The 72,089-nt window shown below is 40.7% G+C and overlaps 2 protein-coding genes and 1 pseudogene across 2 annotated transcripts; 2 read left to right on the top strand and 1 right to left on the bottom strand.

The window, feature by feature from the left end:
* Positions 1-21,668: 21,668 nt before the first annotated feature.
* On the bottom strand, positions 21,669-24,655 carry LOC118713776 (annotated as a pseudogene).
* A 12,836-nt stretch (positions 24,656-37,491) lies between these two features.
* MMP8 (matrix metallopeptidase 8) lies at positions 37,492-50,240 on the top strand. Its single transcript, XM_036427924.2, has 10 exons — positions 37,492-37,689; positions 39,520-39,764; positions 40,447-40,595; positions 40,682-40,807; positions 43,541-43,702; positions 45,917-46,034; positions 46,723-46,856; positions 47,495-47,648; positions 48,730-48,833; positions 48,995-50,240. Exons 1-10 carry the CDS (start codon positions 37,492-37,494, stop codon positions 49,102-49,104), a joined length of 1,500 nt encoding a protein of 499 aa, XP_036283817.2. The 3' UTR covers positions 49,105-50,240.
* Positions 50,241-56,648: 6,408 nt separating this feature from the next.
* Positions 56,649-68,889, top strand: MMP27 (matrix metallopeptidase 27). Its single transcript, XM_036428239.2, has 10 exons — positions 56,649-56,790; positions 57,614-57,852; positions 58,946-59,094; positions 59,185-59,313; positions 63,657-63,818; positions 63,995-64,115; positions 65,371-65,501; positions 66,237-66,396; positions 67,306-67,409; positions 68,366-68,889. Exons 1-10 carry the CDS (start codon positions 56,689-56,691, stop codon positions 68,617-68,619), a joined length of 1,551 nt encoding a protein of 516 aa, XP_036284132.1. The 5' UTR covers positions 56,649-56,688; the 3' UTR covers positions 68,620-68,889.
* The last annotated feature ends 3,200 nt before the right edge of the window (positions 68,890-72,089 follow it).

Raw genomic sequence — 72,089 nt, 5'->3', positions numbered from 1 at the left:
ATGAAGGAATTTGAGGCATCTGTCCTGGGGCCCACCACATTTGGTTGTGCCACAGGGGCTCCAGAAAAAGGGAAGTTACAAGTTACCTAGACATTTCAAAGGTATGTTATCATGGGTGCAAAAAGACAGATAGGCTTAGTGAAGGTAAAGGTTGACCTTCTCAGTGAAGATTCTGACCTAGCATGTAACTGCCCACCATAACTGCGTTTAAAGTTTAATTTCAGACCATCCTTTGTGGTTACTTTAGGTCTGAGTTTGCAGGATTGCCATGCAGGTCTCCCCTGAGGCTGTCAGGTCAGCATGTGGCCACTTTCGTCCACAAGCATGTAACCTCCTTTGCATCCACATAAGATTTTAGACTTTGTTAAAGCTGCATAATCTAGTTTTTCTAGACAAGTGCTGTTTAGTCTACCATGCCTAATTTGGGAGGATGTTAATATACCTAGATGGCATACAGGTAGCTTCCAGCACCGTGAATTTCAAGTTGCTCAGAAGGTGCTCATGTAACCAGACAATCAATGGGTCTGTGCTGCCTGTCACTACTGAGCCAGTGAAGCAGACACAGGGTTGAATCATATATGAGTCTTTATTCCAATTCTGCCGGCAATATGAGAAAGCAGTAGGTCATCCACAAAAATCTGCTCTGCACCCCACCACAAACCAGCTGCTTATATTGGGTAGAAGGACAAAGATTACATGGGGAAGTAGGCAAAAAATATATGCCAAATGGACAGTTTACAGGTAATGGGGGCTGGAGATTTGCAATGGCCTGTGGGTATATAAAGGCTGGTGGCCTTCAAAGGGCTAATGATATACCAAGGCTGGGGGTCTTCAAAGGGCTGGCAACTCTGGTTTCTGCAATAAGGTTGTTAACCTTTCCCTGATAATAGTAAGGTAACCAGATTTTAACATTGGTAAAGCGGGACACAATTGACTGGGGGAGGGTTCTTTATTAAAAATTTGGTCTATATGGAGCAATAAAAATTTTCATAGAACTCAAAAATAGTATTGTAATATATTTTTTAAATTTCAATGTAAGTACAATTTATAAATATAATAAATATATTAAAATTATGTATAGTATTATTTTATTCTTTGGCATATTTCTCATTTGAGTGAATTCTAACAACTGATCAACAATGCGAACTTTGATAAGCAGTTCTCGATAATCAGTTCTCAACAATTATATTATTATTAAAGTTTAACATTATAAAATTAACAAAAATAATATAAAAGTCATATCCTGGCTAAATAGCCCTATGGCCGCTGAAAACCGTATATTCCCTTCCCATTCTCCCGCCGTTCCCTAGCTTGTCATGCATTCTTTACAAAAATCAGGACTTTTTTAAAATGCCGCAGGACACAAAACAAATTGTTAAAAATCGAGACTGTCCCGCCAAAAGCGGGATGTTTGGTCACGCTAGATCAGCGTTTTTCAACCGCTGTTCCGCGGCACACTAGTGTGCCGCGAGATGTTGCCTGGTGTGCGGTAGGTGCAGACAAGACAATAATTTTATAATTTTTCACTATTTTGTTTACTTAATATTTCATAATAAAGTAATTATAAAATACTTTCTTTGTGTTTATTTGATTCCTATTCAAGAGAATTACTTTATATATAGTCAATATAGGCACAGAGTTAAATTTTTTAACATTTTCTAATGGTGGTGTGCCTCGTGATTTTTTTCATGAAACAAGTGTGCCTTTGCCCAAAAAAGGTTGAAAAACACTGCGCTAGATAATAGGCAGATGGGCAGCATTTCCAGGTGAGCTCCCAGCCAGGTTACAATGTGCCATCTTTAATCAGAATAATATTTCTTACAATTCTAGTTGGTCCCTAATATTCCATTTCTGCTTCTGTCACTCACAGTAATTGGCCAACTCTCTCTCTAAGATGCATTTTTATATTGATGTATAACATGAATGCAGAAAATTTATGTGTCACAAATGTTCATATCAATGAGTTATCACACAGTTAACAATAAATAGAGCATTACCAGCATCACAGCAGGCCCCTCTGGAGTCTCTCGGCAATGGTCAACTCTGTGTTAGCTCAGCTCACTGGAGTCAGAGCCTGAAATGGGAATTTTTCATTGTGGCCCAAGAAGAGAAGTGCTCAGGGGAGGAGTGGAGGAAACATCCTAGAGCAGAATAAAATGCTAAATGGTAACTTATGTGGCCTCAGGCAGAGATTGTTCTGCTCTCTCAGGAGCAGGGAGCTCCCAGCAAAAACTGAATCACAATTAGTCTCACCTTGAGGCAAAGGAATGGACCTTTTGTGCCCCTGTGTCAATTAGTCATCAGCTGAGATCTGGTTTCGAGGGGAGGGGCATAGCTCCCAGACAAGATACCTGTAGTTTCTGTCTGACAAGGGAACACTGGGAGCTGAAGCCACCGGCTCTCACAGTAGCCAGGATGATGGCTGCCCTGGGGCTAATGACCTGGAAAACAGCACAGGAGTATCCACTCCATATTCTCTATTGCTCAAAGGTAACCATTTCTTTGACGTGTAATGTCTTAAATTTGTCTATTCTTGAACTAAATTGAATCAATTATATATTCCCTTTGATACGCCTTACTGTGCTCAGCATTATGCTTGTGCATTTCATCCTATGCTGATGGGCTTTGGGTAAGGTGACCAGATTTTAACATTGGTAAAGCAGGACACCACTGACCGAGGGTGGGGTGGGGTTCTTGATTAAAAATTTGGTCTATATGGAGCAACAAAAATTTTCATAGAATGCAAAAATAGTATTGTAATGTATAATATATATTTTTAATTTCAACATAAGTACAATTTACAAATATAATAAATAAAAATTATGTATAGACCCTAGACTTTTTGCTGCCACTATAAAATATAAATAATACAAGTATTGTCTGCTAAATTCAAGAAAACTTATGTATTTATGAAATAAATAAATAAATTACTTATCTAAATTATCTGAATACCTGACTTGTAATGACATCACTTGTTTAACTAGCTTACTAGCATGCAGTACGATGTGTATCGTCTGAGAGACAGTTACAAAATGTTTTCATCATTGCCAATCCCAAAACAATGCCATTGTTCATTAAGTCCAAACAATGGTGGTCAAATTTTAGCAACTGATCAACAATGCGAACTTTGATAAGCAGTTCTCCATAATCAGTTCTCAACAATTATTTGTTATTATTAAAAATTTGACATTATAAAATTAACAAAAATAATATAAAACTCATATCCTGACTAAATAGCCTCATGGCCGCTAAAAATTGTATATTCCCTTCCCGTTTTCCCACTGTTCCCTAGCTTGTCGTGCATTCTTTCCAAAAATCGGGACTTTTTTAAAACACCGCAGGACATGGGACAAATTGTTAAAAATCGTGACTGTTCCGCCAAAAGCAGGACATCTGGACACCTTAGCTTTCGCTTGTCCCGTTTGGTAACTTTTACAAATAATGCTGCACATCTGTAGGCATTTCTATTGATTATATTCCTAATGTTAACAAAAAAAAACATTGAAACCTGTAAAGAATTTTTGTGAGTTTATTTGAGCCAAACTGACGACATATGCCGAACCTCAATGGATTGAGATAATGCTCAGAAGAATGGCGGGTTACATTTGTATTTATACATTGCAATCAAAGGAGGGACATAGGAGGGTTACATGAAATTCATTGGTGATGGATTAAGAAGGCGGGAGAAAGCAAAGCCATGGGAAACCCCTGGGATTGGATAAAAAGTAAAATGATGGATGCATACTTAGGTGAGAGCAGGAACAATTAACATGATAAAGAAGGAATTTGAGGCATCTGTCTTGGTGCCCACCACACTGGGTTGTGCCCCAGGGGCTCCAGAAAAAGGGAAGCTGCAAGTTAACTAGACATCTCACCGATATGCTATCTTAGAGGCAAAAAGGCAAATGGGCTCAGTAAAGAAGATAGAAATTGATCTTTGTCAGGGAAAATATAGGCCTAGAACATGAGTACCCACTATGTTTGTAGTAAAATATTTAATTTTTTAAATATTTAACCATCTTTTGTGGTTATTTTAGGTCTCTGAGTTTGCAAAACTGCCACGCATGCCTCCCTGAGCTTGTCAGGTTAGCATGTGGCTAAGACAATTATTGAGTCACAGAAATCACCAGACATCCCTTCAAGTTTCTCCCTTGGCCTCATCTCTGTCTTACATCCCAACCACAGCAGTGGCGACTATTTTGTGAAGGTTCTAAACCTGCCTGTAAACTGACAGCTGTTCTTGGGCCTATGCTAAAGTGACCAGATGTCCAGCTGTTGACGGGACAGTCACGATTTTTAACAGTTTGTCCCATGTCCTGCAGCGTTTTAAAAAAGTCACAATTTTTGGAAAGAATGCACGACAAGCTAGGGAACTGCGGGAGAACGGGAAGGGAATATACAATTTTCAGCGGCCATGAGGCTATTTAGTCAGGATATGAGTTTTATATTATTTTTGTTAATTTTATAATGTTAAACTATTAATAATTACAAATAATTGTTGAGAACTGATTATGGAGAACTGCTTATCAAAGTTCGCATTGTTGATCAGTTGCTAAAATTTGACCACCATTGTTTGGACTTAATGAACAATGGCATTGTTTTGGGATTGGCAATGATGAAAACATTTTGTAACTGTCTCTCAGACGATACACATCGTACTGCATGCTAGTAAGCTAGTTAAACAAGTGATGTCATTACAAGTCAGGTATTCAGATAATTTAGATAAGTAATTTATTTATTTATTTCATAAATACATAAGTTTTCTTGAATTTAGCAGACAATACTTGTATTATTTATATTTTATACTGGTGGCAAAAAGTCTAGCATCGAGAATCTAAGATGGCTGCACAGGTAAACACCTAGCCGCAGCCGCACACAACAATTTCAATAAAATACAACTAAAATATAAAATGGACATTACCCAGAACTACAGGAAAGTCAACTGACTGGAAATTCTACAACGAGAAGCAAGGAGAAAATCAGAAAGAAGAGCGGAACAGCTATAAAAGCCTAAGGTACGGAGACACGTGGTGAGTGCGGAGAGGACGAAGCCGGAGAGGAGGGTGGCTGAGTGCCTGGATGGCGTTCCCTAGCAGGAAGGAGATAAAAGCTCCGACTGTGTTGGGCCCCAGTTCCAACTGCTCTGAACCCCAGTTCTAGGCCAGACCCCGGGGACCCAGGCTCAAACAGAGGGAGCTGGGCTGTAAGGCGGAACCTTGGGGGAGCGGCGAAAGGAGGTCCTGGAGGCGGGCACATTGCGCGCAAAGAAGGGATGGTTAGCTGTGCAGCAGGATTGCCCTGGCGGGAAGGAGACAGAGGCTCCAGACTGCTCTGAATGTCACCTCCAACTCCACTTCCAACTGAACTGTACCCCAATACTGGGCTTATTGGGGGAGAGCCTAGACTGTTTAGTAGCAGGCGAAAATCGAGGGCACCTTTCTCTCAGAGGCGCTTGCAAGGAGTACTGAAGGACCCTGATACGGAGGAGCCGTATAGGGCGGGACTGACGGAAGCCAAAGCTGTAGGCTCCACCCTGAAACCCCGCCCCATTAGGGAAGCTGCGAAAATGCCGAGACGAAATAGATCACAAACGAAAGAAATGGAGGAGAAAAGCGAGTGGATATAGAGTTCAAATCTACGCTTATAAGGTTTTTCAAGAATTTCCTAGAAAAGATGGATAAGACCTATGAGGATATGAAAAGGGATCAACTAGAATTAATAAGGAATCAACAAGAAATAATAAGGGATCAACAAGAAATAAAGAATACATTGTCTAAAATAAAAAATATTATACAGAGTCCTAAAAACAGAATGGAAGATCACAAGAATCAAGTCAAAGATTTGGAACATAAAGAGCCAGAAGACACTCCTCCGCAGAAGCTAGAAGGCAAGAGAATCCATAAAATTGAAGATAATGTAAGAAACCTCTGGGACAACTTCAAGCGAACCAACATCAGAATTATGGGGGTCCCAGAAGATGAGAGAGAGCAAGATATTGAAAACATACTGAAAGAAATAGTGACAGAAAACTTCCCCCACCTGGTGAAAGAATTAGACTTACAAGTCCAGGAAGTGCCCAGAACTCCAAACAAAAGGAATCCAAAGAGGACCACACCAAGACAAATCATAATTAAAATTCCAAGAGCAAAAGACAAAGAGAGAATATTAAAAGCAGCAAGAGCAGGTAGTTACCTATAAAGGAGCACCTATACGATTGTCAGCTGATTTCTCAACAGAAACCATGCAGGCCAGACGGGAATGGCAAGAAATATTCAAGGTGATGAATAGTAAGAACCTACAACCAAAGATAATCTATCCAGCAAAGCTATCACTCAGAATCGAAGGTCAAATAAAGAGCTTCACTAATAAAAAAAAAGCTAACGGAGTTCATCACTACCAAACCAGAATTATATGAATTGCTGAAGGGAGTTCTTTCAGAAGAGAAAGTAAATAAAGATAAAAATTATGAACAACAAATATGTAACTATCAACAAGTGAATCTAAAAACCAAGGAAATTAAAAAAAAAATCTGATGAACAATATTAACTGTTGAATATAATAGAATCAGAGGTATGGAAGGGGAGTGAACTGACGATTCTTGGGGAAAAGGGGAGAGGGGGATGTGAGAAGAGACTGAACATAAACTGTGCACCTATGGATGAGGACAACGTGGGGTGGGGAAAGGGCAGAGGGTGGGGTGGGAACCTGGTGGAGGAGAGCAATGGGGGGGGGGGGGGGAAGGAATATTTGTAATAATATGAACAATAAAAATTTATTTTAAAAAAATAATAAAATAAAATATTTTTAAAAAGTCTAGCATGGGCCTTGAAAGTGACACGACTATACATAATTTTTATTTATTTATTATATTTGTAAATTGTATTTATGTTGAAATTAAAAAAAAATAAAATAAAGAACCTCCCTCCACTGCCCCCCCCATCAATGGTGTCTCCCACTTTACCCAATGTTAAAATCTGGTCACTTTATGGGAATAGAAGGATCATATCTCAACATAATAAAAGCTATATATGATAAACCCACAGCAAACATTATACTCAATGGGAAAAAATTAAAACCATTCCCTCTAAGAACAGGAATAAGACAGGGATGCCCACTCTCACCACTCCTGTTTGACACAGTACTGGAAGTACTAGTTATTGAAATTAAAGAAGAAGAAGAAATAAAAGGCATACAAATTGGAAAAGAAGAAGTAAAGTTATCCTTATTTGCAGATGACATGATATTGTACATAAAAAAAAACAAAAAACTCCATCAAAAACTAATTGACTTAATAAATGAATTTGGCAATGTAGCAGGATACAAAATTAACACCAAGAAATCTATGGCATTTCTATACAACAACAGTAAACTTACAGAAACAGAGACTAAAAAAGCAATCCCATTTACCATCGCACTAAAAAAACTAAGATACCTAGGAATAAACTTAACTAAGGAGATAAAAGACCTATATGCGGAAAACTACATGACACTGAAAAAAGAGATAGAGGAAGATGTAAACAGATGGAAGAACATACCATGTTCATGGATTGGTAGAATCAAAATCATCAAAATGTCCATACTTCCCAAAGCAATCTATAGGTTCAATGCACTCCCCATTAAAATACCATTGGCATACTTCACAGACCTAGAAAGAACTCTCCAAAAATTCATCTGGAACAAAAAAAGACCCCGAATAGCCACAGCAATCCTAAGAAAGAAGAATAAAGTAGAAGGGAATCTTAATACCAGATTTCAAGCTATATTACAAAGCCTCTGTTCTCAAAACAGCCTGGTACTGGCACAAGAGCAGACATATAGATCAATGGAATAGAATCGAGAATCCGGATATCGACCCAAACCTCTATACTCAATTAATATTTGACAAAGGAGGTGTGAACATACAATGGAGTCAAGACAGTCTCTTCAATAAATGGTGTTGGGAAAATTGGACAGACACTTGCAAAAAAATGAAACTAGATTACCAACTTACACCATACACAAAAATAAACTCAAAATGGATACAGGACTTAAACATAAGATGGGAAACCATAAAAAAACTAGAGGCATCCACAGGTAGCAAAATCTCTGACATATGCCAAAAGAACTTCTTCACTGATACTGCCCCTAGAGCAATGGAAGTTAAAGAGAAAAATAAACAAATGAGACTACATCAAAATAAAAAGCTTTTTCACAGCAAAAGAAACCATCAACAAAACAACAAGAAAGCCCACTGTATGCGAGAACATATTTGCAAATGTTATCACTGATAAAGGTTTAATCTTCGACATCTACAGACAGCTTATACAACTAACTAAAAGGAAGATAAATGTTCCAATTAAAAAATGGGCAATGGACCTAAATAGAATATTTTCAAAAGAAGACAGAAGGAAGGCCAAGAGGCACATGAAAACATGCTCAAAGTCACTAATTATCTGAGAGATGCAAATCAAAACGACAATGTGGTACCATCTCACACCTGTCAGAATGGCCAACATCAACAAATCAACAAACGACAAGTGTTGGCGAGGTTGCAGAGAAAAAGGAACCCTAGTGCACTGCTGGTGGGAATGCAGACTGGTGCAACCACTGTGGAGAACAGTATGGAGTTTTCTCAAAAAACTGAAAATGGAACTCCCATTTGACCCAGTAATCCCATCCTAGGAATATACCCCAAGAAACTAGAAACACCAATCAGAAAGGATATATGCACCCCTATGTTCATAGCAGCACAATTTACAATAGCTAGGATTTGGAAACAGCCTAGGTGCCCATCAGCAGATGACTGGATCAAAAACTATGGTACATCTACACAATGGAATACTATGCTGCCATAAAAAAGAAGGAATTCTTATCATTTGTAGCAACCTGGATGGAATTGGAGAACATCAGGCTGAGTGAAATAAGCCAGGCAATGAAAGAGAAACACCACATGACCTCTCTCATCTATGGATAATAAAGAACATTATAAACTGATAAACAAAAAGACAGATACAGAAACAGTAAAGCAACAAACAGACTGTCAAATTACAGCAGGGAGGATAGGGAGATACGGGGGAGATAAGAGATTAACCGAAGGACTTGTATGCATGCATATAAGCAAAACCAATGGACGAAAAACTCTGGGTGGGGGGAAGTATATATGGGAGGGGGGAGGCAATGAAAAGATATGTACACATATAATACCTTAGTTAAAAAAATTAAAAAATAAAAACAAAAACAAAAAAATCTGGTCACCTTAGCCTATGCAGTGGGCTTCTTGCCCCTCCCCACCCTCTTCCCTGGCCCCGCTGTGTGCATTTTCTGCTCCTATGTTGGTGTTGCATCAAGATCTGCCAGGCTACAAAAAGCGCAACCTAGAAGTGAAAATAATCCTTTGTGGAGCAAATGTTTAACCACGTGAGAGGAATGAATAAAGGCACCCTCCTTTCTTTATTCAGAAGGATGTCCTCCAAAACATATTCCAAGTGTGTCTTCAGTCTCATAGTGAGCAATGTATTTCTCATATTTCTGTCCAGTTGACAATTCATCTTTGTTTCTGTCTCTTTCATTTTCCCTGCTTTGCCCTCAATCCAGCCCTCTGAATCATATGTCTCAATAGGTACTTATGCTGAAACTTAGGCTTTGCTTTCTAGGAATACCAGGTTAAGATCATTTGTGTTGAAAGCGGTGTAGTGATACGGTAACCCTTGGACTGCAAGGCATAGTGACTCCTCGACTAAGAATCTCACCTGTGGTTGATTGTGAAGAGATAAAGGTGGGTGGTGAGGTGTTGAGTAATCAGGTGGTTGTGACACTTCAGTAGTTTGAGAAGAATGGTAATTATACGTGTAATTGGTTGGTTAACTGCTCTGGGAATTTGACAGAAGAAAGGAATAGGCTTAGGACAGCTCTTTGGCCCCTGAGTGGGGCTCTTCCACAAAATACCACAGCATGAGCAAGTCTATTTTGAAGAAGTGACGTTAGAAGAAGTTTAAGTTTAAAAAATGTGGCTCTCAAAAGAAATTTCAATCGTTGTACTGTTGATATTTGGCTCTGTTGACTAATGAGTTTGCCGACCACTGGCTTAGGACAACCAAATACCTATTCCAACTACACCATGAAAGCCAATAGACATTAATGGCAACATTTAAGGAAATCCTATATCTATTATAGATTGTGCTAAAAATCAATCCCAGATTTCATTGCAAAGTTAGACCCTTTCTAGCTGGAATAATTGATGCATAAACCTGAAAATCTTGAACACCCACATTTTCCTGAAAACTCCGTATGGGCAAAAGCATTATCTCCCTCTTGCCAGAGGAATGCAGCCTCCGTTGCATAGAGAATCAATACTTTATATGAGTCAATACCTCACAAAATATTAACTCCTCAAAAATTGGTTCCCATGAAGCATCCATCTTATATAAAAACTGCTGTTTGAAATTTTAACCCTGCTATTTTGGCTTCTGTAAATGCTTGCTTGCTTAAATAATAAGGAAAATAAGACTACTCCCACTTCAGAGAGCCCATTGAACCTTCCCCGGACGAAGTTATCAGTGCTGGCAACAGGCCAGGCCTTTGGTTGAGGTCTCAAGGCCCCAGCACATAGGGGCTCTTTAAGAACTTGCAAAGGGGGCTGGAAACACCCCATATTGGGAGACAAAGAAGGTAAAAACATATAAGTAGGGAAAATTCCTCCATGTTGGGGCCCAGAATTTGAGAGACATTTTCCTTTGTATAATAATAATAAATGTAACTCCGTCTCTCTAAGTATTGTTTGGTTCTTCTCCAGTTTTCTGTAACACCCATACCCATCCTTATTTTCAGGAAAATAGCTAAGGTCAGGTCTCAGCACAGTTTGAATTCTAGCTATAACAGCTAATCACTTACAAACCAATGAGAGTATCTGGCCCCTACCCAGGGGATCAAGTGTGGGAGTGTAGCTTAAAGGCATTGAACTGGAATGGAGAAATACGAGGCAGGACAGGGAAGAATTTATGAACATGTTGCGCTCATTCATGACTCCAGTTGATATTCTGGCAAGGAAACCAGGAGTCTGTCAGATATTCTGCTGACGTGGATTCTCAAATCTCTGTTAGTATATAAGGCAGAGGTGCCAAAACTTCTGTGGCATGATAGGAGGCAGAGGGCCTATATGAATGAAAATCTTAGAGTGATTATGTTACATGAGATTGGAGAACCCATCACTGGAATCTGTTCCCTGGGACAGCTCAGAGGACACCCCTTCACGGATTCTGGGAGGAACATACTAGTGACAAGACACACTGGTGAGGAGACTCATTGACTCACCATGGTGGTGGCTCTCTGCTTTGCCAGTCTACTCTCTGTGATCCTAAGCAAATGACATGGCTTTTCAATAACTCCTAGGAGTGTCATGAGGATGCACAAGGCTAAATCACCTAGCATAGAGCCTGCCATGGATAAAGCATTGAATGAACAGCAAGTGCCTTTTCCCGCCCACACCTTTCTAAGGCCAGAAGAGTTACAAGCTTCTCCCCACCAAAAAGCCTACCATCCCAATGAGCCAACCCAACAAAGAAACCTAATGTGAATGGAAAGTATGGTAGCATTATTTTATGTATCCAACTGTTAATAATAATGACTATTATGTTATAATGCTTTAATTATGTTAGATTGCTTTCTAATATTTATAACAAGCACCGAAGACACAATTCTGAGGTATGTCTAACCCCTACTTTGATATTTTGCTTCCTTCAGCAGATAACCTTTTTCATGGCAAGTACTGATGACCTAAAATATTTAGCTAAATTGCTCTGAGGGAAATAAAATGGGTAAAAATCCAGAAATAAACTGTATTCTCATTCTGAAGCAGTCAAATTGGTATTAAAAGCATAGGAAATGAGGTGGATTTCTAAGTATGTGACAGCAGAATAACTAAATCTGTAATAAAATCAGTTTCCAAAGAAAGAAGTTACAAAATATTGTCATTAGTATTATGCCAAAATTTTAGTATCAGAGGCTGTTAGTTGTTGAAAATTGATCAATTTTCCTAAGAATTAGACCACCTTCCACCTTTAAGTAAGTAGTCTTAGTTACACAATGTAAAGGATTGTCGACAAATGTTCTATCTTTATAACATCTGTACAGCCAGGTAAGAGCCACAGGTGACAAAGGAGGTGGACATAGATAAAAGAAAACTCAGATACGATAGTTGGCAGTCAGGGGAACAGAGAGTAAGGAGGTAAGTTGAAGGCAAGTTGGGAGAGAGCCAAGTTTTAAGGCAAGAGGTTTTAGATAAACATAAGTTGTAATAATTAGGATTCTGAGTAATCCCTTATCAGGTTAGCTGGCTGACCTTTAGTTTATTACTTGAATTTTTCTGATCCTAATCTCTACCCTGTTGAATTGTTCTAAAGACTAGAAATAATACATTTAGGGCATGGCACTGTATGTCTAGAAAGGTTTCACCTTGCTATAAGAACAACTCTGTACTTGCTGACCACATACATACTCCAGAATTTTAACAAGTGATGAATTATTTAAAAACAAAAATAGGTCCCTTCTCACCTCAAATCTTTAATTTTTCAAGGTGTGTGGTTTTATATAGGATAAGCTTATATACCAACATCACTCCCATGAGACATGTACTTTGCTAATGCCAATTATAATCACAGCTCTTAGTACGTGAACTTCCATTGTATCCTAACCACATAATAAGATCCATCAACAGAATGTGTCAACACCAATTATGACTCAAGCAAAGATAAGGCATCTCAGAGCTTGGTAAGTGAGTGATTGAGAGCATTGCCACAGATTTTTTCATGTCAACAAGCTTTGTCCAGTAAAGACACTGTAGTGAATAAGAGAAGATTTGCTCCCAGCATAACCCTGTGAATGAGGTTACATCCACTCCCATTTTTATGGATGGAAAAACAATGGCTTGTGGAAAATATATTCTTGCTCTAAGTTCGATCTGTGAAACCAAGTACTATTGACAAACTTGAATTTGCACATCAATGGTGAATTGGGGAAGATTCTCAAAAAGAGGTAAAGTGGCTGTTAGTGATTCCTACCTTTGGTCAGTTTTGGTTCAGGCAATTGGGAAAAGTATGACTTCACCTGCTGGAAGGGGTCCAATGACTCTAGCTTTGGGAAGATGGAGGGAAGCTGAGGCTGTGCACAGGCTGGGACTCATCGGGAAATAGCCTCGGGAGGTGGTAATAAGCCAGGAAAGAAAGTAAATACAGCCTGAGGGAGTTTGGAAGCAGATTTCTGTGGAGCCTCTAGTTAATGCCTTGAGATCTTATGCAGAGACCTCACTAAGCCACGTCCAGACGTTAGTCTTGCAGAAGCTAAAGTAATAAATGTGTCTTTGAATCCACTAAATTTGTGGTATTCTAAATCTGTAATACATGTTTTCTACAGTGAATTATGTGGAGTCACAGACATATAACATTTAACTAGATAACTCAGGCCAAAATCTAATTCTGCTAAAAAAAAATCTGAAGGCAGAAATGCCTTTTTTTTTTTTTTTTGGAGTTTATAATCTAGTAATCTTACCCTGTACATAGAGAAATATCACTCTGTCTAGGTGAGCTCTGAAGCAAATTTTTAAAGTAGAACATTGATGGCCTTGCTTAATTTGGGCTATCTTTCTCTTTCCTTTTTTTTATTCATCTCCTTATCCAGGCATCAAGTAACACTATTGAGTAATATTTGCAGCCATGAATGAAATTCTGAGTGATAATATGCCTGATGTGTTTGAGTTATAAATGTTCCTTTCTTACTATTGATAAGTATTAGGGGTTTTGTGTTAAATATGCTTGTAAGAGACAGAGAAATGATACAGTGAGAGCAAAACACACATACTAGTATACACATCAAGGGAGATAGAGAAAAGAGAGAGAGAGAGTGACAGAAAGAGAGAGAAAGAAGGAGAAACTAGAGGAAGCAAAAGGTAATGGTGGCATTGAGCACAAGTTTAGGCAAGACTGTGTGAACTGCATATGAAATGCAAGGAGATGATCCAGACATGCTCAGACCTAAGTAGGAAAAGTCTGTGGATTGATAGAGGGGCAGAGTAAGTTGAGAAGGAAAAGATTAAGATGAGAGAAGGCCGGACTACATTAGGAAGTTAGACTAGGCCCGACCATCTAGAAAGCAACCTAGAGATCAGGGAAGAAACAGTAGACTGAAGAGCAGTTTTATCTTAAGTTCCGGGGTAAACAAAAAACCTAGTGAGAGGGTCTGTATGCCTCAAAGACCGGGATCAGAGAGAGTTCAAACTGGTCCACCCAAGGCACAAGCCCTTACTGCTCTCCAAGTGGAGACAGAGTGTCTGCAAAAGTAGGTTCCTGAAGGCTGAAGGTACCTCCTCAACTCCTCCATTCTTGATTAATGCACTCATTTAACAGATATTCCGTGAGGTCTACTGCATAGTCGGCACCATAGTGAGGACTGATGTCTGTAATATAGAGCTTTATAGACATGGCTCCACCTTTCCAGAGCTTATATTCTCCAGAGGAAGACAGTCTATATGACATGATACCAAGTGCAGTGGGCATAATGGGAGAAGCACGCAGAGCTGAGGGATCCTGTGGAAAGGTATCCATCCCAATATCCAGTACTGACAACTCATGGGAAGGCACCAAGAAGAGGAGACATCTGACTGGAAAATCAAAGAGCAATAATTGAGGGAGAAAGGGGGAGGGAGTTGGTCCAGGTAGAGAGAAGGGAGTATGAAAGGATTTTAGACCTTGTGGTCTAAACCAGTGCTTTTCAATCCATCTGTAATGGAACCAGTTTCTTAAACTTCTCATGAATTATGGAACAATACTTTTGTTAAACACAATAAAAAAGAATTACTAGGAAAATAAAATTACAAATATTTTTAAGAGTGCCCAATATTTAAATTATTAGATTCAATAGACATCAATCACTCTGCCAATTTGCTAGAAAATTTTCTAAGCACTTGTTCTTCATTTTCGTACTTATCTCATTATGGAATAATAACAAACTGTCTATGGGCCAGCAGCGATGGCACTTTGAGTAGCACTGTCTTGTAGAAGACAAGTACAGGTATGCATTACAGAGAGGGGTGAGGATCAGGGCATTCCACCGACAGAAGTACTCTCTGGATAGAGCAGCATTCAGATTAATGGATGCTCTAAAGTAGGGGTGTCGAACTCAATCAGAGAAGGGGCCAAAATCTAAAATCCAGCCTAAATCGCGGGCCGAATGGTTTACTGAACAGTCATAAACTGTCATTGTGATGGAAACGCAGCAGAGTGCAGTGATGACAGCGCGGTGCGGGCCACATTGCAAGGCCTGGCGGGACGGATTTGGCCCGCGGGCCTTGTGTTTGACACATGTGCTCTAAAGTTTGATTATGCACCTGAGTAAATTGTAACAATTAAAGCCTCATAACCTCTAATTCTTACACGACTAGTATGATAGCGACAACAGGACCCCAGCAACTGAAACAGGAAAAATGGGAAAATGTTGGGCAAGGAGATGAAGAAAACTATTTTACCCCTTTTTCAAAGTAATTTTATTATTTATTGCAAGTTTTCTTACAATAAACCCTACTTAGTTCATCTTGATTAAAAAAAAAAAAAGGGGGAGAGAGAAAACCAAACAAACCACAAAAGGACTCCCCAACAACTTCTCTTTTTTGCTTTCCAGCTACCTCTTGGTACTCAGCTCAGGAGCTACTTGTCTGAGATGTATTGCATAGCATGCTGAAGTGTTCCCCAAATACATCGAATTTATTTCATATCAGGCTACAACTTCCTTGAATTACTTACCACTTTAAATTACTCAATGGCACAATAATTCGCATGAGATAGGTTCTCAATAAATGATTATTTCATGAATGAAAAAATGGGTCCTTAGGCCTAGGAAGGAAGGGCCATTTGACTTTAGATTAAAGAATGAGTGGGGGTTGTAAGGCCACAAATTTGGAAAGGAAGGGGGTTCCAAGTTCAGAGAACCACATGAGCAGTGGCATGTTAGATGACCTGCCATATTTGGGGACTCCCACGATGCTTGATAAGAGTGAAGAACAATAGGCATTTGGATATACATTTTGGAAAGAAAATCAAGAAGCCTTCAACTTGTCAATTTATCATTAAGTTCATGTCTAAGCTTACCTTATGTATCAATGACTCATTTGCCACATTTATTAGTTTCTTCATTCAATAATCATTCAGTCACAGTGTTAAATTAGTTTTGAAGCAGACAGGATGTGGATGAAAAAACAATGTATTCAGTCAGCTGAGAAACACACTGGCCTACCCTCTGCTGCCTGCATACTACATTTCTCTAAAATCTCAGTAAACATTATTTCAGTAAGTGTGCTGGAGGGAGGTGGGGGGATGACCTAGTCTCCCAAAGATTTAATCAATGGAGATTTCTGGTTATTTATTGCTACATAACAACAACAATAAAAACACTCCAAAGCTTAGTGGCTTAACATGACAATCCCTACTGGCTCTGTGGTTGACTATTTACAGCTGTGCAGTTCTTGCTCAGGCTCTCATGTGGTTGTAGTCAGATGGTTGTTGGCGCTGGAGTTATTCCAGGCTCCTTCACTCATACGTCTGGCGCCTGGCTGGAATGGTGGAAATAGCCTGATGCCCTCCACGTAGCCTTTCTGTCTGGCGTGGCCTTTTTTACAGCATGTGGCCTTAGTAAAGATAGACTTTTTAAAATATATTTTATTGATTTTTCACAGAGAGAAAGAGAGAGGGATAGAGAGTTAGAAACATTGATGAGAGAGAACCATCGATCAGCTGCCTCTTGCACACCCCCTACTGGAGATGTGCCCACAACCAAGGTCCATGCCCTTGACGGGAATCGAACCCGGGACCTTTCAGTCCGCAGGCCAACGCTTTGTTCACTGACCCAAACCGGTCCCGGAAGCAAAGATAGATTTTGTACATGGCAGCTCAGGGCTCCAAATGCAAATGTAAGACATAAAGTAAAGGCTTCCAAGAAACTGTCATTTTTGCCATATTCAAATAATCAAAGCAGTCACAGAATCCACCCAGATTCAAGAGGATAGGACAAAGTCCTAACCTCTCAGAGGCCAAAGGGGTTCGGGGTAAAGGTGGAGGAGATGCAAAAAACTTGAGGCCATTCTTTTACCTGCCACAGAGATACTTAGGATTCATACAAACTTGATCCCTGAGAGGTCTGTAGGGAACACAGTTCTTTAGGAAGAGTCTGCCCTGGAACACGGACATGGCAGTGATAGATGAGTTAATATTCAAAAGCTGATTTGTAAGTGATTACATCAATGAAGCTTTTCCCAAATATTAACAGGGGTGTTGCATTGTCATTAGCTAAACCAGTGGTCGGCAAACTTATTAGTCAACAAAGCCAAATATCAACAGTACAACGATTGAAATTTCTTTTGAGAGCCAATTTTTTAAAGCTTAAACTATATAGGTAGGTACATTATTATTAACTTAATTAGGGTACTCCTAAGCAGGCCTTTGCTAAAAACTCAAGGGACCAAAGAGCCTCATGTGGTTAGCGAGCCACAGTTTGCCAACCACTGAGCTAAACCAAAAATTTGGTTATGCAAGATCCATGACTTTAGGGCACAATTTATCTCTCATAGAAACATGGCATTTTAGCAGTTGTTCTGAGAATCACACTTTATCTCAAGGTGACACTGATGCAGAAACACCTGATCACATGGCATGCAGGTGTTATCAGTCAGATGTTAGGTTTCAGAATGATGGTGCCAGGTGGATGAATGTCCGGAAGGTGGTTACCAGGAGGTCTGGTCAGTCCCGGTCTGGATAATGCATGTCAGGTGGCCTGAATACGTGAGTCCTTCAGGGTATAATTAGAGGGTTACCTGGAGATCCAGATGTACATCCAGACATTGACACAGGACTGAAAAGTTCAAAAAAGTTTAAGTTCCAGCTAATTAGACTACAAATAGTCTTTTCTCATGCCTCAAACTTCATAGTGTTAATAAATTTAGCAGCTGGTTAAGATGACTGCATTTTATATATCCCCTATCATCACTCTTTCTTTAAGGTGGAACAACCAGCTCTATGTATTTCAAATTGAAGAGGACAAACAAGGTTTTCTACTAAACTACTTTTCATTCAGCACTTCGAAAAATGAAAGACTCCCCCACTTTCTTCAAACTTTATCACAGGAAACGTAATTTGCACAACTACCAGGTGGAGCAATAAATATTCTTATTGTTCTTATTACTGTGCTTAAGTTCTTTACTAAGCATGAACTATACCAAATGTGATTTAATCCAGTTATAAGGAGAACAGAGGGGGTAACAATCAGAAAAGCAGATCATTTCAATAGTGGGTCAGCAATTTCGTTGACAGAGTAAAGAGACGAATGCAGCTTTGGGGATAGGTGGGAAGTATTTTAGGGAAAGGAAGTCAAAGGTGGTTTCTGGAGGGAGGTTACCAAATGCATTCAAGTGATGGTTTTGTCACTTGCTAGTCCTACCCCCTGGGAAGTCAGTTCACCACTGAGATGGTCAAATGAGATAATGCACATACACAGTATAGTTCTGTGGGAACCCACATGAGCCTGGGCTCTCAGATAACCTCAGAACTATTGCTGAAGCGGTGGATGTGTCAAGGTTATTCAAAGGGCAATGAAATAACATGAAGGGGGAATCAATTTTCAGTGGAAATCTACTCTTCCTGCCAAGAGAGCTTCCTCCTCTGAAGACTTAGGACTCAGAAAAGTGCTAATCCCATGGGAGAACTTAAAACTTCGCCCAAGAGAACAGATACACTGTGGTGAGAGACCTAGAAATTGCTAGACGTTAGAAAGAAGACCATGACATCCTGCTGTGGGTAATAAGGACTTTGAACGAAAAAAAAAAGACATGTTGATGCAGATCAGCTGGTGTGAGATGTGGATGATGTCATATGTATCATGGTATCATTAATATAGTTCTCAAACTGGTTCTTATGATTATCAAATCCTTGTCCCACCTCACTATGTTATAACATTCAAATATCCTTGGTTTTCATTCCACGATAACAAAAAACTCTGTCAGGCTAGATTCTGAAATTGGGAGAAAAAGAATGGGTTTTGCCAAATCTACAGCAGCATACAGGTCCCATTGACCTTTGCACTTTCTGTATGGCATTTACTCTATCAAACTGTTGGAATGATTTGAGCGATCACCTCAATTCACCTGTGATTGTTTCTGATAAACCTCCATGAGCTATCTGCCTGAAACACTGGCTACACTAGATCATTAAAAGGGGATTTGGCCGAAACCGGTTTGGCTCAGTAGAGCATCGGTCTGCGGACTGAAAGGTCCCAGGTTTGATTCCGGTCAAGGGCATGTACCTTGGTTGCGGGCACATCCCCGGTGGGGAGTGTCCAAGAGGCAGTTGGTCTATGTTTCTCTCTCATCGATGTTTCTAGCTCTCTATCTCTCTCCCTTCCTCCTATCTGTAAAATATCAATAAAATATATTTTTAAAAAAAAGGGGGGGGGGATTTGGTGGAAATCAAAAGTCTTGCCTCAACCATTTCTTTTTTTACCAACAGTGATCTTTTGTTGTTCTCCTAAACAGAATTAGCCACAGTACGTGCAGTGCCCAGTGCAAAGTGTAAATGCAGGGTCCTTGTCCAGAGCAGAGTTCAGCTCCTTTCTTCAGCTCCCATCATGATGTTTTGTTTGTTCTCTGTGTACACCCTTTTCTACTCCTAACTTCTTTTACCTGTGCACAAAACAATGACCAAGTTAGAAAATTAACATTGATAAAATGCTATGACCTATTCTAAAGATCTGATTCAAATTTTACCAATTGGTCCATTAATATCCTTTATTTTGTTTTGTTTTAACAAACAAAAACAAAAACAAAAAAAAGTCGATTCACCTATTTTTCTCACCCTTCATTTGTCACCTCTGACAATTACCAATCTGTTCTCTGTATCTATGAGCTTGGTTTTGGTTTTCGGTTGTTTTTAGATTCCACATATAAAAGACATCATGTGGTCTTTGCTTTTTTCTGTCTGATTTACTTCACTTAGCAGAGTATCCCAATGTTTTTTAATTTATTATTTAATGTCACACTCCATTAAGCCCAGGAATATTTGTGAGGCAAGTTCAGACTCTCCCTGGGGCATCTCTCTGAAAATTTTGGGGTGCAGGTGCACACTAGGCCCAGTAGCTGCTGGCTCCCCTTCTCACCATGCCTGGCAGAGGACAGAAACTTTGAGCCGGCAGTTTCCCAGGGATGGCTGCTAAGGGTGGACAAGCAACACCCAAGGTTATTGCAACCTCTGCACCAGTATGTGCATGCCACTGGGAATGGGCAAGAGGCTTGCACCCACCAAATTGCTTGCTGAACGCACAGTGATGGCATTCCCTCAAAATGTGAAGCAGATGATTCAGCTGGTCGGTTTATTATGAGGACAATATTTGGTTTTTCTTAGCTTTATTTCATTGCACAGCAATATTTTCTTCATACTCATTTCCTTTGGTAAGTTCGATTACTCTTAAAATGCTCTTCCTCTGTCCCATGAATCATAGTCACAATTGTTTTTCTTTCTAAGAAATAAAACTGAGAATTTGAAGGTCTCAGTTTTCTCATTTCCAATGTAAAAGGGTTTAAGTAGGTGCTTTTAAGGCTTTTTTAACTTTAAGAAGAATCAGCACTCAATAAACACTATGTAACAAACATTGAAGTACATGTATTTAACATACATTATTTTGTTCAATTCTTGTAAAAAACATTTTAGGGTAATATTGTTATTATTCCAATTTTCTAGTGAAGTGACTGAATTGAGTCTACACACCTAGTAAGGAGTAGGCTTAGATTTCAAATCCCTATCTGCCTCATATAGAAATCTTTTTATTTTTATTTTATTTTATTGATTTTCCACAGAGAGGAAGGGAGAGAGATAGAGAGCTAGAAACATTGATGAGAGAGAAACATAGACCAGCTGCCTCCTGCACACCCCCCACCGGGGATGTACCCGCAACCAATGTGCATGCCCTTGACCGGAATCGAACCTGGGACCTTCCAGTCTGCAGACCGACGCTCTATCCACTGAGCCAAACCGGTTTCAGCGATCATATCGAAATCTTAACTGAAGTATTGCTTCTGACTCAACATGCCATGAGCCTATTATAATGAAATTATTCAGCATTTGCAATGAAGCAACTTGGAATATCAATTGCTTGGGAGTTGTATCATGTTGTCTTATATTATTAGTAATGTGGCTTATATTCCTTCCTTCAGAGCAAGAAGATATTAACCATGAACCAAGAAAATGCATTACATTTCCCCAAGTACCTCTCTTTACCTTGGATTACCATATAACACCTGATCCCAGGGCAAGTTTTGAATATTTGGGAAATAATAATTGCTGTCATATTAGTGCAGTCTTCAAAACACATGTCTATAAAGGCATATTTATAAAAACCTGGTAGTCTAAAACTGTTACTTAATTGAGCACGATATAGGTTAAGAAACATCTCCATGTCTTCAGAGTTTATAAGTGTTGGAGCTAGATGTCAAAGCCAGGCCCTTTGGCTCCAATTCTGCGCTTTTTCAAACACTCTGAGGGGACAGTATGAATTAATGGAAAAGGTATCTATATTGGTCTCGGTCCCCAGTTCCTGTCAGAGAGCTCCTGAAATCCTTGAACTTTCCTGGGTAATAGAAGTATTTTTTGTTCTAACGAGGAGGCTTTTTAAAGCACTTGTCTCCTTTACTGAACATCTGCAGTGGCCACTGGGCACTGACCAGGCAGCAGGAGGAAGAGCAGGCAGGCAGGGGGTGGGCTTTGTGAGATGGTCCTTTCACTTGCAATTCTTGAAGAATCGCTTGCAGATGAGACTCTCCCGGCCCTGGTGCAGAATCTCCACCTGAGCGTTTGGCGGGGAAGTCCTCCGCCACCTGAGGGCTGCCTGCTGCTCCTTCTCATTAGCTTTTCGCCCCTTCCAGGTGTGGATCTTGCCACGGAGCCCATTGCCCAGCACAAAGCAGTCATCAGGTACCAGGAACTCAATGGCAAAGGCGCTGGAGTCAGCCACCTGGGTCAGGTTCATCTCTCCGGTGGCCTCAGAGACCTTCCACAGAGGCGCTGCGTGGGCATTAGTCTGGTCAGGGGTGAGGCCCGGGGCCAGGACCTTGTTCATCTCGCAGGCTCCTCCCCATCAGCGATGCTCTCCACCCGGGCCCTGCCCTGCTGCTCACAGGCCCTGACGGCCAAGGCCAGGTCCCGCGCCTTGTTGCTCCCCAGAATGTTGGCTTTTCCGCCAGCCAGGCGGAGATGTCCTGGCCCAGGCCCAGGATGAATCTGTCTGGCCCCGATCAGCCCCGCTCAGAGGCGGGGATATTCTTCTGCACCTTCACCTGGTAGAGCTTCCTGGTGGCAGCTGGGGTGGCCTCTGCAGAGATCCTGTGGAATGCTGACTCCACTCCGTCCTCCTGGCACTTGAGGCCCCTCGGGATGCAGCTCATGACCAGATCGGACTCATTGCCCTGCACCTCTGGGTGCGGCACAGGCCGCTCCCTGCACATCCCGGGAGGACCACCTGCCCCGCCACAGGCACAGGTGGGAGAACGCTTCCGTGCCTTAGAACAGCACCAGATAGGAGGCCCCCAGCAAGGAAATGGCACTGGCTTCATCTTCTCCACCTGCCAGGACGTACAGACGGGTTCTGCACTGATGTCCAGAATGGAGACCAGCTCTGGGTTTGTACATGCTGTTTCCAGATCTTTCCACAGCTCTGCTTCTACTTCTACTTTCTGGACTCTGCTTCCTTCATTCCACCAATGAGGTGATTTTTAAAAACTGTATCTTTATTGTTGAAAGTCTTACAGATGTCCCCTTGATTTTTTACAAGCTCTTGCATGGGGGCTTGCACCCAGAAAGACCAAGCTATGATTAGAAAGCCTAGAGTTTCCAGCCCACCCCGTTCTCCAGAGAGGGAAGGGCTGGGGGTGAAATTAATGACTGACCAAGCCTATGTGATTTACTCTCCTTGAGTAAAGCCTCCAGGGATATAAAAACTCATTGAATAATCCCTGCATTCCCTTATTGTATGAGTCTTTATTAATTCTAATTATGATCTCCTGAGGTCCCCAGAGGTCTCCCTTCCTATTGCTGTAGCTGCTGAGTGTGGTTGGTGATCCCTGGCTGGAAGCACCAGGAGAGCGGGGTGACAGTCCCTCCATTCCCAGAGAGCATGTTCCCTAGTGACAGGGAGCTCTGCCTCACCCTGACTGGGAAAAGCATGGCCTGTATTCCGCCTGTCGGAGAAGATACTGCCTTTCCCGATGTCCCTTGTCTGTGCAGCATCAGGGGTCCCATGTGAAAGACGGGATCCTGTGTTTGTTCCTGAGAAATTCATTCACTTCCCCTTTTCTGCTTGTGTGCATGAGATAGTCCATAGAGACGGGGAAGTTGTGGTTAATTAAACACTAAATTGAGAGAACAGGGACAAATGAACTGTTATTCATCATATGTTGCAAGTCCACCTGAACATTCCTGTTATGCACCAGGTAACATCAGGGAATTCTGGGAAATTAAATGGACTTGGAAGGAAAGGGGAGAGACACCTGCCAGAGAGGAGGGAGAGGAAGATAAAGAGTCCAGCAGAGATATCCCTCTACCTTGCCTGTCTAGGTCATGCTCTGGGAAAGAAGGTTAGTTTGCTGAGAAGGGCGAAGAAGCTGTCAGGCTAGAGCTTGCTAAGGTTGGAAAGAAAACTACCGGAGACACTGAGATGTGTTTATGTAGCACAGGGATAACATTGAACATGAAATCAAACTACTAATCACGCTCCCATGGATAACATTGCTTAGAATTAGGTTATGTTTTTAAAAGGATTGTTTTTTTGTTTGTTTTTTGTTTTGTTTTGTTTTTTAGAGAAAGCAGAGAAGAACAAAGAGGGGTATAATATCCAACAAAATCCAGGAGGAGAAATGAAGATTAATGAAGGTCAGGAAACACAGGGGGCCAAACTAAATGTACTCTTTCCTTTTGCTGGGTCCTTCAGGGAAATGAGTGTCTGTCACCTGTGTCATTCTAGCACTTTACACAATATCTCGTAGAGCACAAACTCCAGGTACCATGAAACAGTTACTGGCCCATTTCTCCTCTCTCCACCTTAAGTGGCTAAAACACTGAAGATATTAAGTAAACCTGTTGAATGGATGAATGCACATATGAAAGGATAAATAAATGCAGTCTAGCTCTAAAGATCAAATGTATTCAAGCATCTGTAGGAACAGGGTTGTTAAAAGTGGTATCAGAGGATCATCTGGCTACTGTGCTGAAAAGGAGAAAGAACTCTGAAACTTTATGGAAAGAGGAGGGGAGAAAGGAGAGAGAGGAGAATAGGAATAAGAATAAGAATAAGAATAAGAATAAGAATAAGAATAAGAATGAGAATGAGAATGAGAATGAGAATGAGGAGGAGGAGGAGGAGGAGAGGAAGAAGAGGAAGAGGAAGAGGAGGAGGAGGAGAGGAAGAAGAGGAAGAGGAAGAGGAGGAAGAAGAAGAGGAAGAGGAGGAGGAAGGAGGAAGGAGGAGGAGGAGGAGGAGGAGGAGGAAGAGGAGGAGGAGGAGGAGTGGGGAGACTCCCTCTTACCGGGAAACCATTGGTTGAGCTCGGCTGCCTGCCACTGTGTCCAATAATGAAGGCGGTATAAATCATATAAGACATTTATTGAGAAGGCTAGCCAACTAAGAATACAGGGCGCTTATAAGCTTCAAATCCTATTTTACAGCAAGGTGCAGGGGGCGGGATTATAAAGGGGAAGGGGCTTGGGTGAGGCTGGAATGGAATGAAGCTATGACAGCCCTTGGGATCCACAGATGTCAGCTATCATCTTTAGTCATCAGGTGATGAGATGATATTGAAAAGATGGTGTTTTGACTCCTGGGGGGTCGGTCTGACCATGCTTATCGGTTCTGTTTGCTAAATTCACAGCTGTATCACCTCCTTAATCGCTTCGCACAGGCCTTGAAGAAAAAACCTAAGGAAAAACTTAATCCCTTATTCATATTTAAGAAACTTAACCCCCTCCCTATTCACATAAGTATTTGTGTTCTAATATTTAAAATAATATGATTATTTTTCAGATTAATTCAGGTACTCTATCAGATTATACGTCCCCCCTATCATCACCAGTCTCCAGCCTTCTCTACCAAGACACCAGACCTGTGGTGAAACTGGTACATCTTGGCTGTCCCAGCCGTCCCCAACAGGCTATAAGCCAGAGGAGAAATTTCAAACAAGACCAGCCAGACTGCCCAGCTGAGACCCATCAGCCATAGAATCATGACAGATGATTAAGTAATTGTACTGTGTTAAGACACTGTTTTGCAGTGGTTTGCTACACAGCAACAGGTCACTGAAATATAGAAGCTAACTATATAAAAAAGGATCAGCCAACCAAACAAACAAACAAAAAATATCCCATGAGGAAAAGGGCTAAACAAAATCTGTACCACAACTAGACTCTGTGCAGACCTTTCCCCCATTTCCAGAAAAATAGGACTGTACTTAATAGAAAGAACAGCAGAGAGCACCAGCTGACACCCACTGTTAGAGGGAATTTTTGAGCACTACTGAGGCCGTGGACTATGCCCCAGATAGAGTTGTCAGTGCTGACACCAGGCCAGGCCTTGATGTAGGATCTCATGGTCCCTTGCTAGCACGTAGGCCTTTTTTCAAAGAACACTGTCAGCTTTCTAAAGAACAGGATGACTCTGTGAATAATATGGTCATCAATGGCATGATCCTGATGTTGCTTGGGAAAAACTGTTCTGTCTTGCATTGCTTGTTCTACAAAAACAGGATGTGGTTAATGGGTTTAAACGTGGTCCTGCACAAAGGGTCGCTGCTGCTCTCTGGTCTCCCTTTGTGGGGAATGGCAGAACAGTCACCCGGTTGCCAGGCCAGCTGATAAAGGCTCCCTAAATTTTAATTTGGTCTGGGCTCCAGTGGTCATTCACTCACCTTTGCTCCACAACACCACAAATTAGCTTTAAAAAAATCAACTAATCAGGTTCTTAAGGGGACAAGCACTTATTTTTCTGCAATTGAATTAAGATCAATCCTTATTTGCAGAGAGTCAATAAGAAGGGAAAAAGACAGAGACTTGGGGTCATTAAAAAAGGAAATCTTAATGGGGCCTAGAAAAAAGTTTCAGACTCATTTTCCCAACATCTGCTCATATATATCTGCTGTTAAATTAGCAGATGTGTGTATCATTTTCCCCAAATTGGTTCTGCTATGATGATGGCAGAAGTCATGTACTTTTTGTGTGGTCACTAACAATTGTGCAATATTGCACCTAGCAGGCTCTCCCCCTCCCTTCACTATTTATAAAAATCAATAGGAAAATATCCTCTGGTGAAGATTAACAACAACAACAAAAGAATGGCTACCATGTATGACAAACAGAGCACTCCATGGACTTGACTTCTTTGTCTCACTAAAGTGCTCCCAAGTGAGAAAGGACTGGCTGGTGGTGTAGAGACTCCTCCAGCTCTTCTGCCTCAGGGAACAGAGAACCGGCTCTACAGCTGGCTTGCTTTTACAGATGCCTAAGGATTTCCAATGGATTCCCAGCTTCTGGACATACTTTGTTTATATAGTCACATGGCCTTTGTCCATCACAGAAGAGCTCGTGTTAGAGAACTGTGCAGGAAGCCGCCTGGTCCGCAGGACAAATGTGAGATGATTAATCACTGAGTTTTGTTGTGCTATCTCTCTGAGGAAATCCATCATTGATGGACCGTCATGGTCAATGGACCCATCTTTTTTTTTTTTTTTTTTTTTTTTTTTTAAACTTGATTTTTAGAGAGAGAAACCCTATCCAAAAGAAGTGTAAGATAAGCCTCATGTAGCATTTTAAATTTCTAGTAGCTACATTTTAAAAAGTAAAAAGAAAATGGGTAATTGTTTTTTAACAAACTTAATTGAACTTAATATATTCAAAATACTACTTCAACATGCAGTTAATATCAACAATCATGAACAAAATATTTTTCATTTTTATTTTTCATAGTAAACCTCTGAAATTTGATGTGCATTGTACACTTGTGGCACACCTATGCATGTACCAGCCACATTTCAAGGGCTCAGTGGCCACACTGTTTAATGACTACTGTATTGGACAGCACAGACAAGATTCACAGTGGACTGATTGCTGTCAGGTCCTTTAAAAAGGAAAATGGAAAAGGGAGGTGAAGGAAAGAGAAGGAAGAAAAGGAGAGAAAGTAAAATAAAATTTTAAATATATACTTCAAAAATAAAACAAAGCATCTGTAATCTTACCACCCAACAATAAGCACTATTAATATTTTTTGTTATAAATTTCTAATATTTCATGCTCATATTTGTCTTTTTAAATATGAAAATATATTGTATTGTACATACCATTTTATAGCCTATATATTTCACATAGCAAATATCATGATATTAAGTATGTATTAATTGAAAAACATACTGATCACCTCCTATGTGGTGTACATGGATGCTCTACTTTAGGCATTTTGGATATATAAGTAAACTAATGAGTGCTGTCTTATTTTTTAATTTTTTATTTTATAAATATATTTTTATATTGATTCATCTACTGCACACATGGAGGGAAATACACCTTCTAGCCTACTTGTAGTAGGTTGGAGGCCAAGTGACTAGGCTGGACAGTGCATTGTGTGTGGTGACATGTAGCTTTCTAGGCTGGAACATTTAATTGCCTGTGCAGAAGGGTCAAATACCTTTTTCCACTCAGCAGAATTCATGCATATTCTGGCACATTGATTGGCTGCCTCCTGCATGCCTCCTACAGGGAAAAATAGAGATGTCAATATGAGAAAGAAACATCACTCAGTTGCCTCTGTCCAAGGATCAATCTGGCAACCAAGGTATGTGCCCTAACCGGGGATCGAATCCTACTCTTTTGGTGTACAGGACGAAGTTCCAACCAACTGAGTCACATCAGCCAGAGTAATGTCTTTATGGGGTTTACATTTCTGTGCAGAGAAGATAGATAATAGGTAGTAAATATAATGTTAAAACAAAGTGTATAAGAAGATGACAAATATTATAGGGGTGGGGAAAGTATACAGCATGTGAGGAATGAAGGAAAAGAAATCAACCAACCCCTGTATTAATTAGAATAGTCTGGTGAGTAGTTATTGACAAGTTGTCCCCTAAGGCAGTGGTCGGCAAACTGTGGCTCTCGAGCCACATGCGGCTCTTTGGCCCCTTGAGTGTGGCTCTTCCACCAAATACCACGGCCTGGGCGAGTCTATTTTGAAGAAGTGGTATTAGAAGAAGTTTAAGTTTAAAAAAATTTGGCTCTCAACAGAAATTTCAATCATTGTACTATTGATATTTGGCTCTGTTGACTAATGAGTTTACCGACCACTGCCCTAAGGGAAGACTTGAAGGAGAAGCAGGAACAAGTAACTTGAATACCAGTCTGGCCACTTGTATTCGAGTCTCCTATTTACCAGTTACTAAACAAGGGCCATCCAGGCTGCTGCTAGCTCCCTGCTCTGACCAACAGTTCATTGGTGATTATTCTACTACAAGTCTCTGAGGAAATGTTCAAGCAGAGGTAATATAGCCAAGGCAAAGGCACTGAGATAGGGCACACTGATTGGGTCAAGGAAAAGCTAGGTGGCTCCAGTAATGGAAGCCAAGAATAGAAATTGAGGTAAGAGATGGGCCAGGTCAGCAAGTTTCTTGTAGGCCATAGTCATGATTTACATCTTCACTCTGGGTGAAATCAAAATTGTAGCCTATTGAATAAAGCAATGCATGCTCACTGCTGAAGAGCAAAAATAAAAACAGGAAGGTCTATTGTCCTGACAAGAGATGACTATGGTTCAGACAAAGTTAGGACTGGAAGAAATCATGAAAGAAGACATTTGTGTTTCCTTCTATCAATATTCTTGCAGGTTCTTCTGGGCCTCTTTCTTGCTGGTGGTAGGTAGTTAAGTCTCCCACTGTTAGTTGACTTTTTTTTTCTTTTACCATGCTCCAAAGCAAATTGTGATAACTGGATTTGGGAGAGCACCCTCCTCCACAAGTGTGATCCATCTCCAACCCATAATCCACTGACCTTGCTGAGAACCTGCTCTCTGCTAAGAAAGCTTCATGAGCTGATGCACTTACTGTCTTATTACCTTAAGAACTCTCTCAAGCAGCTGTAGGAAGAGCTGGGAAGCATGTTGAAATGAGATGTGTGATGAACACTCTGTGTTCTATATATTCCTAGCCATGACCTTCTAAAGCTGCTATTCACGATGTGGCAGTGAGAAAAGGTCTGTTAATGAACAAATTGTGTGCTTAGGGCCTTTGTGGCCACGCTATAGAAGTTCTCATTCTGTAGTTTCAGCTACAGCAAACTATTCATTTTAACCAGCCTTAGCTGAGTCTGCAATGCTCAATTCTCCAACTAACCTGCCTTGTTCAAATCCTGGGCTCATCCTCATCAAATAAGATAATGGCCATCTGTGTTTATTCTTCTATTTCAGACTATTGACCTCACCAAACAGCTCGCTGCCCAAGTGGACTCAGGGCGCCCTCTACTGGTGTCACATGGGCATGACTACCACTAGTGTGTCTGAGTGACAGGTTTTAGTCTTTAGGACTTGTTTGCTTTGCTACACCAGTATAACTTTGGGGCATCTGACATTTTACACTGGGGACACACTGTAGTTCTGGAAACTTCGATTCTCTGTAAAATGTCAGATGCCCCAGATGTTCATCACACAGCTCATTTCAACATTTTTCCCAGCTCTTCCTACAGTTGCTTGAGATCATTCTTGAGGTAACAAGACAGTAAGTGCATCAGCACATGAAACTTCTGTGTGCACAACACTTTCCATGCATATTTATATTTAATGTACACAACACTTTTCATGAATATTTATATTTAATCAACACAACAACCTTTAATTCTTGGCATTAAGACATAGATAAATATCTGGACATAGACAAATATCTGGATGGAGATATATTAAAGTGTTAATTGTAGGTACCTCTACAGGAGTGAGGTGATGGCCTTAGGAAGCTTCACATCTATTTTTTCATACTTCTGAGTATTCAAAAATTTAAAAAACAAATTAGCATGGATTTCTGTATTACTAGAATATTTTCAAGAGATTTTTTTAAATAAAATAATTTCAACAACACTTCATAGTTTATAAACTGCTTTTCATTCATTACCCTCTTATGAACAGCTATCTGGGTTCATATCTATATACTTGTCAGAGAAATGTAATTCTTATCTGTTATTTTGTACCAAGTGCTAGGCTCTGTGCACAACACTTTCCAATCATATTTATATCTAATCTACACAACATTCCTACGGTGTAGAGTACTAGTATGTACTATTGTTGTAACCATTTTACACATGAGGAAATGGAGGCTCAAGGATATGAAGTGAGTTGCTCAGAGATCCACAGCAGTAAGTGGCAAATTGGGGATGTGAAATGGAGGAACAGAGATGAAGGAACTTGTCCAAGGTCAAGTAGATAATAGAGAGGGATCAAACTCAAGTCTCCAGACTTCTATTCCATATGCCAATGATAAACAGGCTGCCTGGGCCTCAGGCTTACCCCTGCAGGCTACCCTGAAGTTCCTTCCTCGTGTACTAGGCAATCCCAGGAATAGAATCTGGGGGAAGGAAGGGCCAGAATATTCCTGTAGTGCCCTCAGTGCACCGTGTGAACTAAAGAAGCTACTAAAGTGAAAGGTCAACTCCAGTCTATGACTTTGTTGGGGTTTAATGGCAAAAGCTTTGGAATCAGAGCTATGAAACAAAACCTGGATCCCAAACTCCACCTTACATTACACACCTGCTTGTGGTGTGACTTTGGGTCATTCACTTGACCTCTATGATCCTCCATTTCTGCATTGCTTTAAAAGCCATATTTCAGTGATTTACATGACAGTGACTTTGCAAAGGTACTTACAGACACACCTCAGAGATATCGTGGGCTCAGTTCTGCAGTAAAATGAATATCTCAATAAAGTGAGGCACGAATTTTGGGGTTTCCCAGAGCATATAAAAGTTATGTTTATACTATACTGTGGCTTATTAAATGTGCAATAGAATTATGTCTAAAAAGACCCAATTTTAAAGTACCTTATTGCTACCAAATGTTAGCCATCATTTGAACCTATGGGAGAAAAATTACTCCGATAGACTGGCTATGCACAGGGCTGCTGCAAAGCGAGGCACAATAAAAAGAGGCATACCTGCATCACAGCACCTGACCTATCACAGGTGTTCAGTAAAGATTCACATGATATGTCCTTGGCCTTGAAAGTTAACATGAGGACCAGGGTGGCATCAGATCATGCTGGGAGTATAGGGCATAATACCCTAAAGGGCTTTTCAAAGCCACACATACACACAGGTCCTCAGCGACTCGTCTCCCTGCCATCGCTCCACACATTAACTGGCTTCCCCCATCTCTTTCCATTGAAACTATTGTTTGTGATGGGCAGCATATGGCCCCAAAGACGTCCACACCATATTCTCTGGAATCTGTACGCTAGCCTATATGGCAAAAGATATTTCACAGGTTGATTAAGATATAGGGCCTTGAGAAGGGGAGAGTAGTCTGGATTTCCCAAGGAGGGCCAATCTAATTACACAAGTCCTTAAAGTGGACACGTTTCCCAGATGTAGTAAGGGAAAGGCATGGTGATGGAAGAGGGGTTAGAGAGGAGCAACTTTGCTGGCTTTGAAGAGGGAGAACAAGGGCCACAGACAGGCACACAGAAAGCCTCTAGGAGCTGGAAACAGCCAGGAAATGGATTCTCTTTGGGAGCCTCCCTAAGGGAACAGAGCCCTGATGGCACCTTGATTTTAGCTCAGTGAGTCCCATACCCAACTTCTGACTGCATTACTGGAAAATAGCACATTTGTCTTGTTTTAGGTCACTATGCTTGTGTCATTTGTTACAGAAGCCTTAGGAAACTAACACACTAAACTTGATAAGTTGTTCACCAAAGGTATATGGTGTCTTTCTGATATATTAGTTTAAAATAGGTAAAACTAAGATAGAAACCATTGACCAAGACCACCAAAAACAGTATTTAGCAGGGACTCTATAGACACGAGACAGTTCATTCAGATGAGTTCTCTAGACTCTCAGGTGCTGTTCAGGATGGAGGCTGGGCTAGGAGGGGACTGGATTGGGTGAGTAGGGTGAGGAAATGGAGCGCTAGACCAAGCTTCCAAGAAGTCTGAGTGTGAGAGAAATTGAGCAAAGACAGCACCTCAAGTGGTTAGCAGCGTGGAGAGGAGGCTATTTTTTTATTTTTTAACTAGAAACCCGATGCACAAAATTTGTGCAAGGGGCTCGGCCCTCACAGCCCCGGCTGCCTCACCCTGCTCTTGCAGCCCTGGCTTCATCTGGAAGGTCATCCGGACGGTCGTCCAGAAGGTTGTCTGGATGGTTGTTCTGCTGTTCGGTCTAATTAGCATGTTGCTCTTTATTAAATAAGATAGAGAAAGTCTCGTGCCATTTGTAGACAGAAGTGAAATTGCCAAAGAGGTGGGAGGAAGAAAAGACTGAGGAGAATGTACAAAGAGGATATGTTCTGGTGTAGACATACAGAGAGAGATCCATGGACAAACTAAAGAATCATTATTAGCAGTCTGGGATGAGGGAAATCATACTATTTTGTTATGAAAATGAAGCAATTCAGCTCTGGTAGAAAGTAATGTCATCTCTTGGTATAGCCGAGCATGAGGTTAGAGACCATCAAGAATGGAGATTTAGAAAACACGTGGAAAATGGAAAATGAGATATCCCAATCACATAGCTGGACTGATTGAGGAAGAAAGAGAATTTTGGCAAATTCATTCAGCAGTTTCCTGCCGTCAGAAACACAGAGCAGCTTGGAATGGAAATGCTTATCATGTCATTATCTGTTCTCATGAGTCTCTGTCATGCTGGTTTGTGGAAAGTGACTGATTACCAATGAGTCGTTTTCGCCATTCTCCAGGTGGGAGGGGAGCTAAAGCAGGGGAAGAAATGGAAATGTTGGAAGCTAATAAATGAGGCAGGGATTGGATCTTCAAAGCTAACTGTAGCCACCCTCTCTCATGTCTGAGTCAACACAGCTGCTCAACCAGAATTATTGGTCTCATCGCCTGTTGAATTTACTACGAAAGCTTTTGAAAGTAGGTTACAATTCCTTCATGCCCCAATCCTAACCTGTCTCCCACCTGCCATCCCCAAGACAATAGCTCTTACTTTATTCAGACAATTGAAGTTACCCAGTGTGGATTCCCCAGTGTACATCTGTGATGTGAATGGCTGCCCTGGTGATGTGTGGTGTTCTATCCCAGGTTCCCTCCTACCTCCTCAACCTCATTTCTTAACCATTTATGCCTACACAGAAACAGATGTGTCTCCCCTTTTCATGGAAGAACACCAGTGGCCACCTCCAGGGCCAAGTCCTCAGGAACCTCCATCAAATTTCTTATCTCACCCTTAATTGTTCTCCTTACTTACACCTTTCCCCACCTCAGTCTGTCCAGGAGACTGTGGCCAGGTTAACATTATAATTCAGCTCAGAAGCCAACAATGACTGTATGTTATTGGCGTTTTCTATATTCAATACCTGCCCCCCACCATCTGGCTCCAGTCTACTATTCCAGTCTGCTTCTCTTTATAAAATCTATGCTTAATCACTCTAACCTTGTTAATCCCCGCATACTGGAGTGGGCAAAAGGAGGCTTACAGTTGTCATACAAATGGATAGTACAATAATGAATGAATAATAATACAAGAATAAACTTTGTGTTTCACATACTCACAACTGTAAACCTACCTGTATAACCCAAGGTTTCTCATCTCTCTGCCTTTGTTCTTTGTTTTCTCCAATCTCACTGTCATTAACCCCAATCTCAATGCCAAAATTCAATCCATCATTCAATATTCATCTCAAAGACCATTCCCCTCTATGAAGGCTTTGCTGATCTCCCCAATGGGATATGATTGTTCCTTTCTTTAAATCTTAAAGGTGTGAATGTTTACCTCTCTTGAATATTTTCTATCCTTTCTTGCAACAGAGGTTCTTAACTCATCATCAGAGTCATCTGGGATGCTCTTGAAATTATGCCTGAGGCCCACCCCAGAGATTCTGACTCAGTAGCAGGAGTGAAGCTCACATCTGTATTTTTATTGCATATTCTGATATAGAACCAAGACTGAGAACCATTGTGTTATTTTGAATTTTTCCTACTGAGAGAACAAAGGGGGTTACTAGGAAGAATAAATGGAAAGGTAAGTTTGAGTCAGATCTCTGAACCTCAATGTCCTTATCTTTAAAACTAGAGGCAGTGCACGAATTCATGCACAGGTGGGGTCAGCTGGCCTGCCCCAATGGGGGCCAATTGAGGGCCAGGGCTGGCAGTGGGGAGTGGTTGCTCCCCAATCAGGCTGGTTGGCCTGCAGCAGTAGTGTCATATGACTGGTTATTCTAGTCATTCCAGTCATTCCAACATTCCGGTCACTTGGCTTTTATATATACAGATGGGGATAATAACCCTTACTTCCCTAGATTGCTTTAGAGCTTAGGCCAATGATAGATAGTGAACATTTAAGAGTCCTACAGACTGCAGGCACTTAATATACATGGTTTCTTCCCCCAATAACAATGACTGCCAGCTTAGCTCAGTGTTTATCTTGTGGTGGCTTGCATGATTTTAACGTAACTATTTCTACTCTGTGCAAAGAGTGCATAAGTTACATGCATATGTTCCCTGGCTGCACTCAGTACTGGATGCTGAAGGAAACTGTAGAAATTACTTCATCATTCTGTGGCTTAGCTTTGAAACAGTTCTCCTTCCAAAAAGAGAACCTTCTCAACATTACTAACTGAATTCACGGAATGGACACTTGAACTAACACAGCTATCACTTCATCACATTCACAATACAAAGAGGATACCACACTGGAGGATTCACTCAGACTTTTCCATATACCACCTTATCTAATCCTCTCCATGCTGTCCAAGGGAGATGTTAATGTACCAACTTTCAGTAAATATGGAAGTTGAGGCTAAGAAGAATTGACATGATTTGCTAAAGTTGCATAGATAGGAAGTGGCAGAGCTACAACTGGAACTCGGTAGTGTAATTTCAAGTCCAATATTCTTTACCCTTCAGTGTAACTGACCCAAAGAATTATTCTATTAACTTTATCAAAGTGTGTAGACATTGATCCTGATCATCAGAGCTCAACAATGCCTGATGCAAAGAATATTTTGCCTTGGCTTATATGAATCAAATTAGCCATGTGCTTCACTGGGTATACTTCTGAGCTTAGTGCATGCTATTTCTTCTATAGGGCAAACTCCTATTCATCCTTCAAGATCCAGGCACACATGCACACCTCCAAGCAGCTTTCCCAGATACCTTTGCCCATCCCTGCTGGCTGGACTCATTTTTTTAACTACAAAGAAAGCAGACCATATCTATGCAATAAGTTTATCTTTTTAGACCTAAAAGCAAAACTGAGTCATAAAAATACTATTTTCTATCTCTGCTGTGGGGATGACCCTTCAGAGGGTGGCAGTAGTCAAATAGAAAGATCCTTCATTGTCTTACATTGTGTTGTCACTGTCCAAAATGAAATTTTCTTCTTTTATTAAACCATCACCTGAGGATATGTTTTTATTGAGTTTTTTGGGAGATAGGAAGAGAGGAGAGAGAGAGAGAGAGAGAGAGAGAGAGAGAGAGAGAGAGAGAGAGAGAGAGAGAGAGAGAGAGAGAGATTGAAATGAGAGAGAAACATCAGTCAATCAGTTGCCTCCTGTACTCATCTCAACCATGACGTGCAATGTAAATATGTACCTTGACCAGAAATTTGAAGATGGGTGGGGAGAGCATCCAAGACTCTTCGGGGGATGTCCAACTGCCAGTTTAGGCCCAATCCCACAGGCAGTCAGACATCCCTCTCACAATCTGGGACCGCTGGCTCCTAACTGCTTGCCTGCCTGCTTGCCTGCGTGATCACCCCTAACCACTCTGTCTATTGGCCTGATGCCCCTAACTGTTCCCCTGCTGGTCTGATTGCCCCTAACTGTCTCTGTCTGCCAATCTGATCGCCCTCTAACTGCTCCCCTGCCAGCCTGATCACCCCCTAACTGCTCCCCTGCTGGCCTGATCACCCCTAACTGCTCCCCTGCCAGCCTGATCACCCTCTAATTGTCCCCCTGCTGGCCTGATCACCCCTATCTGCCCTCCCCTGCTGCCCTGATTGCCCCTAACTGCCTCTGCCTCAGCCCCCACCACTATGGCTTTGTCCAGAAGGATGTCCAGTCTAATTAGCATATTACCTTTTTATTAGTATAGATTTATATACAAGAATACATAAAGAATGCCTTTAGAATGTATGTAAATATATGTAAGTGAATATATACAAAACTGTATGGTAAGGTAACATAATTTACATGCATGTAGAGTTAGAATAAGTAGGAAAAGGTGACACAATTTGAAAAGCATGTCCAAAGGCCCTTACCAATATAGCCCCTATGTAGCCACATTGTTTGCAAATCCTCACTTAGTCTCATTCTCCCTCTCATTTGTCTCCTTCTCTCTGAACACAAGCCAGGGTATCCCAGTTGTTGCTAGCCTGGAGCTATTGCTCAGTAGGGGCCAGCCAGGCCCCAGTGGAGACTATAAAAACAAACTGATATACCAGTGCAGGCTCAGTCTCCCTAAACACTCCACCTGGATTAAATCCTGGCTCCTCTACAATCATAGTGCATGACTATTGAACAAGTCACCTCACTTAAGATTTGATTTCCTGTGCAAAATACAGATTATAATAGCACCTACCTCCCAAGGCTGTGTGAGGGTGAACTGAGGTGACATAGGTACAGCACATATGTCTGGGACATAATAAATATTTAATCCATGTCGATTATTATCATCCTCAGTATTGCTTTCCTTGTCTTTCCTGTGGAAAATCCAGCTTGCAGGTTGGGGATTTTCTAATACAATGATGCCAAAATCACAACCTTCAGAGCTTCTCCGAGACCCCCAAACAAATCCTGCTTTGTGACAACACTCCCAACACACCCCTCACAAACATCAAGGGCAGTGAGTGCAGAGGCTCCCAAATTGGACTTCTTGGTCCCGAGTCACCAAACACTATTCCCCAGTATAAATGAACACAGCTTCAGTATCCTACATTTCCAGCAAGTGTAAGCCGTAGATGACTGCTATTCATCACTTCACAAGGAGTCTCTCTTCTTTTTCCTTGACCATACAATTTTGCCAAAGTTAATATCTAAAGAAAAACCCCAAAAGCAAAGTGTAGTAAAATGCACTGTTTTTCTGTTGAAAGACTCCTTCATTGGCCGGGTACTAAATCACATTTTAACATTGCAAAATTGTCAGCGTGTAGTTAACCTGTGTTTCTTCACATTCCCGATGTGGCAATTGTTTAAGACACAGCTCTATAAGGGACTAAGAGAAGAGTGAGGGACACCTACATGATGCTATGAACGTCTGGGCATCTACCGGGGGAAGGACCCTACCCAGAGGAGCAGAGCGGAAGGCCAGGGAGATGGCATTTGGAGGGAAGGCCATGTCCACTCTGAAGGTGCTCCCACTCCTGCTCTTATTCCACGTGCAGCTTTCCAAGGCCTTTCCAGTATCTTCTCAACCAGAAGAAGGAAATGATATAGAAGTTGTTCAGGTAAATTAACGATCAGGTGGGTGGTTGATTTGCTGGTAATTAGGAGATTGTATAGATTGTTTTCTCCTTTGAATTAAAACAGCCTAAAAGTAATTATGTGGATAATTTGTTTGAGCTTAAACATCTTTCAGTGGGTTGGAGGGTTCCAACCCGAATCCTTTGAAAGCCAGGCTCTTCAAATCCTGGCAAAACACCGCTGCTGAGCAGCCTCCATTCCGGGAACGCTTTGGGAAGGAATGGTTTTAAATACGCAGCCGAGAGGTTTTCTCTTTGACTTTCCTAAGATTTTCCCTCCTAACCCAGTTATTCCATGTCTAGCTCCTTCCATCTGAGTGTCTTTGCAGCCCCAAATCCCAGGTGCACAAGAGAACAGGAGGATGGGAAATTATGAGGAGGAAAAATATCCATTTATAGTGTAAGCAGATTTCCCTACACCAGAGGAGTGGGCTTTGTACACACTCTGGGAAGCATTACAAAAGCAGAACCAATAGCCCTTTTCTGTTGTTTCCCAGTATGCACGTTAGGCCAAATTTTTAAGACACACAAGAGAACGGCGTCCCAAACTTGTCATATATGACTTTCTCAGCATTCCAGTTTCATAAAAGTTGTACTTATTTCTTTGTCTTTTTATCTTTTACATTTTAAAAGTGTCTCTTATAATGGTAATAGTAACTCCTGGCTAATAGCTAGGTTTTTTTTAGTATTTATTCTGAAATATTACCTCATTTCATCCTTATGACAACCCTGTGAAAGAGGTATTATTATTATTTCTTCTTTAGAGACCAAAGCGACTCTAAAATCAGTTAAGTGGTAAGTCCAAGAACTCACAGTCAATGTGTGGCAGAAATATGACTGGAACCCAAACCAATCTAATCCCAAGCTTCTGAGAGCCCCAAAGTGCCCTGCCCTCTGTCACTTACAGAGTGCCAAGAATTCAAAGATGGCTTAAGAAATTTTTTTCTTTATTGATTAATATATTACATATGTGTCCTCATTCCCCCATTACCTCCACCCTCCCCCCCCACCTCCAATGCATTCCCTCACCCCACTGTTGTCTGTCATTGATAAGGCTTATATGCATGCATATAAGTCCTTTGGTTGATCGCTCCCCTTTACCCCCACCGTCCCCTACCTTCCTTGAGGTTTGACTTTCTGATCGATGTTTCTCTGTCTCTGGATCTGTCTTTGTTCATCAGTTTATGTTGTTCATTATATTCCATTCTATTCTATAAATGAATGAGAATTAAATGAACAACATAAACTGATGAACAAAGACAGATCCAGAGACAGAGAAACATCGATCAGAAAGTCAAACCTCAAGGAAGGTAGGGGACGGTGGGGGTAAAGGGGAGAGATCAACACTTACTAGGGGTGTGCCTGCACCCAAGATACATGCCTTTGACCAGAATTGAACCTGCCACCCTCCAGTCTGCAGGCTGACGCTCTATGCACTGAGCCAAACCAGTTAGGGCCCAGTAACTCTTTTAAAGCAGCCAACATTCATTCGGAAGTAAAGGTTCTGGAGGGTGGTCAGGCAGTCTTAAAATTTCTTAAGCAGAGGAAGATAAATATCACATGGTTCTTGGACTTCATCCTTTATGAAATAACTTTTTTTTTTGGTATAAACACTAATTGGAGTGCTGACTGGGGCTGTTCTTTCAAATAGACACTTTTCTTTCAAAGTCAACCTACAAACTTGTGTTTTCTGTTTCTGTGACTGTCAGGACATTAGACTGTTTCAAGTCTGCGATAACTTAAAAGGAGGGCAAATGCCCAGAGGAGTGAAGGTCTTTTCAGAGCACGTTCCCTCACAGGTTTGTCTTTGTCCAGAATTACCTGGAGACGTTCTACCAATTACCCAAGGACGTCTATCAGTCTGAAAAGAAGAGCAGAGCCAGTGTGATTGTTGAAAAGCTGAAAGAAATGCAGCGATTCTTCGGGTTGGCCGTGACGGGGAAGCCCACCACGGAAACTCTGGAGATGATGCGAAAGCCTCGCTGTGGAGTGCCCGACACTGGTGAATTTACGTTGACTCCAGGATACCCCAAGTGGAAACACACTAACCTGACCTACAGGTACTATTCCAGGGGCTTCCAAACGAACTCATGCATCCTGCTGTTATTGTGCATGTATAGTGTGGCAGGCACTGTTCTAGGACTTGAGATGTCACAGAGACAAGCAAATAAATAGCGCTGCCCTTGGAGAGTTTCGATGCTAATGAATGAATATGAAAGGGTAAAGATCCCTTCATTCCAAAGCCTGTCATTTTTACTGCATTTTCTATAATAATCTAAAGAAGACTACGTCAATGTCAATGTCTAAGAACTCACTTTAAGATCCAGAAAAAAGGCTTAAGTCATTGCTGGAGAGAAACTGGCCCCACCTTCCATTCATCCTATGATAGTGATAATAATAATAATAATAATAATAATAATAGTACTCAATATTTGTTCAATGCTACTATTTTCCAAGTAGTGAACTTAATGCTTTACATGCATTTAGCCCCTCACCACAACCCTATGACATGGGTACTATTTTATTATCCTTATTTTATAAATAAAGAAACTAAATTAAAAAAAACATGTGATAACAGGTGCCGAACCCATATCTGTCTTCCACCCTGAGTCCTGCACTCCCTCCTTACACCGTATCCAGTAGTAGACCATTTTGCATGTGATTCTCTCTAAAACGAAGAAACTCCAGCTGTTAGAGTGCTGTTCTGAACGATGAGCCCTCACACATCTTCTCATTTTGAAGGATTATTAGCTACACCCCACAACTGTCAGAGACTGATGTGGAAGCAGCTATTCAGAGAGCCTTTCAAGTCTGGAGTGACGTATCGACCCTGAGCTTCACCAAGGTCTCGCGGGGAGAAGCAGACATCAACATTGCTTTTGTCCAAGGAGGTGGGCTAGAAGCAGTCATGCTCATTGTGCTTTCTCTGGCTGAAGTGAGACTTGGCAACATCCTAACACACGTTGTTTTATTTCAGCTCATGGTGACAACTCTCCATTTGATGGGCCCGATGGAATCCTGGCCCATGCCTTCCAGCCAGGCCGAGGGATTGGTGGAGATGCTCATTTTGATGCAGAAGAAACATGGACCAAAACCTCTGAAAGTACGTAACCCAAGGTCAGGTCAACATGTGGCTTCTAAATAAACATTTTCCCCTTCACAATGCACATCACACCACACACACACACACACACACACACACACACATCCAAGTTATTGTAACTCTTCAAACTCACACAAACTGACCATTTGAAAAATTTTCTATCTCAAGATACTACATTTGATCTTAGCCAAAAGGCCAAGAAGTGATGCTATCTCAAGCTACTAAGTCAGTTTAGGTTTTAAAAAAATCCTAAAGCTAATCAGTGATCATTTCCTAAGGCAGAAATCAGAAAGCCATAAGCCCTGTTTGTGGAAACAGTTTTGAAGGGACAGGGCCGCACTTGTTTGCCCATGTGTCATCTGTGGCTGTTTTCCTGCTGCCAGGGCAGAGCTGAGTAGATGCCACAGAGACCGCATGGCTCACAAACCCTACAACACTCACTACCTGGGCCTTTACCGAAAAAAATCCATTGACCACTGCTCTAAGGTATATCTTTCTCTTAGTATTCTGAAATTTAATGATGTTTGTAAAAGGACCTATGTTTGGAAACCCAGAAATATTTGTGTTCATTTAGAAAACTGTTCTAACTTAGAAAAGACCAGCCATCTTCTTTTTCATCTAGTTACTGGGTCTTCACTAAGCCTCTTTTCAATGGTATGTTCCTACACAGCAGACCGCCCTGTTCAGGAGAAGGCTCAGAATAAAAAGAGTTGGAACCCCTGAAGAGAAGAATTGAGGGGAAGGACAGGTACATCCAGTCCATATGACACTTAACAAAACAAAAACAAACAAAAAAACCCAATATGTCACAGCACTTTAAAAAATTATAGAAAGGGAACTTTTTACCTTCGCTTGGGCCTTTTTCCTCCCACCATTTCCACACCAAGTAGGCTGTGAGTGTTTATTTTACCCGAGTCCCTGTGCTAGGAGCCCTGTGTACCCAAAATAAATTAAAGTATCAACTACCATGCATTCCTATTGCCCAACCAATATGGTCAGATGGTCATTACCTCTCCCCGGAATTAAATGATCCAGGTTCCCATCTGAACTGTTCACCCCCAATCTCTGCTCCCTCTACCTTTCCCCAATACTGCGACAAGGTTTGTCTTTGAAAAGTCTTTCTGGGATTCATTAGTCTCTTGCTTAACACTTTCAGTGCTTATTTCACATGGACCAAATCACGTCCAGACACTTTCACTTGGCATTGAAGGCTCTTGGCGACTTTCCAGGCTCATCATTCATGGCTTCTCCTCATATTTTACAAGCAGCCATGTTGTGCATTGACTGCTCCTAGATCACACCATGTACTTTCCAATTTCCCTGAACTAGCTTCTGTTGCTTCCTCTTCCTAAAATGCCTTTCCTCACACCCCAACCCTGCCTTTCAAAATCTCTCTCTTCCTGTGTCAAATACCACCTTAGTCTTATCTTTCAGTGGGAAATGAATGAGGTCTCCTTCTGAGAATACCTACTGACAGCCTTTCTATCTCTTCCAACTGCTGTCATTACTCTATGCATTCATCTTTTTTGCATACATTTCCCCTCCCAGACTGTGCACAGTGATAAATCCCCCAGAGCCTCTGTCACTGATAGGTGCTCTTTATAATGCACTCATAAATGCAAAATAATAATAAAAATAATAATAAAAATAATAATAATAAAAGATATAATGATCAATAAAGCAAGTCTTGGGACATGGGGGGAATTTTATGAGGCTACTCACCAATTGGAAGTTGAACATTGTGGCAAGAGCACAAGTCTTGCCATCATAACTGGGTTTAACCCCAGCTCTACTACTTATTAGTTAAAAGACTGATAAGATATTCAAAAGCTGTGTCCTTCTGTTCCTTCCTGTGAAAATATTTTCAAAAATACTTGACAAAAATGTTGTGAGAATGGAATAGCATTACACTTGCTAGCATAGGGGAAGTGCTCCCAGCTCTGATTTACAATGTAGGCATGTGAGACAATGTACAGTGTGCTGTGAGATGGCCCATGGACTGGCTGGAGGGAAGGGTTCACATCGGAAGCCAAACCCCCAAATGTCTGCTGGAGCCAAGTGGAGAGATCTTGGACTTGGCAAAGAATCTTCGGCTTTGTTTGATTTAAAAAGTATGAGCCTTGGCATTTTTAAGTTTCTAGTTGTAAATGGCTCTATGCTTGTGAAGTTAAAAGTTAAGAGAATGGAACAATAAAAGGCAGGGCTTGTCTCTTTCTGGTGAAAAATTCTGGAAGCTCTTTGGAGAGCTTGGAACCAGGGGAGAGCTGGTGCTGGGCTTTGGGTGAGCAGTGAGTCAGCTCAGCATCTGAGGCTACTTGGCTGTCGGAAACTACTCTGCTGCCTGGCAGGCTTCTGGCTAACTGTTTCCTGAGACCCTGCTAATGGGCCTGGGGGATGGGAGAGTGAGTAGTGCACAAGAGGAGAGGGCTTCTGAGCGTCCTGAGACCTCTGAGGGCTCTGCCAACTCCCTAAGCCTCAGGGCCACATCCATGAAACATGGGCATCACAATTAAGGCAGGTTTGTTTTATTCTAAAATTGAATGTGAAGCTCACAGTCACCCAGACTGAACCCCGATTCCTTCTAAGCTTCATTTCCCTGGAGAGAAAAAGAAAGTGACAGGTGTGAAAGGCTATTTCTCCAGACCATTTTGGCTCGATAGCTGCATTCCTTGAGATCATCTTTCCTTCACCCTGTGTACACCGAGCCGTTCACCACACATGCTTCCATTTCAGATTACAACTTGTTTCTTGTTGCTGCCCACGAATTTGGCCATTCCTTGGGGCTCTCTCACTCTTCTGACCCTGGTGCCCTGATGTATCCCAACTACGCCTTCAGTGAAACCAGCACCTACTTGCTCCCTCAAGATGACATCAATGGCATTCAGGCCATCTACGGTAAGGTCATCTGAAGAACATTGCAGAACATGGTAAGACCTGGCCATGTCAAAGACATTCATTGCAGCCCCTGTTTTTGGTGGTAGAAGTTGGTCAGCACTTGGGAGTCTATTGGGAGGAGAATGCAGAGGTGAAATGTGCTGGATGCATGCCACAGAGCATGTGCAGCAGCAAGAAGCACTGAATTAGATGTACGTGTGGCAACAACAGGGATGGGTCTTTAAAACTTTGCACTTCATGGAAAAGAAACAGAATGATACATCATACTCAGTACTAATTAAATCGCACAATATATGAATCTATATAAATTAAATATGCACATAGACAAAGAAAGGTATTTTAACATGCTAACAAGAAGATATATATACTAGAGGCCCAGTGCATGGATTAGTGCACCAGTGGGGTCCCTTGGCTTCCCTGTGGGGATCAGGCCAAAACCAGCTCTCCGACATCCCCCGAGGGACCCCACTGATGCACAATCAGGGCCTGGGAGGGACCACAGGAGGGATCGAGGGTGTGTCTGGCCCGTCTCACCCAGTCCTGATCGGCCGGACCCCAGCAGCAAACTAACCTACCAGTTAGAGCGTCTGTCTCCTAGTAGTCAGTGCACATCATAGCAACCAGTAGAATGAACAGTCAGACTCCTAGCATATTAGGCTTTTATTATATATGATATATATAATATATATATATGTCATAGATACAGATATATAGATTGTTGTTTGTGGGAGAAGGAGGGTGATGTGAATGGAAATAGAGAGAAACATTTTTTTAAAAATATATTTTATTGATTTTTTTGTACAGAGTGGAAGGGAGAGAGATAGAGAGTTCGAAACATCAATGAGAGAGAGTCATCGATCAGCTGCCTCTTGCACACCCCCTACTGGGGATATGCCCGCAATCAAGGTACATGCCCTTGACAGGAATCGAACCCGGGACCCTTCAGTCCCCAAGCTGAAGCTCTATCCATTGAGCCAAACCGGTCCCGGAGAGAGAAACATTTTTTTAAAGTCACTAGAGGCATGGTGCCTGAAAATTCATGCACTGGAGCGGGAGTCCCTCAGCCCAGCCTGCCCCCTCTCACAGTCCAGGAGCCCTCAGGGACAGGAGATAACCCTGCGATCAGGGAAGGCGATGCCCCTATCACACCTCTGCTGCTGCCACTGCTGGCAGTGCAAGCCTTGGCTGGCCCTGGTTACCTGAGCCTTGGACGGCCCTGGGTGGCTGGGAGGTTGAGGGAACTGGGTGCCACCATCTTGTGGCTGTGGGTGCTGCCATCTTTGAGAGTGTGGCAGTCAATTAGCATATTCCCTCCTTATTGGCTGTGGGCACTGCCATCTTTGTGAGGGCATTACAGTCAATTAGCATGTTCCCTCTTTATTAGATAGGATGACTGAAACTTCAGGGAGGGATATAGAAGCTTTGGCCCTGTTATAAAAGTACTACCTGCATCTCTCCTCCCTCTTGCCCTCCTGTTCCCTAGTGGCTGTGACTAAAAAGTGTTGAAGGAAATGGAATGGAGAATGTGAATGGAATGAAACTGGGGGGAGCGTTCTGTTATACTGGTGGGATAAAATTACAAACCAAGCCTGCCAGGGCACCACAACTAGAGAATTTTTATCATCACAGCAGAAGTTTTAGGAATGATGAGACCTACTTTAACTGCCTTCCCTCCCTGACTCCTTTTCCCCTGAAAACACCTGCTTCCTTTGCTCACCAATGTTTTAAATTCCCTTAACTATTAATATAGCCCTTTAATCAAAAAAAAAAAAAACATATTTAAGTGCAAATAGCTATAAAAAAAATTGCTGACATTTGACTTAGATTTATGCTGTGGGATATCAGTTCCTTTCTGAAGGTGGGTTTTGGAGAAGGGGGATTTGGATACTAAGTGACCCCAAAAAATGGAGAAAGAGGGAGAAAAATGGAGGAGAAGGATGTGATTATGATTTTAAGTGGAGCATAGAATTCAAATTTCTTTACTGCAAAATTTAACCCGGAACTGTCTCTGAAAATCATCAGGACTCTTATTTAAAAAAAAAAAAAATTTTTTTCTTTAAGAGGGACAAATGTACAGTTACATTGATGCCTTGTGTGATAATCAGGCAGTGTTCCTCTTCATGTGAAGATGCTTCATCACCCTGAAAAGTGCTGAAATACACACACAAAAAAATCACACTGGGCTTGCCCTTCAAAAAGGCTTTTATTTTTCAGGACCTTCAGACAATCCTATCCAACCAACGGGACCAAGCACTCCCAATGCCTGTGACCCCCGCCTGGCATTTGATGCTATTACCACACTCCGTGGAGAAATACTCTTCTTTAAAGACAAGTATAAGATTGACCTGTTTTTTCCTTTGGCTTACTTTACTGGCATAACTTAAACTATATTTTAATTAAGTCACATAATACATATTACTCAGCTTTCCTTTGAATTCTACACATATGTGCCTCATTTGAATTTCTAGTGGTTTCTGGGCAACTCAAAACATCCAGGAAAAGAAAACTAAAATATTTATGAACATTCAGGTGTTTGTGGTGATGTAAATAGACATGGGCTCTAGCTACTTGGGAACTCCATAGCTAGGTTTACACAACACCAAAACATTATTCAATTCACCCAAATTCAATCAAGTAAATGGAAATTATCACTTATCCAAAAGATTGAATTTTTCTATGTCCCATTGTCTATTTTGTAATTATGTAATCACAGGCTACATATACTTGTATTGCTTTTGCTGGAATACGCTAAATATTCTCATCATTTTTTGTAGAAACAATAATGAAAGAGACTAAAATAAGACGTCAATGAGTAATCAAATGAAGTCACTCTTATGACCCCCTCTGGAACTGTAAAATACACACCAGATGGACAATATTGGTCACTGTGCTAGTAACTTTGCTTTTCTTATATTGTCATATCCTCCCAGCAATCTTATGAGGACCAATACTAACCCAAGACTCACAGAAGCTTCCTATGTACACTATAGCATGTGTTCTCTCCCTTGTGGCCCCATCAGGTACTTCTGGAGAAGGCATCCTCAGCTACAAAGTGTTGACCTCAATTTTATTTCCCAATTCTGGCCATCCCTGCCAACTGGCATACAGGCTGCTTATGAGGATTCTGACAGGGACCTAGTTTTCCTATTTAAAGGTAATTGCCTGGGGTTTCATTTTATTTTAGTTCTGCCTGAAGGAGGGGAAAGGATTTTTTGTGGCCCCTCCCAGGTTCAGAGGAGGTGAGCCAGTGAGAGTATTATGCTGGCCAGGCTTCGTCTAGAGACCTGGCTTGGTCCCATCTCTGCCACTAACTGCTGTGTACACTTGAGCAGGTTGTATCCCCTTCCAGGCCCAATTTTCTCATCTACAACATGAGAATAACTTTAGTGTTCCTCCATCCTCAAGTTTCCCCAAGGCTATAACTTAATTTCTGTATGGAAATCATGTAAAATAAGACACCAGTTGGAATTTTTTATTTTTATCTTCCTGCATTCCACCTTCTGGGGCATGTGCCCTGACTGGAAATCGAACTATGACCCCCTGGTTCATATTTTGATGTTCAACCACTGAGTCACACCGGCCAGTTGGGAAGTTGGAATTTTTAAATAGGAGCTGGAGTACCACTGAGGCTATTATAGTGCAATGAACTTCACTTTACCACCTTTATTTTTTAAAGACTCGTTGTCCTGTTTTCATTTCTATGATAAACGTATGCAATGAATAACAAGTGATACTCATTATTTTGTAGGAAAGGAAGATTTTTATCTAATGTATAACCTGAATCATTTGCAGGCAACCGGTACTGGGCTCTAAGTGGCTATGACATTCAGCAAGGTTATCCCAAGGATATATCAAATTATGGGTTCCCAAGCAATGTTCAAGCAATTGATGCAGCTGTTTCCTACAGGACAAAAACATACTTCTTTGTGAATAACCAATTCTGGAGGTAAGGTCATCTATTTGTTCAACTAGAGATTGAAATCTACATTTATGTACCCTGTCTACAAAACACTAAAAACAGGCATCTGGAGGCTTTAAAAACCTAGGTGGTCTTTGATAGCCATTCTTTTTCATATGATGATTGATGTCGCTATATCTTTCGAAAAAATTTTGTTTACTATCGATTTCAGAGAAGAAGGGAGAAGATAGAAACATCAATGATGAGAGAGAATTATTGATTGACTGCCTCCTGCACGTCCCCCACTGGAGATAGAGCCCACAACCCAGACATGTGCCCTTGACCAGAATCGAACCTGGGACCTTTCAGTATGCAGGCCAACACTCTATCCACTGAGCCAATCGACTAGAATGAAATTTTTATTTTTTATAAAATTAAAATGCCAACACAATGGTATTAAAGATTCTATATCATGAGCAAATCTTAATAAAGCACTTGGATGGGCTACAAAAAATTAGGTTAAGTTTCATTTATGAGTTAAAGTCTAACATTCTTGAGCAAGTGCTATCCAGAAAGCCTACAAAATCTGGTGCCCAAGTTAGACTTATTATTTACATTTATTCAGAGAGAGAGAGGCTGACTCTGTATCACTTACCCTTAGAAAATATAGCTCTTCTTTTTAAAAATAACACTGCACCAGTAATAAAAAACCTATTTTAGCCCTGACCTGATTGGCTGAGTGGAAAGAGAATTGGCCTGTGGACTGGAGGGTCCGGGTTCGATTCCGGTCAAGGGGATATGCCTTGGTTGCGGGAGCATTCCCAGTGGGGAATGTGCAGGAGGCAACTGATTGATGTTTCTCTCTCATCGATGTTTCTAACTCTCTATCCCTCTCCCTCTCTTTCTCCCTTCTTCTCTGTAAAAAAAAAAAAAATCAATAAAATATATTTTTAAAAAACAAACCTATTTTAGTAATAATGATACCCATATATTCTATAAATGGGTATAGAGTTTAAAAGTTACACATTCTTAGTCCCAGTTAAAAGGACATATGCAACTTAAATAAAATCATTATACTTATATACTGTATTTGTCTTAAAACACAGGACTTTTTTTTTCCCCTCAACAGATATGATAACCAAAGACAATCCATGGAACCAGGTTATCCTAAAAGCATAGCAAGTACCTTTCAAGGAATAGACAGTAGAGTTGATGCAGTTTTCCAGCAAAATAGTAAGTAGAAAAAAAAAACTAATTTGTTTCAATATTTTAAGTGGCATATTTGCATTTGAATGTTATGGGATTGGAGTGGAGTATTTTTAATTGAAAATATTGGAGATTTTATTTCTACAGGTAATTCAAAACATTATCTTTTTTCTTTTTCTTTTTTATAGACTTCTTCCTTTTCTTCAGTGGACCAAGATATTATGCATTTGATCTTAATGGTGGTAGAGTCACTAGGGTTGACAGAAGCATTCGATGGCTCAATTGTAGATATAGTTGAAGCAAAATCAAATGTGTTTTTCTGAATATGAAAGGGAATTCTAATTTGCATATCCATGGTGTGTCCTGTTATACTTTTCTCAATAGTAAATAATGCTGTTTGGTATCACTCTATTCCTTGGACTTGTCTTCTGTGAAAACACGTTTGTGTATCCTGCTGTTTGCAGAGTCTGATTTAGTTCCTTCATATAGATGGATCTCAGGTTAGTGAGCCCATCTCGAAAGAAAGAGGTTAAGACCTCTTTGTCACCCAGAAGATAAGCAACTATTTCGTTACTTGCTTATCTGACTTGTAAATGCATATATATTCCTAAATCTCTTTAAACATGTCTTAAGTATACTGCTACATGCAATTTAGCACTGGATTTTGTACCCCTTGCTTCTATGGTGGTATTTTCTACTCTTGGAAATAAATATTATTGATACATGAGGGTTGAATTGTGCTCCCCCAACCCCCCAAAAATACACGTTTAAGTCCAAACCCCAGCTATCTATGAGTGTATCTTATTTGGAATTCGCTTTTGAAAATGTAATGAGTTAAGATGAGTTTATACTGGACGAGGTGTCCTTATGAGAAGAGGAGAGACATAAATACACAGAGGAGAAGGCCGTATGAAGATAGAGGTGAGATTGGAGCAATGCATCTACATGCCAAGAACTGCCAGAGTCTACCAGAATCTAGAAAGAGGCAAGGAAGGATCCTCCTTAGAGCCTTCAGAGAGAACATGATCCCACTCCCGACACCTTGATTTCAGACCTCTTGCCTCTAGAACGCTGATAGAATACAATTCTGTTGTTTTAAGCTACCCAGTCTTGGTACTTCGTATTGGTAGCCTTAGGAAGCTTATACCATATACCTGCCCTTAAAGAAATGAATCAACGGAGAATGATAAAGTTGAGCCCCCAGAAAGGATTATTGGCATCTTTGGGAGGAGAGGTGGCAGCAAGAGATACCACTTCATCTCCTGCTTCCTCCCACTCTCTCCTTCTATAGTCCAAGCAAGTGGGCTCATTGAAACTATAGCTCTTTATTTCTTTTTTTTCCTAGGCTACTCAGGAAGACACTCTCTACAGATAATTGAGGTTTATTGTACAAACAATGCTGAACACAAAATTCAATAAATCTCATTAAATTGAGCTTAAATTTGCTAATGGATCTTTTCAGCCACACGAGCAGCCCATCCTATTTTAACACCTGTGAGACCATAGTGTCTAGTCTAGACATCAAAATCAGACGTTAGAAAGCAATATACTTTATTACACAATAAATATGTGAATTATAAATACATTTATCACCAGCACATCCTATTTTCTTTTTCTATTAAAGTTTTTAAATTTCACAAGTAATTATTATTTAGTCTTAGAAGCCCGGTGCACATATTTGTGCACTTGTGGGGTCCCTCAGCATGGCCTGCGAAGATTGGGCTGAAACCAGCAGTCCAATGCCACCTGCCACTCCTGCATGCTGCTCCTGCTCATCATGGCCCTGCTGTGCCTGCTGCCACCACTCAGTAGGCTCACTGCTGCTCCACTGCGGTCTCTGAGCTGCGGCAGCCAGCTGTGAGCCCTGCCTCGAGTGCCCATCAGTCAACTGAGCAGTGCTCTCGCTGTGGGAGTACACTGACCACCAAGGGGCAGCTCCTGCATTGAGCATCTGCTCCCCAGTGGTCCAGTGTGTGTCATAGTAACTGGTCATTCAGTTGTTCGGTCACTTAGTGTTTTAGATAATTTAGCACCTTATTCTAATTTTAAAAATATCTATTAAATAAATTCAAAATAAATATTTTCAATGACTGACTTGTATTCTATTATAATTTCTTAGATACCACCACATAGTTAATCTAAAGTATAAAAATAGCAAATTCTGATATACTGTTTATAGCCATTTATTCCCTTGTCAGAATTATATTAAGCTTTTAGATATTGCTTCATGGGTTATGAAATCTATAATAATAATAAAAGGGTAATATGATAATTAGATCAGATATCTTCCGGACATTCATCCTGACCAAGCTGGGACCAGAGGAAAGCCAGCCCAGGTCCCGGGTTCCTGTGGGTGGCCCACAAAAAGCCAGCCCAGGTCCTAGGTGCTTGCCGGTGGCCAGAGGAGGGAAGCCCAGGTTCCTGGGTGCCAGAGGGAAGCTGTGCCAGCAGCCAGGGGAAGGAAGGCCTACTCTTGCACAAATTTTCATTCATCGGGCCTTTAGTATTTTATAAATGCTCAATGCCCTCAAAAAAAATTTTCTTAAAATTTGCCACCACATTATTCTCAATTTATTTTACAAGATGAGAAAACACAAACTAGCATCTATATATATAAAAGCATAATATGCAAATCGACCAAATGGCAGAACAACCAGTCACTATGATGCACACTGACCACCAGGAGATAGACACTCAATGCAGGAGCTGCCCCAGTCAAGTGATTGGTGCCTGCCAGCCAACGTGTCGGTCCCTCCCCCGACCAGCAGGCTCTGATCGCCCAGTGGGGAATGGGAAACCAGGGGTTGGTGGCAGCAAACATGGGCAGTGCTAGGACAAGGCAGATGAGAGCGAGCAGAGCCCTGATCACCCTGCCAGTCTTCCCACACACAGAGGGCAACTGGTGGCAGGGGGATGAAACCAGTGAGTGGGTGGGAACAACCAACCTCTGGTCTCTCCCCTGGCCACCAGGCTCCAATCACCCAATAAGGAACGGGGAATGGGGAGTGGATGGCACAGGCAGCAGAGGGCAGGGCTGACTGCTGGCAGCTAAGGAAGATCAGCCCTGATTGCAGGCCAGGCCTAGGGACCCAACCAGTGCACAAATTTCATGCACTGGGACTCTAGTCTATATATATATGAAGTGCCAAGGTCCATACGTCCAAAACAACTGGATGGATGACTGAACACCAGGCTGCACGCACAGCAGTCTCGAGTGAGCAAGGACTGGAGAGTGAGCTGAACTGCTGACCTCTCAGTCCCTCCCACCTGGCTTCTGCAGACACCACAGCAACCCAGCACTGACTGCTGAGGGGGCTTTGGGCCCCAGGATGCCACAGCACTATAGTGGGAGGGGGTTGTGTGCCCCGAGATGCTACGGCACTGCAGCAGGAGGGGGCTGTGTGCCCTGGCTGACAGGGCACGGTGGAACTCTGGGTCTCACACAATCAGGGGTGTGGCCAGCATTCAAACCAAACTCTGACAGGAGGGAGCCCCATTCCTCTCAGAATCGGCCATTGGATAGCTTGCTGTCAGTGGCCTGCCAGCCAGGAATCTCATTCACCTGAACCCCAGGCCCCAGTGATTAGGCAGGCAGAGGCAGTTAGAGGTGAGATCAGGCCAACAGAGGGATAAGGGCAATCAGGCAGGCAGGCAGAGGCAATTAGGGGTGACCAGGCAGGCAGGCAGGTGAGCGGTTAGGAGCCAGTGGTCCCAGATTGTGAGCGAGATCCCAGTCCCACAGGGATCAGGCCTAAACCAGCAGTCATACATCCTCCAAGGAGTTTCCAATTAGACAGGGTACAGGCTGGGCTGAGGGGACCCACCCTGTCCCCAAGCACAAATTTTGTGCACTGGGCCACTAGTTTACTATAATTGTCTTCATTTGTTCATTTATTCAACAAGAATAGATCAGTGACCTATGTGTTGTAGTGCTAGGCTAAGAGAAGTGAAATTGATATATAAACAATTCATTTTATAAATGAAGCAAGTACAGAATAACATGTAAGATGTAGGTATTTCACTTTTAACAGTAGATTCAGTTCAGGCTATCTATCATATTTTCATGTACAGACAAGAAGTTAGGAGATTCATCTTCTCAGAACTGCTGTTAGTCATGATTGATTTTTGGCCCAAACTTCCCTAAAAATTTTCGAGATAAGAAATGAATGCATATTATTTCTTTAACCACATTTTATAGTCATAGGAAGCATATAGAAATATAAAGTATTATAAAGAATTCAAAAAATTATTCTTTTTTAGGTTCTTTTCTTTTTAAATATATTTTATTGATTTTTTACAGAGAGAAGAAGAGAGAAGGATAGAGAGTTAAAAACATCGATGAGAGAGAATCATCGATCAGCTGCCTCTTGCACAACCCCTACTGAGGATGTGCCTACAACCAACGTACATGCCCTTGACCGGAATCAAACCTGGGACCTTTCAGTCCTCAGGCCGACACTCTATCCACTGAGCCAAACCGGTTTCATCAGTTCTTTTTTTGACAACAATTTTCAAGCTATTTTCTGGCTGTTCTACTGAGATTTTATATGAGTACAAGTGATATAAGAATCTAAGCTTGGAGTTTAAATAATAAGATTGTTTTTATCTTAGCTTGGTAGAGTTCTTTTATTCAAGACATGGTCCCAGGAATCATGACTGAGGTAGCAAGCAGACGAAAAACAGTCAAGGAACAAAAGCCAACACAAGTGTGTGTTACTGGTTATTTGCTATGAGCAGCTGCTAACTGCTATGGGCTCAGGTTCATCTGGACTGCCTCAGAAGTCTAAAGAACACCAGTCAATTATTCAGGTCTCAGTGGAGAAAAGGCTGGAACAGTCATCTTTCTGTTCCCTGACCCATTGCGTTGAGGCAATGATCTGTTGAGGTCAGTGCCCTGAGTAGAAACAGAAGAATATCCATTATGCTCTTCAAGTCGGACTTTGTCTGAAAAGGTGAGTTATACTAACCCATCCTCTACCACTGCAACTACAATCAGCCGTGTGCCTCGGGGATGTGACATAAGGCACTAAAGCCATCTCCTCCATCTTTGCTGCTGGGAGATTAAAATGATGGGCAACTATTTTGATGTAGTCCCATTTGTTTATTTTCTCTTTAGCTTCCATTGCCCTAGGGGCAGTATCAGTGAAGAAGTTCTTTTGGCTCACTCATTTATGGATAATAAAGAACATTATAAACTGATGAACCAAAAGATAAAATAGAGTCAGTAAAACAACAAGCAGACTGTCAAATTACAGCGGGGAGGGTAGGGAGATCTGGGGGAGATAATAGATCAACCAAAGGACTTGTATACATGCATATAAGTACAACCAATGGACACAAAACTCTGGGGAGGAAAGGTATGTATTGGAAGGGGAGGGCGCAATGTTAAAATATGTACACAGATAATTTAATTTAAAAAATGTAAAAGAAAAAATAAATAAAATGATGGGCAACTAGAGGAATCTTCTCTGGTGACACTTACTAGCCCAAGAAATAGACTTGCAGATACACTGTAAAAAAGGGGGCAGAGGCTGCCAGTTGTCTACATTAACACGATTCTCCCCTCTCTTTGCTGCTTTAAGCCCCCAATTTCATTTGAAGTAGCAATGCATCCAGCTAAAAGACTACAGTTTGTATCCTTGCTTTCAGCTACATGCGACCACATGTTAATTTCTTGCCAAAGTGTGAAAGCAGAGTATTGTACAGTCTTATGGAAAATATGGGAATTTACCTTTCCTGCCTTCCCCTTCCTGCTGCCTGTGAGGCAGACACATTCACTGAAGCTTGAGAAGCCACCTGGACCACGATGAGGTGATACACTGAGTGTGGTGGGTGCAGCAGGATGATGACTACATCCCTGATGATGTGGAGTTCTCATTCATACCCTGCACCACCAAATCTGAACTCTTCCTATGGAAGAGAAAAATATTTTTTTTAATCATCTGCCATTTTGTTTTTCTATTATATTCAACCAAATTTCATTCCAACTAATGTGTCACATGAAATGTCCAGAACCCACCTACTTCCAGGCAGTGAAGGTCGTGGATTGACAATCCCTGCCCATGTGCAGAGCTTCCAGTCAGCTTTCTTGTTTCTCATTCTTTTTAAATTTTTGTTTATCGATTTTAGAGAAAGAGAATGGAAGGGTAAAGAAAGTGAGAGGGAAAGAGAGAGAAACATCAATTTGTTGTTCTACTTATTTATGCATTCATTAATTGCTTCTTGTATGTGCCCTGACTGGGAATAGAACCCAAAACCTTGGCCTATCAGGATACAGTCTAACCTACCCAGCCAGCCCTTGCTTCTTATGCTTAAACAGATTGCACAACCCAAGGTCTCCAAACTTTAGGAGGAAAAAATAGCTTCTAATGTGAAAAACAGACACCAAAAAATTTTTTGAAAGAAATACAGATAATCCTGGGAGCAAAATAAAATGTCAAAATAAACTAAAAATATGCTTAATATTCCCTTAAAGTATGGCCTATTTTACATCTAAATATACAAACAAAATGCAAAAGAAAAAGAAAGTTTAAAAAAATGATACTCAGAGAACTAGAAAGCTCTTGGAAATTAATATAGCTGAAACTCAATAAGTGAGCTGAAAAATAAAGTTAATGGAAAATAGTAAAGGATATATTAGAAACACAGAGACTCAATCCACAGGTCTTGTGTGGATTTTATATATATATATATATATATATATATATATATATATATATATATATATATATATATATTTCGGGGGGGGGAGATGAAAATGAATGGGAATAATTTATCAAAAAAATAACAGGAAAGTTCCCTCCAATAGAAGTTTTCATAATGAAAGGACCCATTTACTCCCCAGCAATGTTAATGCAAACAGATCAACATTAAGACACATCATTATGAAATTTTAGGATATGGAGGTAAAGAGATTTCTAAAAATTTTCAGAAAAAAAATATCAAGAATCAGAATAAAAAGACTACTCAACCACAATACTAGATTCTAGAAAACAATGGAACAGTACATTCAAAGTTCAACGGGAAATTTATTTCAGCCTGAAATTCTCTATCCAGACACACTCTCAATCAAATGCAATCATGAAACAATAAAGATTCTAAACATTCATTTTCTCTATATCTTTCTTAGACCCTCCATCCCATCTACTATGGCTGTCAACACATGTATTTGCTTGAGAAGAGCCATACTATTTCCTACAGCTCACTGCAGTATCTGCTCCCTTTGGCCTCCCTCCACTCCTATAGCTTCTCCCTTTCTCTGTGCAATCCAAATCCTAAGCATTTTTTCAAGACCAATTGCAAGCCCCACCAGCTTAAACGCTCTCAGTCCCTTCTCAAAATTTCAGGAATCTTCACTGCACATTTGCAACTTGCCTCCATTTTGTCTGGCCTTGTTCTCTGTATGGGTCTGAATTCTCCACTAAGTTGCGATTTACAGTGACAGGCAAATAGTAGGTGTTCAATAAACATTTGATGTTTTCCCTAGTTAATTTTATCGATTGATTCCTAATTCAACTGTCTTTTTATGATACCATGTTACCCAAGATATTTTAGAGTTTCATTCAAAAAAAATTATTTTATAAACTCTTAAGAATTTATGAAAAGGAAAACTTCCAAGTTAACAAGGACAAAAGTAACTTGGAGGCTGATTATATTTAATTCAGTAATGAACAATGGCTTTGTTTACTAAACAATTGCAGATGTTGATTGCAAAATCAATTCAATCTAAGAAAAGTAAAAGCATATCATGACACACTTCATGGCAAATGTTCTTTTTCTGTTATTAATTAAACCATGATACAAGCCAATCCATGCCACGTCTCACTATTATTTTCCAAATTCTTTGCAAACAGAACCAGGCTTCAACTGAAGAGACGGAGGAATGAGGAGCCGCCTGCTTCTATCTGTGCTCTTTATAACGTTTTCTTCTGCATTTCCTACAGACCAAAAGATGGAAGATGAAGAAAACATGCAACTGGCTCAGGTACTGGCTCAATAAATGTTATTAATGACTATCAATTTAAAAAAATCATTTTATTGATTTCCTGGGACTTTAAAAGACAGGAAATTCCTACAAAAGAATCCTGAACTCTCTTGTGAGAAGGATCTGCTTTCTATTTTCCTAGTTCCACAGACATGAAGGAATTGTGTGGGGTTGGAAAGTGAGGGTGTGAGGTTGGGGGAGAGGCAGGATTGCTACAACTCTGAGCAATGATACTAAGTGAAGAGCTGGTGAGAAGGGACAGGGGACAGCCCTGCAGAAAATGGAGCTCCACATAAAAGTATTTTAAGACCAGCTAGGAGGCGCCAATACAATTTGGATTCCCTTATCCTTCCATATATAAAAAATACATTGCTTTGGAGATTCCCTCTAAAAATCAGTCCAGCTGGTTTGCCATATTTGGTTAACTCAATTAAATTTGCAAGGTGAATAATCATCTATTTAGAATTTGTTTCAAGGAAACACTAAAATGAATGTAACCTTAAAAATGTGTAAGATGTGTAATCATTTAACACATAGAAGAAGTTTGATTCTCTTCTGTGGAGGTTTGGAGTTTTCTGAGTTGAGTGGTTTGGCCAATTCTGATGACACGTGGCTCTACAGTTGTTGGAAATTAAAAAAAACAGGGTGACTATTTTCTTTCCTCTTTATTTCCTTCTTGCTTCCCTTGCTCCTTCCTTGTCCTCATTGCTTATTTTCTTCCTCCTCCCTCACTGCCCAAAAGGATTTCAGACAATTATGTTTTATCCAGAGATGGAAATTTGCTTTCCTGTAGTCTGTGCCTGTTTTTTGTCTTTTTGGTCAGGCATATCTCAACCAGTTCTACTCTCTGGAAGTAGAAGGGAGCCATCTTGTTCAAAGCATGAACAGGAGTCTCATAGATGGCAAACTGCGGGAAATGCAAGCATTTTTTGGGCTGACAGTGACTGGAAAGCTGGACTCAAACACCCTGGAGATCATGAAGGCGCCCAGGTGTGGGGTTCCTGATGTGGGTCAGTATGGCTTCACTCTCCCTGGGTGGACGAAATACAACCTCACCTACAGGTAATTCTTCCATCAACTTATTTCCCTCCAGTCCCGAGGAACAGGAATATCGTCTCCAAACAACAAATACAATGATATTTCACTTTACTGCACACTTCCTACGTGCATGGCACGTCCTAGGTCTCATTGATTTATCCTCCCAACAAACTGTGGTGTATGCACCACTGTTTTCACCACCTTAAATACAGAGAAAATGAGACCAACGTTTATTTCCCATAGCCAAGGTTACCTAACTCTTACCAGCACACTGGCAGGTTTGCCCTAAAATTCTCTAGCCTCTGCCATCTCCATATAAGTTCAGGATCAGATGCACTGCCATTTGATTTAGATGTTTGAAGGTACAGAGGATGTGTGCTCAAGAGAAAATGGGGAGACCTTAGAGATGAGTGTGAAGCTGTCAAATCTCAGCTGGGCCGCAGAGTGAAGTGTGGGGTTCGCCTCCCTGCATCTTAAAGAAAGGGGCTGGCTCACTGGCAGGAAGAGGATGAAGTGTTCCTATGAGCTGCAGTAGAGTCAGTGGCCTTGACCATCGCTCTAGACCCCTCCCAGCTGGCCCTGGAGAATCTTTCTGATAGTTCTTCCTTCATCTTCTTGTGTCTTAGGGGTTGAGGTAAAAATAGGGTTAGTAAAACAGGTAATATAAACAAAAGGAAAATCTTTTGCTGAGTATCTAAGCATTTAGACTCTCAAGTAACACTCTTAACGTACAACACATGCATAAGACTGATTTCCACAAGCCAACTGAGGAAAATCTCAATTCTTTTTAGAACGTTTATAAGACGGTCATCCACATAGCAAACTCATCAATGAGACGAATGCTTTCCCATTTAGAGTATGATCTTAGGGAAGTCATTTCAACTCTTTGACCCTTATGTATTAAAGTGTTATAATACTACCTGATGAATAAGGCAGATGAGAGAGAATTGAAAAAGTACTTTATTTAAATAGTAAAGAATAATACAAGTATAAGTTAGCAGCATACCAAAAGTCACTGCAGCATCTGACTCAGAAGATAGAAATTATTTTCTTTTGAAGTATGCATGTATCCATGCATGTATAACCACCAACTGACATATTTATGCTACTTTTTAAGAATCGTGAACTACACTCCGGATATGGCACGAGCGGATGTGGATGAGGCTATCAAAGAAGGTTTAGAGGTGTGGGGCAAAGTCACTCCGCTAACATTCACCAAGATTTCCAAGGGGGTTGCGGATATCATGATTGCCTTTCGGAAACGAGGTAAGCTTTGAAAATGTGAGGAAAAATACAGCTATTTCATCTCAAGGCTTTGGAGAAACTGACCTGTCCCCCGTTTGAATTGTGTCTCAGTCCATGGTCAGTGTCCTCGTTATTTTGATGGCCCCCTGGGACTCCTCGCCCATGCCTTTCCACCTGGTCAAGGTCTGGGTGGAGACATTCACTTTGATGAGGATGAAAACTGGACCAAGGATGGAGCAGGTGAGCCCAATTTTATTTATGAACAAAATTTTATTATTCTAGAGAATTCCCGAAAAATATTATAGTTTTGTGCCGATTTTCTCACAATTTTCCATATTTTCAGGTGAAAGCGTCCCATATCTGTTCAGAAAATGTTGCTTGTACAATCAGAGCCTTAACCACACAGCATCTCATAAAGTTGCTAATCTTATTATAATCATAACATTCTTCACTGACTCATATTCATTTATACACCCACAATGCCTAAGGGTTTGCTATGTGCCTGGAATTATGCAAGGTGTTGTAGGAGCCACGGGACTGCACTAGAAAAATTCCAGTCCTTCAGAGGTTCATGATCCTGTGGTGTATACGTTCTAGGCATATATACCAGCATACAAGGCAGAATATGCTGTAGAAGTTTTCTGTGGCTGAGGATTTTAAAAAGCCTTCACAGAGGCAGTAATGTTTAGTTAGTGACTGAAGGATGGTGTGTGTGAACTCGTGACTCGTATAAGTCCTGTTTACAGGCATGAACTTCCTCTTCAAACTCTTGCTCATCTGCTAAAGAATTAGACCCTACAAGTGCCAGGGTGTATGGGAGGCAGGGGGGAGATCAGTGGGGGGAAAAATAAAGACATATGTAAAAAATTTTAAAAAATAATAATTAGGCCCTAATCTTTACATTTGATCCATTCCTTCAGAACAAGCGTTTGATTTTATTTCTCTTAAAGGGCCTCCCTGGCACTAAAATAAAGATGTTTTATTACTTTTTAAATAAAAAAACAACAACAAAAAAAACCTCTACTACACTAAAAGCATGTGCATCAAACAAAGGAGCTCAGGAGACTTGCTCACTCTTTTTTTTTTTTTTTCCTGTCATTGACAACAGTTACCTTGGTGCTGGTATCTGTTGTCCAGGGTCCCAGGAAAGCAGAGGCTGTGGCTCTGCTGGTGGTGGTACACACGCCACAATTTAGTTCTGGCCAAGTGACTCCAGATAGTTTGTCAGTTTTATACTTTCTGCAAAATGAAAGCCAGTTACTTCAGTATGGCTGATGGCCACTCACTGTAATGCAGTTATTCTTCTGAGTGCTAGTGAACAAACAGGGTAAGAAAGTCAGTGCATGGCTAGACTTCAGGCACCAGGGTCTAGAGTTGGTTGTTTCTATTGCCACAAAGGTTAGCATCACTGACAAGTGGATGAGGGAAATGGGGTTAAATGGGTCATGCTTGTTATGTATCTTCTGCTGAGACATGTCCCAGTATGTCTTTGGATTTGCCCTAAAGGCAGTGTGAATATGTTGAATCAGGCAGTTACAGGTAATATCCTAGTATTGGCCCAAATCAGCATGACTCCCAGGATTTACTTTCATATCTAGAGGCAGAGATCAGTAAAAGATTTCACCATCCTTTCATCCCTATTAAGTCCAATATTTAGTGGTAATTACTATTACCCACACTGCTATAAACCTTCTGCCAAGAAGTATGTATGAGTGGATTATTAAAAAGTCCAAAGAGTTCTGGACCCCACACTGGCAAAACTTGTTTCAGCAAGTCAGGGAATAAATAGAGCCCTCCACCAAGTTCTGGGAGCATAATCAAGCAACAGTACCCAAATAAATGGGTTTCTTCCTAATTACTTTATTATATTCTTCAAGGTACAGATTGTAAGCCCCAAGGAATCCAACTGTATGTCTTGTAGCTCACTGACATAAAAGAGAAGATATCTTCCCATTCTCTAATAAAAACAATAACAAAACCCTCATGCAAATGTAATCTTCAATCACATTGGGATTTTTAAACAAAAAATTGGCAATAGTATATGCTATATGATTACCTCCTTGATTGGACCATGTAGGGTCTCTCTGTGGAAAAGGTGCAAAAGTCTTAGTGTAACTTGCCTAAAAGCAATAGACAATAGTCATCTGCTAATCCCACTGCTTCCTGTAAGAAGAACAAGCCATTGCATGGTGATAGCCGAAGGGCAAACCTCAAGCTCATATAGAGATTTTCTCAAGAATCCCCTAAAGCCAGGCTTGTATGTGCTACACAGAGACCTGAACAGGCCCTTGACATGCTACTGGTGCACAGTGTTGGGATGTGGAAAGAGCGATGGACTGGTTTGGCAGCCCTTGGTCTCTTTTAAGGCTTCCTATTGACTTACTACCTGATGGACCCTGGGCAACTTAGTTAATTTTCTTGTGCTCTGTTTATTTATCTGTAGAATAAGGCTAATAATGCCATTCGTGCAGGAAGATGACACAAGTGCCTGCAATCCAACACTCTGCAAAGCACTTGCCCATTGTGAACATTCAAAAGGTGTTTGACATTGATGATTAATAGTATTGATGGTAATGATGATTTATTTCCAGGCACAGGAAAAAAATGTTCAAAAGGTACCAATGTATAATGCAAATTTTACCTATTAACATCTCCAAGAAGACAAAGATGTTATTCTTTTCCCACAGTATCATTCGTCCTGTAACATTTTCAGCACATGAATGATGCTCTACAAATATTTGATAAAAGAAGTCATTCAACATCCTCTGGCCCAGGCTCTCTGATAGAAATGGAGTAGACTAGTACAATAGTGGATAAGGCACAGACCTTGACCTCCAGGGTTTATAATCTAGAGGGCACACACTATCAAATGGCAATTCAAATCAATATGATCAACATTCGGATAAAGGAACCTATGGAGATGTAATAGAAGCACATTAAAGAAATTCACCTAAACACAGATAAAGAAGTCGGGGGAGGAAGTGATGCCTGAGACCTGAAGGCCAAGCAGGAACTCTGCTCTGGACAGAAGAATTCAACCAACTGAAGTGTTAGAATTGCAGTGGAAGAGAAGGCTAAAATGGCGAATAGGATTCAGATTATAGAGGGTCATGAAAGCCAGGATAAAGGTTTGGACATCATTTAGATGACATGTTCTTTTCTCAGTCATTTGTCCCATCCCTTGTCTAGAAGCAAATCCTGTGATATTACCAGCCAGACAAGGGGCAGCAACAATATCAAGAGCAGAAAAGCATGAAATGCCATGTAATAATCCTTTTACCATTCCATGTTCATTTTGTGCAAATATCACTGGACAAGGGTCCATCATGAAAAGTTCAGCCTTTTCCTTAGGATCCATAGGCTTAGTGCTAAGTTCAGGGACAGAATCTAATATTTAAAACCCTAAGGACTAGTGACAGAGAAGTAAAAAGGCAATTCCACCATGCATAGTAAGGTTTGGGGTATGGAGAAGTACAGGGTAATATGGTCTTATATAAGGGGTGCATGTAACGATTCTATCAGCCAAATAAATACCTGTATTGCCAGCAACCATTATTAAGCACTCACTATTGATAAAAAGTTTCGCAGTCACGAGGAACAAAAGATGGTTAAGACATCGTCACTTGACTGAAAGATTCACAGCTTGGTGAAAGAAATAGACAATTGCTGTCTCTTTATGTGCTCTGCCAGAATTAGGAACTGAGTCTATGGAAGCTCAGAGAGGCGCATTTAACTCAACCTGAGTAGGAGCTGGGGGAAATAAGGAAATTTCATGAAGGAGATAACTCCAGAGAAAGAAGTAGGATGGCTAGGTAACAAGGGGTAGGAGAGGTAATTAATATTCTGGGCAGAAGAAATGAGATATTAAGACACTGAGATTAGAAAGAACATAACATAGATGAGAACTGCAAATGATTGAACATGGATAGCTCATGGTATATGAAAATAAAATATCAGCCTGGAGAAAATGCAGGGACTAGATCTTGAATGGTTATACGTGAAGGTATTTGGACTTTACCCTACAGCAATGGAGAACCTCTGAAGCATATGAGTAGAAGAAGCAGCACATATAGCATAGCCTAGAGACAATCAAAGCTGGCAACTTCAATCTTTTTTTTTTTTAATATATTATATTGATTTTGTACAGAGAGGAAGGGAGAGAGATAGAGAGTTAGAAACATCGATGAGAGAGAGTCATCGATCAGTTGCCTCTTGCACACCCCCTACTGGGGATATGCCCACAACCAAGGTACATGCCCTTGACCAGAATCGAACCCGGGTCCCTTCAGTCCTCAAGCCGACGCTCTATCCATTGAGCCAAACCAGTTTCAGCTCAATCTTTTTTTAATACTATCAATTTCTAAGACACTTGATTTCTACCATTTGCTTACTTTGGGTTACATTTCTCCATGATATGACTAATACCACTGATTAATTTTGAAATATTTTTCATATAAATGATGATGCATATGGTATAAGAATTAACCACTGTATGGCAAACCTCTAGTTACTTCCTAGTCTCAGGTATAACCATTCTGCTGTTGAGTGACTCATGTACTCCTGTTTTCCCTGTTTTTGTTAAGGATTCAACTTATTTCTTGCGGCTGCTCATGAATTTGGTCATTCACTGGGGCTCTCGCACTCCAATGATCCAACAGCTTTGATGTTCCCAAATTATGTGTCCCTGGATCCTAGGAAATACCCACTTTCTCAGGACGATATCAACGGAATCCAATCCATCTATGGTGAGCAACACCATAAATCTGAATATAATGTGAACTAAATGGGAAGGTTTCTAGAAGGAAGTTGCAAAAATCACTTCTTGAAATATTATCATGAAGAAAATATTCACTTGGGTAAGATCCTCCTGTAGGTATTTCCACATGCCTTCTTAATTCTGGTATTTCTTTTCTTGTCAAAGGGGGTCCACCTAAGACACCTGCTAAGCCAAAGAAACCCACTATACCCCATGCTTGTGACCCTGATTTGACTTTTGATGCTATCACCACTTTCCGCAGAGAAGTAATGTTCTTTAAAGGCAGGTAAACCCATTATTTTAAATACCTTAACTTTCTATGAAGATTTTTCTATTCAAGAGATTCAGGGATAAAGAGGGAGTCATGAACATAGCGAGAATGTATGCCTTTTACTTTTCATTTTATAATTGCCCATGCTGTTTGAATGTTTTTGTGCATATCTCTTACTTGTTTGATGAATTGATTTTTAAGGTCTTTAAGCAAATTTTTAAATTTCTACTGAAAGTCAGCTTTCAGTGATTTCTTTTTTAGCTAAAATAGTACACCAATCTTGTGGCTTGCTGGAGATGACTTAGCATTTCAGCCAATTGTTAAATTTTCAGGAATTTTGTAAACCAGTTTACATCACTTTGGTAGCTTGAAACTGGCCATGGTTAGAGTATTTAAATCAAAAAGTGATTAAAAAAAATTAGACCTTTTTCCTACCTGGATAGTCCAATGTTTAACTCATATCAACAGGCCATTTCTTAATGTTATAACAAAGTGTTAACTGTAGTAGGAAATCTCTACTTACACTGTGTATAATTTATTGGGCATAAATTGCAGCATAATGTGCCAGCTATGTACACAATGGCCATATTTTTATTAATAGAACAAAGTATAAAGACATATAACATCTAACAAGACACAGGACAAAAAGAAAGGATATTTGAAATCAGACTCTTTCCACCCATGACTCTATAGCCCTGTAATGACATGCTCCTGACAGCAGAGGCGAGAGACCATTTGGCAGGGGAGGGTTGCTAGCATAAGAAGGGGACAGAATATAAGAACTTTTCAAGACTCATTCAGAGAATCAGAATGTTCCAGAAAGGAAAACCTGTGGAAATATTTTGCAATGCCCACAATAATGTTCCTTTATTCCAGCAAGCATCAGCACCAAAAAGTTCTTTGAGTGCTTGGTTGGCTTAGAATGTTGGGTATTTCCACTTTGGCAAAAATGAGGCCAGTGAGCACTCCAATTTGGGTAGTGGGTGAATTAAACTCCCCAAAACATTGAGTACTATTTATGAGGATTCCATGGATAGTTTGCTACTCTATGTACCCAAGAGAATGGGTACGAAGGCATGTCCTGACCTTGGTAGTCCAAAGGGTAGAATTGAATGCACAGCCACCTAACTTCACTTAGGGAAATTGTATGGAAGCTCTAAATTATTTGAGGAAAATATCAACCAATTAGGTAAAAGCCTAAGTTTAAAATATTCTCATTGAACCAGACATATAGAGGCTGTATATAGAAAGTGTTTTTTGTTTAACACAGGTACCTATGGAGGATCTATTGTGATATCACCGATGTTGAATTTGAATTAATCTCATCACTTTGGCCATCTCTGCCAGCTGATATTCAAGCTGCATATGAGAGCCCTAAAGATAAGATTCTGGTTTTTAAAGGTAATTTTTCCCATCAAGATTTCCTTCCTTCCAGGAGTGCCTGCACTTAGGTTTCTGTCGTAAAGAATAACTATCCAGGGATTCTCCGTGGCTGGGAAGATAAACACACCCAGTTGCACAGGAGATTAAAAAAAGAAAACACAGTATAAACAGTCTTTTTTCTGCCAAATAAAAGTAGTCCATATCTTTTATTCCCTTTTTACTAAGGTTGCCAAATTTGGCAAATAAACCACAGGATGATTTGAACTTCAGATAAAATAAAATGATTTTAGTATGAATATGTATTGCAATATTTTGGATATACTTATACCAAAAAGCTGTCATTGTTTGTTTGATATATTTAGCTGATATTTTACATTTAAACTAGCAACCTTACTTTTTCTAAGGACTTGTTCAGATTACTTGCCAATGAGAACCCTTGAGTGCTGAAATTTAGAAGAACATGTCCAAACACACTTGATCGTTTTGTCAGAGTTAGAAAAGCAACCAATACGGTGAAACCAATTGACATGGGTAGGCACACTCTTAACTATAGGTATACGTTATTTGTATAATATTAATGATACAAGTAGCTAAAGAACGTGGTAAGAATACATGGAAACATAAAATTACTAAATCTCTGGGCATTAAAACTAAAAGGAATTAGGCATCTATTTTTTCCCCCCAAACATCTTAAGACATCTAGTTCTCATTCTAGAAAATAGATCATAAGAGAATCACTTTCTCCCTTCCTAGATGACAGTTTCTGGATGGTCAGAGGATATGCTGTTTTACCAGATTCTCCCAAATCCATCTATACACTTGGCTTTCCAAGATATGTAAAGAAAATTGATGCAGCTGTCTGTGACCACAGCACAAGCAAAACCTACTTCTTTGTGGGCATTTGGTGCTGGAGGTAAGTGTATTCTGAAGAAAAAAATTCACATAGCATCACTTTAGCACAGGCTAAAATAAAACTAACCTATAGTCTTCTTAAAGTCAATTATGTTGAAGGCAATTTCAGATGGATAACATTTATTTTTTTAAATGTGTTAATGAGTCCAAAGATCTTTCTCCCACTTACAAAAAAGATAATATAAAACAATAAAGCTAGTGATGTCAACCAACTTGCTGGTGGCATAAAAATATTTAATCAAATCTATGAAAGCTCCAAGCTGAACCCTTACTTTAACATTTCCTTGAAATAGCATCAGTCTGATAAATTATGTGGCTTTTTCCTCCTCATCAAATCCTATTTTCAAGACACTGTAAACAATTCAACCAAAAGTATCATTTGCCTTTATTTTGTTGTAGTTAGTCCTCACCCAAGGATATTTTTTTCCATTGAGTTTTAGAGAAAGTAGAAGGGAGAAAAGAAGGGAGGGAGGGAGGGAGGGAGGGACGGAGGGAGGGAGGGAGAGGGAGAGGGAGAGGGAGAGGGAGAGGGAGAGGGAGAGAGAGAGAGAGAGAGAGAGAGAGAGAGAGAGAGAGAGAGAGAGAGAGAGAGAAAGAGAGAGATAAATATCAATGTGAAAGAGACCCATCAATTGGTTGCCACTCACACAGCCCCAATTGGGGTCAGGGATCAAACCTGCAACCCAGGTACATATGTTTGGCCAGGAATCAAACCCTTGACTGATGCTGTAACCACTTAGCAACCACAGCCAGGGCCTTTGCCACATTTTTAAAATACTGATCCAATTAGCTTTCCTCTACAAGGCCTTTTTTTCTCTACATCCCTGCTTGACTTCCAGTTGGGCAGTAGATGAATTAAGCTCCCCAAAACAAAGAATCCAAAAAAAACTTTTCCTATCCATGTATCCAGGTATGATGAAGTGACCCAAACCATGGACCGAGGGTACCCACGGAGGGTGGTAAAATCCTTCCCAGGAATTGGTCTCCGGGTTGATGCTGCTTTCCAGCATAAAGGTAAGCATCAAGGCCTTGTCTCTTAGGACAACTGGAAGACTTTATTGACTGTAAAAGAAGACAGCACAAAGACTTCAACGTTTCAATGTTAATGTTATTTTACTACTCTCGAGCATATGTGGTAATAAACTTTAACCCTGTGAGCATCATCACAAACTGAATCAGTAAATCCTGAATTACATTCTCTGCTAGAACACTTAGAATCTATGTGAATAGTACCAAAATTAGTTTTATTTATCATTGATCCAAGATACCCCCTGGCAGACACTCCTTGGTGAGTTTTAAGCATAAAGAATAACTAAGCACATACACTGAACAGTGATTCTCAAACTCTAATGTATATAGTTTAATATGCACAGCTCAGGTGTGTGAAAGTACAAATTCTGTGGAGTTTTGAGGCCACGGTATTGTGGAAGATATTCAGGAATTTACAGTCTTCAAAGAACATCAGGCAATTTAATGTACCAGTCCAGCTACTAGTGTTTCAAAGACAATGACTCAGACCATGGAGTAAACTCCAAAAATGTTTTTGAGTGGCACAATCTTTATTCCAGTGACATCCAACACAGAATCACAACACCTAAAATAAAGTAAGACAACTCTAAGGAAATGAGGAAATGGGAACAAAATCTATACCCACACTGGCCTTCTTCTCCCCCTCACACTCTTGAGACACTTATGTACTTTGCAAATTTCGGCATAAACCAAAAGTCTGGCTGGAAATGTAGTACCTCCCTTGAAATTCATGTTTCATACCTTAACTGCTTCCTCAGGAAAATAAAAATAATAATATTTCTCATGTGATAGTAAGAAAGTAACATGTATCTATATAATTACACAAGTTTGTTCTCTCTGCATGATGTTCAATTATTTTATTCTATGTTCATAAAATTAAGAAGTATGGAACCATTGTCTAGTTGTGCAAGATATCTAATAATGATTCTCTCTCTCTCTAGGATTCTTCTATTTCTTCCGGAGATCAAAACAATTTGAATATGATCCTAAGGCAAAGAACATTACCCGCGTGCTGAATCCCAATACTTGGTTTCAATGTAAAGAACCACTAGACTCATCATCTGATTTTAATACCAGCAAGGAAAAAGTACATTCAGGAGGATTGGAGATATTTTATCATAAGAATTTAAACTTGCTTATTTTCATTATTGCTCACGTGCTGAAAGAAATCTATAGTTATTTAAAAAATTCATAGACCTAAAATAAATCTCAAGAGGTCTTTTAATCTGAATTCTGCTTCAAAGTAAAATAAAACTATTCTTTAACATCAAGTTGCCAGTCTCAGCTCTAAACGTCTATTGGATAAAGATGCAACATCCATTTTGTGGTGCCTGATTCTTTTTACAGAAAGTTATTATGTATAAACAAAATTGTCTCTGTGCTTTAAGCCCATTTTATACTTTGTGACGTGGAGAAATAAGCCATGTGTCTTACAATAACTAAATACAGGAGACATTTATTAAACCAATCTTTAGTATTTGGTTTTGTCTGGACGTTTGGAGTTGAAGAGGCCTAATAAACTCCATCCTTTGTCTCTATCCACATTGTGAGCCCACTGAGAAATACTGCACAGTTGGGAGAGCAAAATACCACCTTTGTGGACATAACAGAAACACATTGATTGGTTGCCTCCCACACTGGGCTGTGGATTGAACCTGCAACTGAGATACATGTCCTTGATTGGGAATCAAACTGTGACCCTTCGGTCTGCAGGCCGGTGCTCTGACCACTGTGCAAACTGGCCAGAGCAGCATTCTTAATGTCCTTTTACCAACTCACCTCCCAAGTCAACTCCCCAGTCACTGCCCAGACTCCAGCCTCCCGCTCCTCCGGCCAAATCTCTCCCTGCTTCGCCTTCTATCAGGAATGCAATTTCTTATTTATGTGGTTATTTTTAAAAAGTGTATGTATAGTAGTTAAGCAGTAACTTTGCTTTAATGTCTCTCAAATATGTCATCATGGCCTCCTCTTTCTTGGGAAATCAGCTTACAAAGGTATTTTTTCTCCTATAGAACAGAACCAAAATATATTTCACCTTGCTTCAGAAAGAGGACATTTTCATTCCCTGAGCCAGCTTGGAGGCTGGGTAAGAGCATGGCTTCCGGAGCCAGACAGCTCAGACTTCTGGCCCAGTTCCTCCGCGGACTAGCAGTTCTGGCCACCCTGTGCCTGGGAGTTCCATGTGTGAAACGTGGACAGTAAGAGACCCAGGCTCCTAGGGTTCTTCTTAAGCTGAACACCTGGCCACGTACAGCACAGAGGCTTAGCGCTTGAGGCGTAGTAAGCTGCTCTCCATGAGTGTAAGCCATTATTATTGTAATCAGGTAAGTTAAGCAATGTATCCAAAAGTACAAACAACCGGAAAAAACTAGAAGCTGATCTCAGGGTTTCTCAAAACTGGAATAAAAGCTGAACCAATTCTCCCCCTGCTATACCATACACCTCCTGGGAACAAATTAACCAGAATGACAAACTGTTCCAGTTTGCTGTATCCTTCTTGGTTTTCTTAAGGGCCTGTCATTGAATCTTGAAAGAAAGAAACAGTCTTAAAAACAAGCATGAACAAGCAATAGTTACTCATTTTGGAGATGTGTGAGCAGCTGAGATGAAACAAATGAATTCACACGGAGAGAATGTATTTGAGTGTCTTCTTGCCTAAAGACAAAGGGAAACTCATCATAACCTTTCTATTGTTCATCATGGGTGGACTTTCCTAAGACTCTAACCTGAATGAATCATTTGTTCCAGAGGAAATGGCATGGGGTTTTGGGGGGTTTTTTTGGTCTGGAAGTGATTTTAAATACATGACATATCTTTAGCCCCTTGTTTGTCTTAAGGTATAGATAATATTAAAAACAAAGATCAGTAACTAACACATGTTTTTAACATAATTGGTCATGAAATCATAAATGTTATACAGTTTCATGCAGTATTTATTGATTAATAAATAAATTTTAAGCCAGATTTGGCTTTAATTTTGAAATTTAATAAACTAACGATTTTATTCCATTTTTTTCAGAAGTATAGTGTTTAATTTTATTAGTAATAAATAGTACAGTCATTTAATTCCAAGGTTGCTTTATTTTTTTTACAAACTTAATTCAGAGTTTCAGGTTTCCTGAACTATTTTAAAACTTAGAAGCAAAAAATCAAAAAATAAAATAGGGAGCATTTTAACTACACAAATTCATGAAAATGAAACAAATTAAATGAGTTAAAAAGCCTTCTGCAAGTATGACACTAGGGATTTGAAGGAAGGAAACACATTTGAAAATGCATCATAAATTAGAAGGCTCTTGGATTACATGAGATTTTTCTCAGGATCCTGTGTTAGAAAATGTATTGAGACAGATTTCAACTAAGATGTCACCTTGTCATTTTTCACATTGTACTTACCCTGTTTCCCCAAAAATAAGACAGTGTCTTATATTAATTTTTGCTCACAAAGATGCACTAGGTCTTATTTTCAGGGGATGTCTTATTTTTCTATGAAGAAGAATATGGTACACAATTTTTGTTAAATGAAAATAAAGGAAATTTATTACCTGTATATGGTACGGTAGTATGGTAGTTGTCAACACAAACCAGACAAACTGTGAATCCTACAATGTCAAGAATTTAGTCATTTATTCAATGACAATCATGTCATCATCTTCTGGAACATCATAACAATCCAATTCCTGAATTTCCTGGTGAATTTCTTGTGACTCCATTTCTTTCAGAATCAGTGGACCAAATCTCTCATGTTTAGCCTAGGGGGGCCTTATTTTCGGGGGATGCCTTATATTTCACTCAGAAGAAAACCTGTAAATAGGTCTTATTTTCGAGGAAACACGGTACCTTGGTGTTGTAATGATTAAATAGTCTCATGTATTCAATATATGTTTATTTAATACCCGCTTTAAGTCAGATGCACTGTCTGTTGAGGCATATTCTTTCAGTCAAAGAATATTTATTGAGGCACCATTCTAGGAGCCAGGGACATAGCAGTGAACAGAACAGCAAAGCCCCTGCCTTCATGGTCCCTATTTTCCAGTCCAAGTTGAGAACCCACCAAGAGACAAAACACAGTGAATATGTCCAGGATGACAAATGCTCTGAGGACAAATAGAGCTGGTTGTGCCATTGCTGGGTCTGTAGGGTTCCATTCGGGCCTCTGTGAGAACAGGGGGTGGGTGCTGCCCCTACAGGCTAAGCACTAGCCTCTGTGTTAGCCTCGGTCTGCATGAGTTCATCCAGCAGGAGGCACTGCGGGAGACCAGGGCAGGAGGGAGGAAGAAGCCAGATGTCTCTCCCCCTCCCCCACCCTGTGACAGCATTTAAGTGGGGGCTGTCTCTTCACTGTGGTTCCTGCTTTGGCCAGGTGATGCGGGCGCTTTTCTCCTGCCCTGGAGGGCAACTTGTGGTTTCCTACTATTTCTAACTCTGGGTTGCTTCACTGTCTCCTCTGGCTTCTCAGCCTCTTCCATCACTCATAGCACTAATTTCCTGTATGAACCCCCTCACCCCCCCCCCCCCCCACCTGCCCTGTTTCAATCACTCAGAATGATTTCTGTTTTCCTGTTGATACTTGACTAATACTTTCGGTAAGGAGATAGAGAGAAAGTGACCTATTTGGGTGTTGTGGGATGCATTAGAGCGTTTAGTGATGATCTGAGACTTAAT

Source organism: Pipistrellus kuhlii, unplaced genomic scaffold, assembly GCF_014108245.1.
Source record: "Pipistrellus kuhlii isolate mPipKuh1 unplaced genomic scaffold, mPipKuh1.p scaffold_m20_p_9, whole genome shotgun sequence".
NCBI lineage: Eukaryota > Metazoa > Chordata > Mammalia > Chiroptera > Vespertilionidae > Pipistrellus > Pipistrellus kuhlii.
The sequence above is the reverse complement of the archived record's forward strand: the minus strand, read 5'-3'. Positions and strand labels throughout refer to the sequence as shown.

Excerpts from the sequence above, each read along its gene's own strand:
- MMP27 (XM_036428239.2), top strand. The coding sequence starts at position 56,689 with ATGAGGAGCCGCCTGCTTCTATCTGTGCTCTTTATAACGTTTTCTTCT. Across the intron at positions 59,314-63,656 it reads CTGGACCAAGGATGGAGCAG|GATTCAACTTATTTCTTGCG; the intron begins GTGAGCCCAATT and ends GTTTTTGTTAAG. Across the intron at positions 66,397-67,305 it reads GTGGGCATTTGGTGCTGGAG|GTATGATGAAGTGACCCAAA; the intron begins GTAAGTGTATTC and ends CCATGTATCCAG.
- MMP8 (XM_036427924.2), top strand. The coding sequence starts at position 37,492 with ATGAACGTCTGGGCATCTACCGGGGGAAGGACCCTACCCAGAGGAGCA. Across the intron at positions 39,765-40,446 it reads CACACTAACCTGACCTACAG|GATTATTAGCTACACCCCAC; the intron begins GTACTATTCCAG and ends CTCATTTTGAAG. Across the intron at positions 43,703-45,916 it reads TGGCATTCAGGCCATCTACG|GACCTTCAGACAATCCTATC; the intron begins GTAAGGTCATCT and ends TTTATTTTTCAG.